We start from the raw sequence: 72,089 nt of genomic DNA on the forward strand, positions 1-72,089 counted from the left end.
TGAATCAAAGGCCGTGTGTGATGTTCCAGCTGACTTCTCACCACCCCTGTACTCCCCACCATGTTCAGGCAGCACTAAAATGCTTGAGTTCTCCCCTACACACACCATACCTGGGTTTCTTTTTCACCCTTGCTCTCTCTCTTGCTATTCCTTCTCCTAGAATATTCTCCCATCCTGCTCCCTTGTCTTAGGAAATTGCTGCTCATCATTTAGGATTCAGTTTAGTCTTCAGTCCTCCAGAATGTCTCCTCTGACCTCAGTGCCTCTCTGCTCCCTCATTAACCTGAGTGTGATTCTGTCACTGTGTGCACCATGTTATATTGTAGTGTTCTGTTTACGTGTTTGTTCCCTCATGAGTCTATACATCTCTCTCCAGCAACAGAGAGGCTAACAAGAATAGATGCCCAGTAGTGTTCCCTAATTAACAGATGCACAAATGAAAGGCTCTCAGTCCACTGAGGATTGGTCTTATCTGCAGGTCTTAAAAGAGTTGAGGGTGGCAGTATCTACTACTGCTAAGTAATAGCATAACTAAGACATAACTGCTCCTTTTTGTAGGTGCCTCAGGATACTCTTCCAACTGCCTTTTTGTTTCTCTTTTCTAGTAGAGTTGGGGCGGTGAAATCACAGCTGCAAATTTTGTACTTGATGGAGACACCAAACCCTGAAATGCTGGACCAGCTGTGCAACTTGCACAAAATACATCCTCCCACATATGTCCTGCACAACCCGCTTTAGGAATAAGAGAAAATGTACAGAGAATGGTCTGTTAATCAGTATGTAAATCACATTTGAACTTACAAATGATGTCATAGACTGAGGGTTTGGGGGTAGAGTGCTTATATTCCCGTTATGATTCCAAGTCTTTCTTCTTGTACTGTATTTACATTTATTAGTTTTTTAATCTCATTGAATTGATCCCATTCTCCCATTTTAAATTCAAGTCCCCCACATAATTCTTTGCATAATAGGTTATTAATAAATAAATGTAGGTTAAAGAATGGTTTAGTTCAGTGATCTCTAGGTGTTTGCTTTGACAGTTGCTGTAATTTTCATTTACATTCCTCTCTTTGTTCCTTACATTTGTGATCTTCTAAGCTACTAAGCCAGAAATTAGAATTTTCACCACAGTTTGTGCTTATGCTGAATAGTCCCTGCTTATTGAATTGTCTGGTGAACAACTCAAGGGCAAGAGCTAAGTCAGTCAGGATCCTAGCAGGAAACAATATACAAAATCCAATTAGAGTTTCATTGAAGAAAGTTTAATAAAGGGGTTTTTTTTGTTTTTTTTTTCATTTGATTTTTCAGCAATGCACCCAGGTTTAGTCACTCCAACAAGAAGTGATAAAGTATCCAGGGTCTCATTACAGTAGGAAGCTATTATTGCTTCTAGGCCTGAAGGGCAAGGACAAGGAAGAGTTACCAGAATCTACCAAGAGTTGGAACCACAGACAGAGCCGTGGCCACAGCTAAAGGAAACAATCACTTCCAAACCAGGGTGGGCAATGAGGAAGACAGGGAATAAACACCCAACCTCTGTTTCCTCCGGCCCTCTGATCTTCTGCTGGGAACTTCCCTGACTCAACCTAGCCAGAATCCAGAGGCCAGGGAGGCCTGGTGTTCCAGCTGTAGAATCAATCTCCTAGGGGTGCAGAGCAGGGCAGGGAGTAGATCTGAAGTGGAAGGCAGAGCAGGCACAATCACAGGACATATGCCTCATTCCTCATTTTCTCCCCAATACTTAGCACTGTACTTTTCATCTTGGTCCCAATAAATACTTAGTAAATAAATGACTCCCTTTAAGTATTTAGTAGTAAACTAGGCTAATCCAAAAGTGAATGAGAATTTCCAGTGAAATTATTCACCAAATAAAGACTGGTTGACCTGACCCTAGGCCTCTCTTCTATCACTGGTGTTTCATTAATGATTCACCACCAGTCCTTCTTTCATTATTATAACACCCCCCCCAAAGGACTTCAATAATCCAAGGGGATTATTATAGCCCCCCCCCAAGGTTTTAAGAGTTTGTCTATCAGGGACCCTGGGTGGCTCAGTCGGTTAAGTGTCTGACTTCGGCTCAGGTCATGATCTCGCAGTTCCTGAGTTCAAGCCCCGCATCGGTCTCTGTGCTGACAGCTCAGAGCCTGGAGCCAGCTTCAGATTCTGTGTCCCCCTCTCTCCCCCTCCCCACCCCACTCACACTCTGTCTCTCTCTCTCAAAAATAAAGATTAAAAAAAAAAAGAGTTTGTCTGTCAAACATAATTTGTAAGAAATTATTATGAATCAAAGCAACATATCGTCATCCAGCTTCTAATCAAAACATCTAAGGTTACCACACTGAGTTTATACAGCCCAACCAAAAGAAAAGCAATTTGACCTTTTAGGCTCTGTAGTCTTACCAAGAAAAAGACATATTCCTGTTTAATATCTGAACTAGCTCTTTGCCCCTGTTACTTCCTTCAAGACCCTTTAAGATCCAGAAATTAAAATTTGATAAACTGGTGTTATGTAATAGAATTAAAGCCAACGTGAAATTTGTGGTTGGCTTTGTGACCACCACCTCGCCATTTATATGAATGTGTTGTGTATTTATACATGAACTTATTTAGGTTTCCAGAGCTACAGAATAATTCACTGCTTAAAGAAGATATGTGTCATGAAGAAACAAAGTACTGAAACTAAACAATCCATTTTCCCTACCACGATAACCCACCAATCTATGAAACACATGTGGGTCTCTATAGGGCATCTGGCTCCACAGATTCTCAAATCACCTCCATCACTATCACATAGCTGGATCTGTCTTATTTCACATAGTTTCTTTCTCTGAAATATGGGAACAACAATAACAACAACAAAAACAACCTTACTTTTTGACAACCAAGACTGGAATTTTATGTATTTTTTATGGCAGTACTTTGAGTTTGAGCTTCAAGATAACTATTTTATATAAGTTATATAAATCTTTTCAGACTCTGAGAAGATATAAAACCACCTTCAGATTTCAGAGTTTTATAGATATAACAAGCTCAATGTTAGGTAACATATTAAGTTTGCACTGTGTTTCAGATCTAGTCTTGGCTGGTTTCTCTCTTGAACTCTGTATCTGCAATCCAGTTTTAGGGAGAATCGAGAACGTAAGTAAGTATTTTCATGATTAACCATTAATTTTAATGGTTAATCCTATGTATGATTAGCTCAACTTTTATCTATCCAGAGTTCAGTAATATGGCAGATATCACCCAAACAAACTTTGCTTAGTTTTAACAAGTATTCCCAAATGTGCAGCCTCACCCCAACAGACTCTAAAGCTTCGGGTGGGCGATGGCCAAAGAAAAGGTAAGGCCAAAGACAAGACCTGGAAAAAGTGATCAAGACATAGATTTACCAGAGATATTTAGGTGCAGGGAGTCCAGGAGTGGCCAAATGGACATGCTGGGATCTATATGCAGCAAGTTTTTTTTTTTTTTAATGTTTATTTATTTTTGAGACAGAGAGAGACAGAGCATGAACGGGGGAGGGTCACAGAGAGAGGGAGACACAGAAGCTGAAATAGGCTCCAGGCTCTGAGCTGTCAGCACAGAGCCCAACGCGGGGCTGGAATCCACGGACCGTGAGATCATGACCTGAGCTGAAGTCGGACGCTTAACCCACCGAGCCACCCAGGCGCCCTGCAGCAAGTTTTTATATTGTAACAACTTAACCTAGCAACGATCAGTGGCTCTTCCCCTCTGGGCATGGCCAGCATTTCTGAGGAGACCATGGCCTACCACTTGGGATACTCTTTGTTACAAAGTAGACACTCTTGGGTTGGACACCCCCAGAGCCCTTTACCCTGAACACTGAATAACATGTTCTGCTGCACATTCTGCAGCAGATGGGAATATAAAAGGAGGACAGGATCTCTATGTTTTCAAGATCACAATTAACCGGGGCATTTAGGGTATGCTCCCAAAAACTAGCTATCTGGCATGTACCATACACCAAAGTAAGGCTCAGAGCCTACAATCAGAGATCCAGGGGAAGAAGGGCCTTCCTTGTAGAGAGGGTACTTCCTAGGGGATATGTGGGACAGTAAGGAAACTTACAAGGAAACTTGCGGTCAGTTTCCTTACAGCCGTATGGAATAGGAGTCATGTTAAAGTTCAGGACTAATGAAACAAATGTTTGAGAAATGGTGGCCATGGTCTCAATGTGGCCCTAGTCTCAAGAGAGCCAAAGGAGTTTCTTTGCTTTGGTCATGGTGGAACGTGTGTCACATGTTCCTTGTATGTGGCTATGGTGCCTCAGGTTCTTTTTCGCTTCAGCTGCTTACCACATGGCAAAATAGGACTGTGACAGAAAACTAAATTGGACCTTTTTTGCTCTTGTTGTTATGACTACTTACAGCAAAAGAGCTGGCCTCTTTCTCCTGGCTGGGAACGTGGGTCTGGCTAAATAAAGAGGAGTTTCTAACTTGAATTTAAACAAATAAAATTTTAAAAATAACTAAATAAATAAAAAGAGGAGTTTCTTGGGGTTGGGGAGGTTGGGAGTTGGGGTGGCAATGCCCTTCTGAGAAAATAGGGATGTACAGGAGATACGCACATAACTCTCTGTCAGGGTGAAGGGTCATTTCTATTGGCCTTTGATCTTTTGGATTCTTGTGACTTTGAAGCCCCTGTGTGACAGCGGAGAGAGAGAGGAAGACCGCTTCTGGGGGGGGGGGGAGGTGGGGAGAGCCTCAGAATTTCATTGTCTTCACTGAATGGAGTGAGGACTAACTGATGCAGCCCTAGGAACTGATGCAAGAGAAGTAGGAGAACTTGGTGCTCTCAGTCTCCAGGGAGCTGAAGTGAAAATCTTACTACATTGAGTGCACGAGGCCCGAAATAGTTAGTACATTAGTTTCTCTGGCTTATTTCTCTCCATCCCCTACCTATGTATCAGATGTCTAGTGGCTGCCCAGGTAGTAATGGTGGGTCACATGACTGTCGTTTATTTATGTCATTGGGATATAGCCTGTGGCATACTCAGCCCTAAAGAGACCCTTTGGGTGAATAAACATTTCCAAGAGTCCCTACCCCAGTTTTACCTCTAAGGCATTCCAAGTCCCATCCCACACATCTTAAACTTCACAGCCTTGAGAATATATATGAGAGGAAAAGGCCTTTAATTAGTGCAGCCTTCTCCTCCCTTTCCCGTACCTCTTCTCCCCAGGGTCTGTCATGGAGTAGAGGGATTTAGAACCTTCCAAAACAGAGAAATTCATACTAGGAAACCTTATAACACTCTGCCCTCAGCTGCCAGGCCCAGTGTCCGCTCGCTCAGGACCTTGGAGGCTCCCTGACAAAAGGCTGGGGAAGGCCAGAGTGGGGGGCTGCTGCAGCTCAGTGCAGCTCCCATTTCCCCTGCCAGTAACAGCCCTCGGGACCTCCTAGGATCTCTTCATAGATAATCGTCTAGACTATTCGGCTCTCTACTTAATCCCATCAGCTCAGAGTTGGGTTTCTGTCATTAGTGACTTTGAGGCTTCTGTGCACACAGAATGTATGGGATGGGTAGGAAAGGGCAGTAGATACATTGGGAGTCTGAGCGATTGTCTTCTTGAGGGATCACATTCAGTTTCCTGTCTATAAAATGGGCATAACTCCGTGCCCCATCTCCCTGCTGGGGTAATGGTGGGACACAGTAATGTTGCATCAGTGAACCCTCAGAGTCTTTAAGCCCTTATGGTCACAGCCAAAAAGTGGTTCCACTGAGACACTAAAGAAGACCTGGAGAGGCATCAAGAAGAAGCTGTGAGGAGCAGAAGCTTAGGACAGAGGACGCGTCCTCCTTTAGCTCCTCACCTACAGAGCCCGGTGGATTTCATAATGTCTCCAGTAAAACTGTGGCCTCAGTGGGATCACGGGCTCAACTTTAGGTTGAATGGCTAAGTGGTGAAATTGTTCTCATACACATCCTATGAACTCACTTAAAGCCTTCACAGGTGCTGTGTGAGGAGACAGAACAGGGAAACCAATGCTGCTGCCGTGTATGCTTATTTTCAGTGAGTCTAGCCTCACTGTGGGTTTACACGTGAAAACTCTCTTGGTAGCCTCGATTTACCATAAAGGAAAATCTCTGTAACTTTCATCCTCTCATCATTATACCCCTGACACTCCCAAGTCACATTGCACTGGCCTCGAGCCTCCTCAGTGGAATCTTTTACATGCAAAATATTGAGCTATCCAACTTTTAGATGACTAAGAGGGTACCCAAATTCACAATCTTGCAAGTAAACCAGCAAAACTGGCATGCACAGATTTTTATGGAAGGGAAAACTGACCTGACAATATGTGGTGAGCAAAAGGCAGGTACTGTGAAAAACGATAAGCTGTGAGAGCTGGAAATGACCTTAAATTTCTTCAAATTCTACCCCTTTACTGTATAGCTGAGGAAAGTGGAGAATAAAGGTGCACAGCTTGTTGGTTCAAAGATAGGAACAGAGATAGGAGCTCATGGTCTTAGTGTAGTTTCTTCCATTCCTTTCAGTAGGACATGCTACATTCCAGCAGAAGGTGTCTTTATAATTATTAAGCTTTAGAACAGAAAGAATGGGCTTGCATTATAAAGGTCAGGCAATGATATGTGTCCACCGACATCTAAAGGATTCTAACCTCTAATTTGGAAGAACTTTATAGTTGTCTACTGGGACCATCCCCTCTGGTGTTTAACTTCTTCCCACTGTGGTCTGTCAAATGGTTGCATAATCTGCTAGGACATCTCCAAGCCTGCCCCTAAGTGCTTTATTGCTCAACAGCCAGCGGAGGGAAGTTGTTCATTATGTGTGGCTGATCTGCCTCTAACCCCAAGCCTTACCCAAACCCTGCTTCCTAGGCCTGAGAAAACAGGCCTGATCTTATTTTTCACATGCTTGCCCTTCTCCTGATGGTTGAAGATGGCTGTCAACTGGCTTCCCCACCTTCATCCCAAGCCCCTTCCTCTACTGCATCAGTGCCACAGTTCTGTCAATGACTGCTTGACTGAGATGACGCTGAGCAGGGTGTAAATATGGCAAAAACAATTTCCCGTGAGCCCACTGGCTGCCTCGAATAAGAAAATACATTTAGAAATAAGCAGAATACTAAGAAATTTGAACTCATGGGATTTACTATAGGCTTCATAATTTCACTATCAAGCATTATAATGATTTTCTACCTGTAAAAAAAATGGAAATATCCTTATGTCTTCTATTTTTCTTTTCAATAACTGCTTACCCTTATTGAGTCTGGATCCTCTCATTTATGAAATGGTGGTAATAACTTTGCTACGTCCGCAAAAGTGCTGAGCAGGGCGCCAGCCATTGAGTAGACACTCCAGGTATGGTGGAGGTAACCACAACTTGTCAACATATTCTTTATGCTCCCCTTCTCCTCTCTAGGCTCCTCACACCTCGTCCCTGTGTTATTTGCAGGGCCAGAGTCCACTGCTTCCTCAGCAGCCCCTCCAGTCTTCTCAGAGGATTCCAGTAACATTTGTCTCTCCTTTCTCTGAGTTTCTGTCACAAAACTGACACCAGAGTTGCCACAGTCTCCAACTCCCCCATATGTTTTCGTTTTTGATCTCAGCTCTTGAACCACTCTTGTGTCCTCTGCTTCCTGCTCCACTCTACCTCCAAACAAATACACAATATGTTCTCAAAAAAAGACAGAAGGATCCTGTTAAAATAGCTGCCAGATCAAGTAATGCCTCTGTTTAAAACCTTCCTATGGCTTTCTATTTCAGTTGGAATAAAATCTAAAATCCCCTCAAGATGATCTCAACACTCAAATGACTTTGCTCCTCCCCCACATTGCCTCTCTGACCTGCCACTTTCACTCACAGTCTTGCTCACTGTGCCCAATCCCCTAACTCCCTCACTAAGCCTCAAGAATTCCAGGGGGACTCCCACTTCTACTGCACCCTTTGCCTGGAATAATCTTCCCTCTGTCTCCCTCAACTCTGTCAAGTCTATACCAAATGGAATATTCTAAGTATATTTAACATAAAATATCTCTCAGGAAATTCTTGGTCACTTCCCAACTTTATTTTGCTTCTCAGAATATATCACTAACTTATTTATTTTGTTTCTTCTCTGTAAACCCTCACAAGAATATAAGTCATAGAGGGACAGGGCTTGCTCTTAGAACAGTGTCCAGTATGCATTATATGTTCTATTTGTTCACCTACAATGAACTTGTGGGGAACTAGGTGGTATGATGGGACAACTGTGGGTTTTAGAGTTCACATTCCCATTCTGCCACTGACTGTTTGACCTTTGGCACAGTTACTTAAACTTTCTTAGCTTCAGTTCCTTGATGTGAGAAAGAGAAGTATGATAGTAATTATAGTATTTTGATGATGATGTATAAAGATGATGGGGTCTTTCCAGTTTCAAGAGAAACTCACTCTCAATGTCTATTTATTAACCTTTATCTGTGGTTGCCATTCCCTCCCATTACAGGCATGCTTTCCCTGCTCAGTGGGTGATTGGGATACAAACAGCTCAGGACTCATGTCACAGTAGTCCTAAAAGAAAGAAAACTTCTCTAAGAATTCTTGCTTTGAAATCTCAAAGACATTGGGGCACTTGGGTGGCTCAGTCATTTAAGCATTCAACTCTCGGTTTTGGCTCAGGTCATGATCTCACAGTTTCATGGGTTTGAGCCCTACATCGGGCTCTGCACTGCCAGCATGGAATCCCTGTTTGGGATTCTCTCTCTCACCCTCACTGTCTGCCCCTTCCCTACTTGTGCTATCTCTGTCTCTTTCAAAATAAATAAATAAATAAGCTTTAAAAAATAAAATCCCAAAGATGTGCTCAAACAATGGTAGCTGGGGTCATGTGCCCTTCCCAGGGCCAACATCTTTGGCCACAAGGATGTGATGCTATGACTGGCCAGGTCTGGGTCTTGTGCTCACCCCATGGCCAAGGTGATGCAGAGGTAGCGCCATTGGAAACACATGGAGTCAGGTTAGAGTAATTCCCAAATTAAGGGTATTTAATTTAAAAAGAAGGAATAATGAAGTGCTCCAGATTAAATAAAGCAGATGACCCTGGCAGACTGAGAATGTATTAATTAATGGAATTCAAAGAAGGATGAACAAGCAAACAATGAATAGGATAGAAGGCACCCAGACCTCAGCAACAACGGGACCCAGGAACAGAACTTGATCTTAGTCCAGACTTCACTTTATCATTTTATCTGCTCCTTTATGTGAGTTAACTTCTTTTTCCTTCACTGAAGTCTGTTTTTTTCCATACATAGTGAGGGTTAGCACCATTCTCACCACTGACTCACACCCTCTCAATAGATGACCTGATACAAGAACAGAAGATTTAGGCAATTCTGAGAAGCAGAAGACTTTGATATGTGTGTTCCCCGTGTGCTCCTTCTGCCTCTTTTCTCCTTCTGTTGTATCTTAGCCAGACTTGGTAGGTGCCCACATAATTTATTACCCAAACCAGTATAATTTTAAGAGTGAATGGCGGCTTTACTAACAAGCTGACACAAATGGCACAAACCAATGTCATCCCAAAAAAACTAAGATATAGGTTTTCACTCCATTCTCCACCTCCCTTAAAACCTGTTCAAAGAAAGGTTTTATATGAGCTATTTATGTCTCTGCATGAATCAAAATTCTTTCTCTCCTGGGGAAATTTTAAATATTAATTTACATCAAAAAGTAAATAATTTTATGTCCTTTGTAAAGGAAGTCGAGGAGACTGCCTTTTTAATGTTTAATTTTATAGTGTTTTTAAAAGATGACTTTATGATTCCATGCTTTTAATCAAATACATTCCTGCTGCCAGCTAAAGGTTTTTATGTGTGTGTGTGTTTGTTTTGGTTTGGGTTGGGTTTTTTTCCCCTATTATGGGATCTTGATCACAGCTGAATACAGGAAGATAAAGCCAGTTCAATTACTGTTAGAGGATTTATAAAGATTTCCCTGATCGGCACATGTACCCCCATGTTTATAGCAGCACTATCAACAGTAGCCGAAGTATGGAACGAGCTCAAATGTCCATCGATGGATGAATGAATAAAGAAGATGTGGTACATATATATACATATATATGGAGTATTACTCAGCAATCAAAAAGAATGAAATCTTGCCATTTGCAACTACGTGGGTGGAACTAGAGGGTATTATACTAAGCGAAGTTAGTCAGTCAGAGAAAGACAAATATATGACTTCACTCATATGAGGACTTTAAGATACAAAGCAGATCAACATATGGGAAGGGAAGCAAAAATTATATAAAACCAGGGAGGGGAACAAAAACATAAGAGACTCTTAAATATGGAGAACAGAGAGTTCCTGGAGGGGGTTGTGGGAAGGGGGATGGGCTAAATGGGTAAGGGGCATTAAGGAATCTACTCCTGAAACCATTGTTGCACTATATGCTAACTAACTTGGATGTAAATTTAAAAAATAATTTAAATAAAAAAAATTTTTTTAATTGATAAAAAAGATTTCCCTGATCAACCTCATAACGTTTATGGAGAAGCTTTTTGAATTATAATTGACATATAATAAACTGCACAGATGTAAAATGTACAACTTGATAAGTTTTTATGCATATTCACAAGATGATAAATATATCCACAATTCCTACAAGACCCTTGTGCCCCTTGATAATTTCCTAGTCCTAATCCATCCAACGCAACCAGTGGTCTTATTTCTGTCACTATAGATTTTCCTTCTGCTTAAAGAAATTTACTTAATATTTTTTTTATACTGTAGGTCTGATGGTGAATTCTTTCAACCTTTATGTACTAAAAATTATCTTTACTCCACCTTCAACTTAGAAATATTTTCACTGGGTATAGAATCCTAGATTGAAAGATTATTTTTTCATTCAGTGCTTTAAAGATATTGTTCCACCATCTTCTTTCTTGTGTTGTTTCCAACAAGAAATCTGCTGTCCTGCTTGTCTTTGTTTTTCTGAACATGACCAATCTTTATTCTCTGGCTGTTTTTGAGATTTTCTCTTGGTGCGCCTGGGTGGTTCAGTTGGTTAAGTGTCCAAATTCAGCTCAGGTCATGATTTCATGGCTTGTGTGTTCAAGCTCTGCCTCGGGCTCTGTGTTGACAGCTCAGAGTCTGGACCCTGCTTCAGATTCTGTCCCCCTCCATCCACTCCTTCTCTGCTCACTCTCTGTGTGTGTCTCTGTCTCAAAATTAAATCAACACTAAAAAATATTTTTTATTAAAAAAAAAAAAGATTTTCTCTATGTCACTGGGGTGACTGGGTGGCTCAGTCAGCTGAGTGTCAGGAGTCTTGATTTTGGGCCAGGTCATGATCTCACAGTTCATATGTTCAAGTGACAGTATGGAGCCTGCTTGGGATTTTCTCTCTTCCTCTCTGCCCCTCCCCCACTCACATGAGCACATTCACACACACATGCTCTCTCTTTCTCTCTCTCTCAAAATAAATTATTTATTTATAAAATAAAATAAAATAAAATAAAATAAAATAAAATAAAATAAAATAAAATAAAATAAAATAATCTCGTGGGTTCAAGCCCCATGTCAGGCTCAGAGCCTGGAGCCTGCTTCAGATTCTAGGTCTCCCTCTCTCTCTGACCCTCCCCTGCTCATGCTCTGTCTCTCTCCCTTTCAAAAATAAATAAAATAATAAAATAAAATAAAAAATTTTCTCTTTATCACTGTTTTTTTTTTTTCAACGTTTATTTATTTTCTGGGACAGAGAGAGACAGAGCATGAACGGGGGAGGGGCAGAGAGAGAGGGAGACACAGAATCAGAAACAGGCTCCAGGCTCGGAGCCATCAGCCCAGAGCCTGATGCGGGGCTCGAACTCACGGACTGCGAGATCGTGACCTGGCTGAAGTCGGACGCTTAACCGACTGCGCCACCCAGGCGCCCCTCTTTATCACTGGTTTTAAGCAATATATTTGAGCATAATGCTCAAACATAGAAAATATAGTTTTCTCCATGTTTTTTTGTGCTTGGTGTTTATTGAACTTTTTGGATCTGTGGGATTATAGCTTTCATCAAATACAGAGAACTGTCAACCATTACATCTTCAAATATGATATTCTCCCCCCCTCTTTTTATTCCCTGGGACTACAGTTACACATACATTAGGGCTCTTGAAGTTATCTCACTTCTCACTGATATTTTATTCATTTTTCTCCCCTGTATTTAATTTTGAATAGTTTCTCTCTGTCTTTCTGTCTCTCTATCTCTGTCTCTGTCTCTGTCTCTGTCTCTCTCTCTCTCTTCAAGTTGACTAATCTCTTATTCTGTAACATCTAATCTGCTGTTAGTACCACTGAGTGTATTTTTCCATGCTGGACATCTAAAAGTTCAACTTGTGTCTTTTTTTTATTGGTAAAAAACAAATAAAATTTACCATCTCAATTATTTTTAAATGTACAAGTCAGTAGTGTTAAGTATATTTACGCTGTTGTAAAACAGATCTCCAGAACTTTTTCGTCTTGCAAGTCTAAAACTCTATACCCATTAAACAACAACTCTTTTTTCCCTCATGGTAAACACCATTCTACTTTCTATTTCAATGAACCTGGATACTTTAGAAACCTCATATAAGTGAAATCATACAGTATTTGTCCTTTTGTGAGTGGCTTATTTCACTTAGGTAATATCCTCAGGGTTCATCCATGTTGTAGCATGTGACAGGATTTCCTTCCTTAACATTCCACTGTATGTATGTACCACATTTTGTTTATCCATTCATGTGTCAATGGAAACTTGGGTTGCTTCCACCCAAGGGGTTGGCTATTGTAAATAGTGCTGCCATGAATGTGGTTCTCCAAATATCTGAGACTGTGCTTTGAATTCTTTGGGGTATATGTGAAGTGAAGTAGCTGGATCATATGGTAGTTGTATTTTTAATTTTTTTAGGAACTGCCAGTTTTTCACAGCATTTGTGCCATTTTATAATCCCACTAACAGTGCACAAGGTTTCCAACTTCTCCACATCACTGCCAACAATTGTTATTTGTTTGTTTTAATAATAACCATCCTAATGGATATGGAGTGATATCACCTTGTGGTTTTCATTCTTATTTTCCTGATGATTAATCATGCCTCCTCCAGAGAATAGAAAAAGAGGGAATATTTTCCAACTCATATTATAAAGCCAGCATAACTATAGTAATACCAAAATCTATAAGAACATCATAGAAAAAAGGAAAATTACAGATGAACTGTACAAAAAATAGATGGAAATGTGCTAAACAAAATAAATTCAGCACACTATAAAGAAAATAATATATCATGACTAGGTAGATTGATTCAGGAATATAACATCTGTTTAGCATTTGAAAATCAGTGTATTTCAGCACATAAAAAAAGAAAAAGTTACATGATGATCTTGACAGATGCAGAAAAGCATATGATAAAACTCAAATTCTAATGATAAAAAACTCTTAGCAAAATATGAATTAAAGAGAACTTTCTTATTCTGATAAAGCCTATCTATGTAGCCTATCAACCTACCACAAATATCATACTTAATAATGAATTATTGAGATTGACAATGACAATTGACAATATTGAGATTGACAATTTATAGGAGTATAAATACAACTTCAATTCAACTTTTACTGGAAGCCCTACCCAGTGCAAAGATGCAAAAAGAAGAAATAAAATGTTTAAGAATCAGAAAGGGAGATGAGGCACCTGGGTGGCTCAGTCAGTTAAGTGTCTGACTCTTGATATCGGCTTAGGTCATGATCTCAAGATCTGGGAGTTCAAGCCCCATTTCAGCCTCTGTGCTGGCAGCACAGAGCCTGCTTGGGATGCTGTCTCTCCCTCTCTCTGCCCGTCCCCATCCCATGCTCGCTTGCTCTCTCTCTCAAAATAAATGGATAAATAAACTTAAAAAAAGAAAAGAACCAGGAAGTAAGAAATAAAGCTTTCACTATTCCCAGAGGGTTTATGTGTAGAAAATCTAAAAGAGTCTTTTAATTATAAAAATAAGGGAATTTAGAAAGATCGCTAATGCAAAGTCAGTACATTTCTGCATACCAGTGACAAATATAAAATGAAATAAAAAATAAAACTATGTTTCACAGTTATGGAAAGACAATCCAGTGGAACTAATTTAGGAAATCCACAAATAGACCTAAAAATGCATAACAGTTTAGTATATAATAAAGTTGAAATTTTAGTAAATGCTAAAAGGACAGATAATTCAATAATTTGTATGGGATACTTGATCATATTCCTACCTCATTCCATATATCTAAATAAGTGCCACAGAGATTAAGATTTATATGTATATATCCCATTAGAAGACACATGCTAAAGCTGAAAACAAAGACCTAGAAAAATTTTAAATTCTCATGACAACTTGGAAACTTTTTCAAACTAACCATAAATGGTTAATATGTTCTCTAGAATGAATTTTTGCATATCAGTAAGAAAAAGACAAATCCTTCAAAGAAAAATAGACAGAGGAAATTAATAAATAATCTATGGAAGAAAAACAAGTGGTCAATAAGTACATAAAAAATTAGTCCTGGTAATTAGGAAAGTTAAAACTAAGACAATCAAACAAATATTTTAAAGACTGAAAAGACTAATTGAGCTGAATGTAGGAACTGGAGATTATGACATGTTGCTCATAAGTTATGGCATATCCATACAATAAAATACTCTTCAGCACTTAAAAAATCATAGATGGACATTTGCCAACTTGAAAATATCTTCATGGGGCACCTGGCTGGTTCAGTTGGTAGAGCATGTGACTCTTGATCCCAGGACTGTGAGTTTGGGCCCCATGTTGAGTGTAGAGATTATTTAAAAATAAAATCCTTAAAAAAAAAAGAAAAAAGAAAACATTTTCACAACTATTGTGATGTGAATTTAAACAGTCCTGAAGAGTGTAAGTCATATAAAATATAAAATTGTATGTACAAAAAATTCTGGAAGCAAATAGACCTAGATGTTATTCATGGTTTTCTCTGGGTAGTTGGATTTTGCTCTTTTTATTATCAGCATTTTATGACATTTCTCAATAAATTTAATGTATTATTTCTCAATAAATTTAATGTCATTCATAAAGAAGACTTTGTGTTGTGTTTATAATTTCTATTAAGGATAATCATTTCTGAGAAAATTATCTGTTGCAAATATTACACTTATCCACAATAGTTCATTAACAAAGAACACCGTCACTGACATTGATTTCACTAGAAATCACATGTAGTGTACACATTCACTTTGGATGTTTAATTTCATTGGCATTCTTTGTAATAAGGCAACTCTTACAAACAAATAATAATACTGTTTTCATTAGGTGTATTTTCTCTTAAGCTATGACTGTTTTGTTTTGCTGAATAATAAACTTAATAGGTAAATTGTTTTTTGAATTTTGTTGTAGGTAGCAGTATTAACTGAATTGCCCCCCTCCATTTACATGTTGAATCCCTAACCTCCAATGTGACTATATTTGGAATAAGGAAATATGACAGAAGGGTCCTGATTCATAGGATTAGTGTTCATATAAGAGAAGACACAGAGAAGTCTCTCTCTCCAACACATGAGGACACAACAAGAAAGTAGCCATCTACAAGCCAGGAAAAGGGCTCTCACAAGGAACCAAATCAGTCAGCACCTTGATCTTGGATTTCCCAGCCTTCAGAACTGTAAGAAATAAATGTCTGTTGTTTAAAGCACCCTATCTGCAGTATTTTGTTATGGCAACCCATGTAAGATAGGTGGTGAAGTATTTGCTTAGATAAGTGTTGGGCTGGTTCAACAGCTCTTTCACAAGAAATGGCATATTTCAATAGTCTGTTTAATGAATACTGCCTACGGTGAGAAAACAAATACTGTACGTGATTACTGAGGAGGAAATTAGCATTGCCTACAATCTAACATCCATGGGAAACTATTGTAAACCTAGAATTAATTATACTTGCATCTCTGTGTTCCTTTGGCCATCTCCTAGAACTGCTGTTCAAAAACAAAACCTCCCTTTTGAAGAGGACTTTATTATGTTTAGCATTATAGCGATAACCATTCAGTCATACAGATTTAGGTTTGACTCTCAGCTTTGCTTCTTTTCCAGCTATGTGACTTTGGGAAAGTTATTTAACCTATCTGAACCCCAGTTTATCTGTAGAATGGAGAAAAAGCATAACTACTTTAAAGTGATGCTGTGAGCACTCAGGGACATGGTGTTCATTAAGTGTGACTGGCACAAGGTCTACCTCCCTCTCATGACCACCCATTCCTTCCACCTAACCAGAAATAAAAAAGTGCTGCCAACTGTACCTCAATATTAAAATGCATTGATGAAAATTGGGGGTTTGAGCATGGTTTCTTCTTTTTGATTTTGATTCTGCTGCTCTAATTTTGAATATTTATATCTTCTTACATAAAGTAATAGTTCTACTGGAAGAACTGCTACCCTCCCCACATCCCTCACAGTATTCTTGTAGGAAGCTAAACGGTGTTCGTGTAACACAACTTTGATCCTTTCAGTTTAATACTGAGATCTTTCAGTGGCCTCTTTCCTTTGAAAAAATAAATACAAACTCTTTAAAATTGTGTTTGAAATACAGGTGACCTTTGAACAACATGGGTTTTACCTGTGTGAGTCCAGTTATACATGTTTTGTTTTTGTTTTTTCAACAAATACAATACAGTACTGTAAATGTATTTTCTTTTCCTTATGGTTTTCTTAACATTATCTTTTCCCTGGATTATTTTGTTATAAGAATACAGTATATAATAGATACAAAAATATGTGTTAGACAGCTGTTTAATGTTCTCAGTAAGGCTTCTGGTCAACCATAGGGTATTAGTAGTTAAATTTGGGGGAGTCAGAAGTCATATGTGGATTTTCAGTCTCCAGCTTCGATCTCCAGCTTCATTCCTATCTAATCTATTCTTCACCACATGAACAATAACGATGATCATTTTAAGATTCCAAAATGATTATGAGTCCCTCTTCCCCATTTAAAATATACAAAGTTTCTCAATAACTCTTATGGACAAAGTCCTAAGTCCTTGTTCTCAGAATCACTTAGGAAAATCCTCTAAATGGACCCCAAGACTTCCTGGCAAACTACATAATAAGTTGTTGTTGTTGTTGTTGTTGTTGTTGTTTTATAGGGACAGATGTGATTAACAGCTTTTATTTTCTATTGTTCTTAAGCAAAATACACCAAGGGCTGGACTCTATTCTGACATATCCTGAATATCTGCAGTAAAAGAGGCACACATGTAATGTACAGAAATCACTTCAAAATGCTCTTTGTTTAGAAAGTAAAATATAATTACCTGTTATTTGTCCATAAAAATTAGCAAGAAGCTTGTCCTTTTGTCCTAAATCATAGCAGGAAGATGTTGTGATTAGATGCCACTACAAGCCCATATTATTTGCCCTGTTAAAACAATAAAAGGAAACAGAACACTCTCCTCCTCTATCCTTCCTGGAAAGGTGATCAGGAAAGGGGCTTAGCTGTAAGCTGCAAGTAAAACTCTTCTGTGGCCCTCTAGTTAATGAGTGAGCTATTCTAGCTCTGGGTCCGATTTTCAGGCAGTTAAAAACTTCTATTTTCAAGGAGCACAGCACCGTCTAAGTAATGATTGGTTTCTACATTAGTGTAAAGAACAATGACAAAGCTCTAAGTGGTTGAAGAATATGATTTATAATCTGTATAAGAAAAAAATCAATTGAATCAATTTTGTCACCAGACATATGTGTCTTGGCCTTCCACAAAGCTGCTATAGTTTCTCTACTTCCTTAACTTAAATATTTAGATTAGAACTTTTTGTATTAAATAATTAAAGCTTTTGCCTATGAGTACAGTTGAGAGCATCTTACAAATTTCGGTGTATAGTTTTCTAAAAAGTCCATAATTTTATTTTTAATATCTTCTTTGAAACAATATCTAGTAGTTATTATTTTTTGGTTTGTTGATTTTTGTTCAAATCTGTGCCATTAAATTTTAATGTAATTTGTAGATTATCTGACTTTTACAACTTCTACTCTTCAGAATTGATAGTTTTATCTATAGCCAAGTGATGCATTTCGTAAGTCTTCCATAAATGTTCAAGAAAAGAGGATAGTCCATATGTAAAGTATATAGCACATATAAATTTACCTTACTTTTTATTATTCAAAATCTTCTTTATGTATGAAGTATATATGTGTATGCATGAATGAGTAATGTGCATTTGAATCACCTGGGCATTTTGTTAGAATGCAGATTTGGATTCAGTAGGTATAGGATGGGCCCGAGATTCTGCATCTCTAGAAAGCTCCAGGCGAATCCCATGCTGTTCATCTGTGAACCTCACTTCGAGCAGCAGAGCCTTAAGCCACTGTTCATTAAGATTTTATGACTAGGAAGAAAACAAAAAAGATTTTATGACTAGGTGTCTCGGCATCCTCATGGATTGGGCGGCCCAACCTGTATGCATTCCTCTCCCTTAGATTAGATCAGTACTTCTAGGTTCCTTTTAAGTGTGTCTCTCATTCTCCGAAGTTGTAACTTGTAAAATATTGCATTATTTAATGCCAGGATATTTCTTGACAATGCAACTTTCCTTTTATCAATACAAAATGACCCTCTTTGTCAGGTCTGGTGCTACTTTGTATGCATGCTACTCTATATGATGTTTATGAAACCATCTTGATTTCTTTTTCATTTGAATTTGCCCAATGTATGCCTAAAATGTAATATATGCTCAATAAAAATTAAAGTTATTGTCATTTATTCTTTTATTTTTAACCTTTATCACATTAAGAAGTGTTTTTTAACCCACTCTACAGTTTCTTGATGAGTATCTCAAGTTTGCCCTCCAGAATGTTGATTTGATGTCAGAAGTGTTAATTCTACTATTTACTACCTCCATTTTGAGAAGATTTTTAAACTAGTATACCTGTAGTTTATTAGTGTATTTATTAGTGTATTAGTTTCCCATTCACTCAGATAGTATTTTGACCCCAGCCTTTGCCTTAGCTTGATGGCCAGAGCACCTGTTTCATGGAGGCTGCACCATTCACACACTTGAGGAGCAATGAAGCAATTGCTTTCTAAAATTATGATGTTTCTTATATAAACTGATTTTCTTTTATATTTGGGAGTGTTGTTCCCTATTCTTAAGCTGCAGTATTGTTTTATAAGCCCCATTGTAGATTTTTATTAAATGACTTCTATCCAGACACTGCATTTTTTCAAAAGATAGGATGAGTGGAACAGTCTTCAGTTTCCATGCTATGTACTTGAGGCTCGTTTTGTAGCTAAAACTAAAGATCTAATTTATGTGCACAGGCCTAGGTCATTTTACGTTGACTGGCAATGCAACTTCCATGCAGTGTGCAGCTCTTACTTGAACAATATAACACATGGGACTAGATCTCCTCATAAGCTCTTCCCACACTCTAACTCTATCCATAATTGCAACACTTCTCCTTAGGTCACTAAGCATGTCAGGATGCTATGTGTTTTCTTCAGGCCCCTTTCATATAATATATTACATTCATGGAAAAGCCTGGACTGAGAAAGGGAGGCAGTAATATTGTAAGATCTGGTAAGGAAGGGTAGAATAATTCTGATAAGCAAAGATAATATTTCATAGTTCAGGAACTATGTAGGTACTCTTTCATTCTAAAAAAAAAGCCACATAGAAGAGAGATAAAACAAAATACTTATCTGTTTCCTTGTCGTTAAGATTCCATCTAGGTCAAATGCTGAAGTATGTGGTATGCATCAAAGAATATGCTTCTCAATATAAATGGAAAATATATTCTAACTGTGGCCATCTGAATTTCTACTGTGGACACCATTTTTCATAGTCATTGTTGGTTTTGTTGAGTGAAAGCATAGCACACAGGCGACTCGCCTGTCATGCTGAACCCAAAGATGCAATAACCTTAGAGATCTAAGACACTGTGCTCCGACCCCCATATTAGTGAAGTATACAGGAAATGCATGAAGTTCCCATTCCAGATATTTCATCAACTTTGTGTGACCTGAATAAATTGCATAATCTCAGAGGACCATTGGTTTTATCATATATAAGATAATTTAAACTTAATTAACCCAGGGGCGCCTGGGTGGCGCAGTCGGTTAAGCGTCCGACTTCAGCCAGGTCACGATCTCGCGGTCCGTGAGTTCGAGCCCCGCGTCAGGCTCTGGGCTGATGGCTCGGAGCCTGGAGCCTGTTTCCGATTCTGTGTCTCCCTCTCTCTCTCTGCCCCTCCCCCGTTCATGCTGTCTCTCTCTGTCCCAAAAATAAATAAATAAAAAAAAAAACGTTGAAAAAAAAAATAAACTTAATTAACCCATCCAACCACAGAATATTTGTAACAGAACCTCAAAGTGCAATAGGAGTGTTTTTATTTTTCCTATAGAGTTTTGATGTCAGAAAGACCTTATAGAGCAGAGGTTCTCAACTTTTCAAAAGGCAGGGAACTTAGGATTTACAATGGTCTTTATGGAATATCATGTAATGTCAACATTAAATTCAGAATAACTAATTATGAAATTCTAGATAACAGAATAAACATGTGGAAGCAGGTGTCAAACATTTAAGTTTATGGTAGAAAGAGAAAACATTATATTCTTTTGCCTAATTCTATTTCCTTGCATTGTTTTCATGCTCTATACAACAAACTTATACACATACTCTTTTCAATTATCTGTTGTTTTTAGAAGAGTTCACAAACTTAAGATTGACTTTTACTGAACTTCTGTTTTTCAGACTCTTGAGGATATTATTTTATAGGAGGTCATAAAATAAACCCTGTGTTTAAACTTTGTCAGTTAACTAATTATTCCAATTATGGGGTAACATAAATAGGAAGAAACCAGCCAGCTCTGACTCCAGGGCCTTGGCACTTTGCTGAAAGATGTACTGCTCCTGCTCCTCTTTCCAGTCATTGTATGGTGTTCCAAACAGATTTTAATCCCATGAGAACAAGATTATACACGCTTTCTTTTTTCTTTTCAGGGCAGAGGCTTTGAAATCAAGTTGAAATGTGTAGTGTCATTCTACCTGGAACATGGCCATATGGAATAAGAAATATTTTCTTCTTGTATTTGGTCAGTAGTGCAAACAGGTTGAACACACAAAGGGAAGTCAGAGATGGTTTTTATTTGCATATATGCATGTCTGGGAGGCCTCATCTCCTAAGGACCAAGAGATTTTCAATTATTTTTCATGTGGTAACCCTAAAGTTATTGCAAAGCATTGCAAATCACTGTGAAGCATTGCAAAGCATTCAGTGAGGCCATAATAAAGGTCAGATAGCAGCATGTTGCTTTCCAAAGGTGAAAGAAAATATCTTCCTAGGATGAGGGTAAATAGGTGTTTCTACTCAACAACCATGCTTTGCAGCTTTGGCCAGAAAAGGGAAATTGGAAAGATGGTGGATACTGGAATTTTCCACCCAGTTCCAAAGCTGGCCTTCTGAATAAGAACCATTTGCTTCTCTATGGCACCATCTCCTTCTGAGAGCTCCTTCTCAGTTGACCAGAAATATCCACTTGACTGGTGACTAAAGAAATATGAATAAGGATGTTGCTATTCAATTCCTATCATTTAAATAGGGCTTTAAAGTAACACAATAAATTTAAAAGCCAAAGATTTGTAGGCTTTATAGCCAAAGAATTTTCTAAATTCCTTTCTTCCATTTTTTTTTAAGCCTAGAGAGGACTCTGATTTCTCACATAACGTTAACACCTATATGCCTTCGGCCCCTGATAGCCAGGCCTTGCTGCATAGTGATACGAGGAGGATGTGATGCAGAAGGAAGGGAAGCCCATCCCTATGATAGAGGGCTGTAGGAAGGAAAAGGGAAAGAGGAGATGTGGAAAACAGATCTGAATGTCCCAACTTCTCTCTGGGCTTCTACCAGGACTGGGTGTTAGGACTGCCATGGGAAAAAGGAAGCTGTTGGGTTGTTTGAGTCTCTACAAAGAACCCAAACCACAGGTTGCCCTAACCAAGCTGGGGCAAAACCACATCAGAGTTTAATTTGGCAACAAAGAGTGCTTAGAGAGTAGCCTTCAAATTTGCTTTTCGGGGCAGCTTGCCATTTCTGCCTTGCAATAACAAAATCTTCCTTTATTCCTTGTGTAGAGTAGAGCAAGCCTGGGGAGGAAGGATTGAACCATCAGGTAATTTGAGAAGCAGGTGACAGATTGCCTTTTAGGGTCTGGATTGGTGAGATATAAAGGGATCCCTGGCCTTGGTTTCGGATGGACCATCACAGTAGGAGGCCACATGGAGGACAAAGGTTTTTTTTGTACCAGTGTAACCTAAGGTCAACTGCAAAACTAACCAAACAAGATAAACAAGACTATTCCACAAGGTAAAGACCTCAGCTACAAATGCAGTAGGCAGGCAACAACCAAGCAAACAGGGCACCCTCATGAAGATTGGAGGAATGAAATAAAACCATTGCAAGTTCTGGGGAGCCTATCTTTTCCCAGCCAGGAAGTCATGAAGTCCTCCTTCCCTAAGATGCCCTGGGAGAGAATCAGGAAGACAGGAAGATTCTAGGAAACTGAGCATTTCTTTTTACCAAGTGATAAAGAGCACAACCTTAAAAGATTATTTCAATCATTACAGTGGTCCAGGTTTTAATAAGACTAGAAGCTACTTTTTTTTGCCTTTTACTTGATAGACTGATGGTTATAGTATAGATTGGGGTTGTTTTAGACATAATTTTTAAAAACATATCCTGACTACATACCTGAGATGTAGTATGCATAAATCTTGTGACCCTGTTACAAATGCTTCTTGAATAAATTCATGAATGAATCAAATTACACAGAGGAAAAAAAATAATAAAATGCTTAAGATGATTTGTCATCTTCAACAGTAAAGTTCTCCAGAGAGAGAAATACAAAAACCTAGGCAACTACTTTAGCACTGAGGTTATGGTTCTTTCCCCAGTGTTAATCCCAGTAGGGATGAGCCTGAAAAAATTGCCAAGTGGATAATAATTTATTTTCTTATTTCTTTCATGAACATTTGATTTTAATGGAAATCACAAATAATACTATTTGTAATTTATGGATACAAATATGTCACAATAACTACCAAATTCACATTTGTGGTGGTCTCTGGCAAAGGAAAGAAATTGTTTGGTTGGTAAAACGAAGGACTTTTATTAATTTATTTATTTTTCCTTTCAAATTTTTATTTAAATCAAAGTTAGCTAACATATAGTGTAATATTGTTTTCAGGAGTAGAATTTAGTGATTCATCACTTACATATAACACCCAGTGCTCAACATGACAAGTACTCTCTTTAATACCCATTACCCATGTAGTCCATCCCCTACCCACCTCCCTCCACCAATCCTGTTTGTTCTCTATGGTAAGGAGTCTCTCATGGTTTGTTTCCCTTTCTCTCTCTCTCTCTTTTCTTTCCCCTTCCCATATGTGTGTCTGTTTTGTTTCTTTTTTTTTAATTTTTTTAAATGTTTATTTTTGGCACACTGCGAGAGACAGAGTGCAAGCACCGGAGGGGCAGACAGAGGGAGACACAGAATCTGAAGCAGGCTCCAGGCTCTGAGCTGTCAGCCCAGAGCCCCATGCAGGGCTCAAACTCACCATCTGTGAGATCGTGACCTGAGCTGAAGTCGGATGCTTAACCGACTGAGCCACTCAGGTGCCCCTTGTCTGTTTTGTTTCTTAAATTCCATATATGAGTGAAATCATATAGTATTTGTCTTTCTCTGCCTGACTTATTTCACTTTGCATAATACACTCTAGCTCCATCCATGTCATTGCAAATGGAAAGATTTCATTCAAAAGGAAGGACTTTTAATTTGTCCGTAATGCTTCTTTTAACAAAAAAGATCTAAAATAAAACTGACCGAATGTTAACATTGATTAATCCCATTGGTTTTATTCTTTTAACTTTCTGTATTTGAAATTTTTCAAAATTCAAAGAAAAAAAGTAATCTTGAATATCAGAGGAAAGGTGTTGACTTTTCCCATGAAATCCAGGAAAGTTTCCAAGAGGAGGTGACACCTGGGTGTTGAAGGCAAGGTGGGATGTAGCAGGTTTTTACTGGGTGTGGAGGACTTGGGAAAAGGAGATACAGGGTGTTCAAGACCAGGTCATATGTGCACAGGCTCTCTGCTTTTTAAATGTTTATTCAATGACTTGCGTTTGTCAAACTACCCCTCTCCTGTTACCTTCCTCATCCTTGTCCCTGATTTCAGCTCCTCTATTTCTGGGCTGTGTACATAGTAAGTAAGCTACTATTTGAAAAGTATGTGTCATTTTATGGATTATTTTAGGTCTAGGTAATCTAATAGGGGTTGGGGGAGGAATGACCCAAATATATAAAGTTGAACATTAAAATAGGGAAATAACCACTAACACAGAGAAAAGAGAATTCTTGGAGGATATTGTGCTTGACTACATGTAAATTCAGTTGAAAACCAGCTGAAATTGGTAGTTTTTTGAGGAAATATAAATCACCAGTTGGACCTCAGAGGAATTAGACAACCTCAACAGACCAATAATCATTAAAGAAACTGATAAAGAAGAAGTGATATCTATACCCCCCCACACACACACACACACACAACGGGTTATTGTTCAGACATTAAAAAAAAAAAACAATGAAATCTTGCCATTGGCAACAAAATGGATGGATCTAGAGGGTATAATGCTAAATGAAATAAGTCATTCAGAGAAACATACATACCATACACTCTCATTCATATATGAAATTTAAGAAACAAATAAATGAGCAAAGGAAAAAAAAAGAGAGAGAGAGAGAGCGACAAACCAAGAAACAGACTCGTAACTATAGAGAACAAACTGGGAGGGGAGAGGGAGATGGGTTCAATAGGTGATGGGGATTAAAGAGTATACTTATTGGGGAGCCTGGGTGGCTCAGTCGGTTGAGTGTCCGACTTCAGCTCAGGTCATGATCTCACGGTTCCTGAGTTTGAGCCCCGCGTGGGGCTCTGTGCTGACAGCTTGGCGCCTGCTTCGGATTCTGTGTGTGTCTCTCTCTGCCCCTCCCCTGCTCATGCTCTGTCTCTCTCTGTCTCAAAAATAAATAAAAACATTAAATAAATAAGTAAATAAATTTTTAAAAAGAGTATACTTATCATGATGAAATAAAATAAAATGATAAAAAAAAAAACTTTAATAGTTAAAATTAGGGACATAAGGTGAATTTTACCAAATGCCTTTAAGGGATTTTTAGCATTTATGGAGCTATTTATGTGATTTTTCACCTCTTTTCACCTATTACTTTTTAAAAAATAGCCCACTTGCTTGTGTGTTTGTTATTTTTATTTGTTATTTTTAACATAACACTGGGTGATTCTATCTGTTATTAATTTATGAATTTTGCACCAATATGCATAAAATAGATTTTTTTCTCCAGTAATTTTTTTCTCTTTTTTGGTGCTCTTTGTTAGCGTTGTACTGGCTTCTTAGAATAATTTGGAATCTTTCCTTCTCTATGATCTGATATGGTCGGTGCAGCTTAAATAACATGGAATTAATTATCCCTTCCTTGAAGGTTTGATAAAAATGAAAAATTGATAATAATTTATTTTCAGATCATGTAAATACACAAATTAAAAGGAGAAAATTGTCAAATTAAATGTAAATGCAACACACAATATGCTCTTCACACAAATCCCTCTTACATCATAAAGACATATACAGGTTGAAAATGGAAAGATGGGGGAAAAGAACATCATCTAAACATTAACCAACCAAGTTGGGATAGCTCTACTTATTTCAGACAAAGTGCACTTTAAAAAAAAAGAGTATCACAAGTGATAATGAAGAAGGTTGCACAAAGATGAAGGAGGTAATTCATCAAAAATTCTGAGCAATCCTAAACAAGCATATACTTAATCACACTTCAAAGTACATGAATAAATAACTGCTACAACTAAAAGAAGTAGGCAAATCTAATCGCTAAAGCTGAAGAAGTCAGCACTTTCACATACATACTTGATAGAAAAAAGTAGTAAGAAAATCGTATCTGACCAACAAATACTACTGATCAACTTGAGCTAATTGACATTAGTTGACATTCAACAATAAAATAGTACGCATTTTTTTTTCAAATGGCTTGGAGTACTCATCAAGATGAACCTTCTCCTGGACCATATAATAATACTTCCCAAAAACTTTGAAGTGATTGAAATCATACAGGCTATGTTCTCTGACTACATGAAATTAAATTAGAAACCAATAATAATATATCTGTAAAACTTCCAAACATTGGAACACTATGAGTCAAGAAAAAAAACCAAGGGAAATAGTAAGATATTTTGAACTGAACAGTAATAAAAACACAGCATATCAAAAGTTGTGAGATGCAGCTAAAACAGAAATTAGATGGAAACTTTATAGCTTTAAATGATAATAATAGAAAATAATAAAGGCTTAAAATTGCTGATACAGGTATCCTTATGAAACTAAAAAATGGAAATCAAATCAAACCCAAAGTAAGTAGAAAAAATATATAGATAAAATTGAGGATCAGTAAAATAACAAAGAAAATGCAGAGAAGTCAATGAAATCAAATGCTAGTTGGAAAAGAACAATATAATTGAGAAACCTCTAATTAGATCAATTTTTAAAAAGGCACAAATATAAAATTTAGGAATAAAACAGAAGACAGTAGTACATATATTACAGACATTAAAAGAATGTTAAGAGAATAACATAAACAATTTTATTCCACTAAATTTGACAACTTACATGAAATGGACAAATTCCTTGACAGACACAGATAAAAAAGTTACCAACTGATTCAAGGAAAAAATGGAAAATCTGAAGAGACCTATGACTATTTTTAGAAATTAGAGTCTTAATTAAAAATATTCCCACAAAGTAAACTCAATTTCTAGGTGACTCTACTGGTCAATCCAATAAAACACTTAAGGAGAAAAAAAGTAACAATTTTACTCAAATAACTTTAGAAAATAGAGAAAGAGGGACACTTCCCAACTAATCTTACCATTAGTATTACCTTCATAACTAAGCCAGACAAATATTTTACAAGAAAGCTACAGATTTCATGAATGTAGGCACAAAAAATCTGAACAAAATATTAGCAGATCAAACTCAACAATATAGAAAAATGGTAATAAATTATGATCAAGTGGGATTTATTTCAGGAATCCAAATATTCAAATATTAATGTAATTCACCACAGAGTAAGTGTAATACATAACAGAATAAAAAAGAAAAGTTGTATGATCATCTCAATAGATGCAAGAAAAACTTTGACAAAATCCAACATCCATGAATGATTAAAAAGCTTTTTGCAAACTATGAAAAACCTAAAGCTAGCAGCATACTTACTGTTAAAACTATATGCCTATTTTGCGGACCAAGGCAAGAAATTCTGCCTTTACCAATTCAACATTGTACTGGAGATCAAAACTAGTGATTAAGGCCAGAAAAATAAACAAAAGTCCTAAATATCAAAGAAGAAGTATTAAACTGCCTTTATTAACTAATTGCATGACTATATACAGAGAACATCCTAAGAAATGTACCAAAAAGCTTCTAGGATGAGAAATGAATTTAGCAAAGTTAGTGAATACTAGGTCAATAGACAAAAATCAATTATATTTTAATATAGTAGCAATGAAAAATCAGAAAATAAAATCATAATCATTTATAGTATCATTCAGCATATGAAACACTATGGAATAAAATAAACAAAAATAGCGGGGGCTCATGACTTCAGGGTCATGAGTTCAAACTCCACCTACAGTGTAGAGATTACTTAAATCAATAAAACTTTATAAATAAATAAGTAAAACAAAACATGAATAAGAATCATACACTGAAATCTAAACATTATTGCCATATATCATAGATGGTGCTAAGTGAACAGATACACCATGTTTATGGGTTAGATGAGACAAGACTGCTATTGATAACAAATATGTTATCAATTGTAAATTGATTTATAGATTTAATACAGGTTGGTGTTGTTTGTTTGTGTGTGTGTGTGTGTGTGTGTGTTTGTATAGATAAGCTCATTCTAAAACTAGTATGAAAATTCAAAGGAAGAATCACCAAAAGAGTTTTCAAAAATAAGAACTAAGTTGGACGACTCAAGGATTATTGTAAAGCTATAGTAATTAAAATAGTGCAGTATTGGCATAGGATACACAAATAGCAATAGAACATGATAGAGATTCCAGATTCCAAAAATAATAGACCCACACATATGCTATTTTTTTTTCTTTTTAACCTTTATTTTTTTTTAATTTTTTAAATGTTTATTTGTTTTTGAGAGAGAGAGAGACACAGTGTGAGTGGGGGAGGGGCAGGGTGTGAGTGGGAGAGGGAGACACAGAATCCAAAGCAGGCTCCAGGCTCTGATCTGTCAACCCAAAACCCGGCATGGGGCTCAAACTCACGAACTGCGAGATCATGACCTGAGCTGAAGCCGGACACTTAACCAATTGAGCCACCCAGGCACTCCCATATGTTATTTTTTTTTAAAACAAAGGTGGTAAGGTAATATATGGAAGAAAGGAGAGCTTTTCAATAAACAATACTAGAACAAGTAGTTATCCATATGAAAACAAAAGAACCTCAACACATACCTCCCATCACACACACACAAAAAAAACTTGAATTGGATCATAGAGCTAAATGTGAAAGCTAAAACTATATAATTTCAAGGAGAATAGATAGGAAACCTCTTTGCATATTTGGGTTACGGAAATAATTCTCAGGACATAAAAATATTAATCACAAAAGAGCAAATGGATACAAAAGACTTTCTCCAAATTAAAAACGAATGTTTTTTTTAATAACACCATTAAGGAAGTGAAAACACCAACCACAGAATAGGAGAAAATATTCTTGACACAGATATCTGATGGAGTAGTTATATCCAGAATGCATAAAGGACTCTTACAATTCAATAGTAAAAAGACAGCCAAATAAAAATAGGTACAAGATTTAAATAGTTCACACAAAGGAAATATACAAATGGTCAATATGTACATGAAAAAAATGCTCAAAAGTCATCTTGAAGTAAGTGCAAATTTAAACCACATTGAAATTACACTACAGCCAATACACTGGCTAAAATTTAAAAGACTGCCAGTATCAAATGTTGGTGATTCACATACATTGCCTATGGGACTGTAAGATGGTACTACTACCTGGCAAACAGTGTGGCCATTTTTCATAAAGTTCAACACTCACGTACCACATTACCAGCAAATCTACTCCTCGATATTTATCCAAAAGAAATGAAAACATTTGTCCACAATGTTTATAGTGGCTGTTTTCATACTGGCTAATATTGTAACAAGTGAAATGTCCATCCACTAGTAAATGGACGAACAAATTATGGTAAATCCATGCAACAGACCACTGTGGAATAATAAAAAGGAACCAACTATTGATATCCACAAGATACTTACATCTCAAAAACTGAAGAAGCTAATAAACACAAAGGAATTTGTACTGGCATGATTTTATTTATATGGAATTATAGGATAGGCAAAGCAATCTATATTAACAGAAAGCACATCAGTGGTTGCCTGGGGCTTGGTGTATGTAGGTGAATTGACTGCAAAAGGGGTGAAAGAGGAACTTTGGGGGGGGATAGAAATGTTTTATATCTTGTTTGTGGTGGACTTACAGTTCTATTAATGGTCAAGACTCATTGAGTATACACTGAAAATGGATGCATTTTTTGTGTATAAAATTGACATCAATAAAGTTAATTTTAAAATAAATAAATAAATAAATAAATAAATTAATTAATTAAATAAATAAATAAATAAATAAAATAAATAAATAAGCCCCCCAGAACCCTCAGACTTGGAAATCACCCACTACTTGAGTGTTGTAAGAGCTTTGGAATGTCCCTGTAAGAAAAGAAGGTACTATGTGTCACATAAATAGCTCATGAACTCCTTTAAACCTTTTCTGCTATTTTTATTTGAGCATGGGGGAGGGGTGGGAGGGTGCCTTTGAACTTTGTCTTATAAAGGAATATACTTCACTCCAACTTTTCTTGATTAGATTCTACTTTCCCAAGGCCTGAATTTAGACTCAGAAGAAATACTTATTCCCTTCTTCCTTTCCCATTCTTCCCTTCCCCTCCCTGCAACTTAGATTCCAGACAAGGCATTCCAGGAAGACGTTTACTTTTAACATTAAAGTAAACGAACATTAATTCTGTTTTGAGACTACAGCGATCAACCTTAAGACAACTAGATCCTGCCAAGATTACCACAATCCCAGGACTTCCCGGGTGAGTAAACCAGAGTAAACCAGAAACATCACTCTTACATAATAATGATCTTGCTTTTCCTCTGATTTGCCTTAATTGAAAAGAATTTTTTTTTTTTCTATTTGTTGATATGGTAAATGCCTTAAATTGCTTACCTGGACAATCTCTCACCTAGCTGTGCAAACCAGGATTTTTAAAATTTCCCCTTAGCATGCAGTTTAGACTAATAAGTTCTGTCTTTGTTGTTTAACCTAGCAGCACATAGAATGGCTTCTGGATTGTAACTATGAATAAATAAATAAATAAATAAATAAATAAATAAATAAATAAATAAGTAGAAAAAAAGAAAAAGATAAAGAAAAGAACACCTAAACTCACCTTTATGACCCTAAATCTCTTCCAATACCAATTTGATTAAAGCTATAGTATAACTACTACTTTCCACTTATTCTCATTCCAATAACTCTATTTGTTCTTATGCAACAGTCCATTTCCAGGTTTTAAAATAAAAATTGATGTACTTCAATACAATCACCACTTTCAAATCATTCAGTGACCGCTTAAGTAGGGTTTTGTAATAATCATTTCCTAACAAAGTTAAATACTTAACTATTATGTAGTTTTTGAACATAGACTTTGATTCATTCTAATTCAGCTTCCGAGAGTAATTTTCTTATGAGACTATCAAATTTCAAAAATCACATCAGCCTTTGCTCTAATCCCAGACTAGCTCATATTATTCATAAAGTAGTAAAGGTTAGCTAAGTGATATTCTGTACTACTCTTTTAATTGTTTCAATACTACTGAAACGGGTCACAAGGATCAAAGCTGGTTGTTAAACAATAAGCTCTAACTCTTGAAACTCTGAAGTTTTCTTTATTCCAAGGAAGCCTTTTGTAGCTGACTAAATCCAGGATGTCCTAGAGCCTCTGTCCTAGTTCACATGCAAATATAAGTAGGGTGACCACATAATTAATCATCTAAACTAGAACACTTTTGAAAGCAAGGAGTAAGCTATTCATAATCACTCTGGGAACACACATAGTAATTGTGTCTGGCAAACTGAGATGTGTTATTATCCAGCTATAGCTGCTCAAGCTGTAGCACAGGTCTTAACTGGACCATGAACTTATCAATCGTTGCATAAATATCCTTCACAATTTCTCAGGGGACTAACAAGCATGGTAAGCAAAATATCAGGGCTCCTGTTTTCATGAATATAAGATGTCTCAATTCACAGGTGATAATTTAGGGAAAACTAGCAAAAGTAGAAGCTCTTAATCTTAGAAATAAAATTTTTCATTGCTGGGAGCCAGAAGGGCTCTCAGAGCTGGTACATACTGCTCATCACTACAGGCTTCAGTTCCAACCCACCTCCTGCCCCACCACTGGAACTAAAGATGAAGTGCCACTGCCGGGCTGGTAGGAACTCCCAACCCCCAGGAGGATCGCGTCATGCCCTGCAAACCCTGACTATGCCAACTGTGCTTTCATTTCAAGAGGATATTTGAAGCTGGAGGGAGCACAAACACAAAGAGATGGAAAAAAGGAAAAAGGGGCATGGGACAGAAAATGAGAGTGGTATATCAAAACATTCAGTATCTGAATAGTAGGAGTTCCAGAATGAATGAAAGAGCAGAGAAGGTAGGGTGGGAAGGGTAGGGAAGGAAGAGCATTAATAAAACAGTTTAAGTAAATTTTCTGGAACTTTAAGGTTAACCCTCATCTTTTTTAAAAGCCACGGAATGCCAGTAAAATGGATAAAAATACATCCACCTAGAACTGGTCATTGTAAAATTTCAGATTACCAGGGATAAACAGAACATGCTACAAGCTCCCAAAGACAACACGAAGAAGGAGGGGGAAGAAAGGAGCAGGGAAGGAAGGGGTTTGGAGTGTGTGGGCACAAGCCAGGGGATGTGGCAGCCACCAGAAGCTGGAAAAGGCAAGGAATGGCTTCTCTCTTAGTACCTCTGCTGACACTTGATTTCTGCCCAGTGGTACAGACTTCAGATTTTAGGCCTCCAGAAGTGGGGCAAAATAAATCTCCATTGTTTTAAGCCACGCAGTTGGTGGTAATTTGTTAGAGCAGACATAGGAATCCAAAAGAGCATGCTGCCCCAGATTCAGAGCACACCCAGGCCATTCTAGAGCAAGTCAAAGACTCCAAGTAAGATTTCTCTAAAGACAAAACTGGTGAGATACTTGATGTGTCTATTTGTCCTAAGTGGAGAACTAAACAACTGGAGATGCTTTGGGCATTGAATTAGATGTAAGCATAAAGACAAAACCAAGCTAGTTTGTTATAAATTCTTTTTAAATTTTTAATATTAATTTTGACAGAGACACAATATGAGCGGGGGGGAGGCAGAGAGAGGGAGACACAGAATCCGAAGCAGGCTCCAGGCTCTGAGCTGTCAGCACAGAGCCTGACGCAGGGCTTGAACCCATGAACCCTGAGATCATGACCTGAGCCAAAGTCAGACGCTCAACCGACTGAGCCACCCAGACGCCCCTATAAATTTTTTAAAAGTTTATTTAGTTTGGAGAGAGAGAGAGCACGATCAGGGGAGGAGCAGAGACAGAGGGAGAGAGAGAGAATCCCAAGCAGGCTCTGCACTGTCAACACAGAGCTTGATGTGGGGCTCAAACTCACAAAACTACAAGATCATGACCTGAGCCAAAACCAAGAGTCAGACTCTTAACCAACTGATCCACCCAAGTGCCCTACTAAGCTAGTTTAAAAAAACAAAACAAAACAAAACAAAAACAAAAAACAATATTTAATCCTAGGAAAAACAGAATTGTTTAGGTAAAGGGGAAAAAAAAAAAACACTGCAAACTAAATGGCTCACCTATATGTAACATTTACATAGTCCTAATAACAAATTATTCTGTTACTCTTTCAGGAAATAAGAGAGAAGTAGAACATTTTTTAAATTTACTCATTTATTTTATAAGCAAACCAGTGAGGGAAAGGACAAAAATCTTCGGTTCATTTATGTATTTATGAATGGAAAAAATTTATAACACAAATTCATCCATTAAAAAACTTAGGTACAAATTACAACATTACAGATAACCCTTTGTTTTGTTCCACATGCACATAGAGACCTTAGAGACTCAATTCATTTCATGAGACCTAAGTACGAGTACTCCAAGTAAATATTACACAAATTGGAAGCATCTTGGATTTTTTACGTATATTTCAATACATAAATTTGTATGCATGCTTTAAACAAATAGTATATTTCAAGAATGAGAAAATCTAAACAGAAATTATGACCAGCACGAGGATTGTAGTTTTCTGGTTTTAATATTAGTCTGACATAGCGTTAGTAACCATGCTGCATGGAAACATGTAATGGTACAGTCTGAGTCATGATTTGTTAAATATTCTACACCACTCCCCCAGAATACTTAGGCTGGTCATAAAGTTAACTGTGTAAGTAAGTACATAAGCATTATCGGGTATGGACAGCCTCCTGTATTAATTGCTGATTAGCAATACACAAACTGCCTCAAAGACTTATGCTTACAGGTAGACATTTAAATTTACCAATAAAACAGCATGTCCTGAAAATATGGGCACGTTTGAAAATATTTTAAGACAATTCTGTTAACCATAATAATCCCACAGTATGACTAATAAGAAGAACCTGCTTTAAAAGCAAAAATGTAATCAGCATAGCGCATGATTGATTCAACACAGTTCCCAGGGAACAGACCACTTGATTGCAGACTCCTTCATACCAACCATCGTCATTCTTCTTTATCACATAAATGATTGCACCCTCTATAAATGATAGCTCATCGTCCTTGTCTTTCATATAATTAATCATATAGTGCCACAACTTTCTCCATATAATTCTTGGAGGCCCAAGCAGGATCCCCATCTGCATGTGGATCATTATACTGAACTACTGCAGACTCTTCATCCTCATAATCCACTGGGGGTGGTGCCGGAGGCGGAGACTCATCAAACATGGGAATGTCATCTGAGAGAGGTGGTGGTGGTGGAGTTGGACTGTCAGCAATGCTTTCCTACATCCTGGCCACAAAACCTGTGAGAGGTTATCTGTGGAGTCAACTGAGGCATAGGGGGAGGGGTGAGAGCAACAGAAATTGAATTCTGAGAATAAAGCGGACCTCCGTTAACATGAGGCTGAGCAGAAAATTGAGCAAAGAGGGAGTTCGTCTGTATCCACAAGAAGACATCGAGGAAGTGGTCGGGTTGTGTCGAGAAATCTGCCTGGTCATTGTGCCGTACTGGGAACTGGGACCTGAGCCTGGGGCTGCTGGTCCAATGGTGGGTGGTGAAGCATAGGCATGGCAATGGGGATGCCAATAGTGCTGCTTCCACTGTTTTCTCGACTTCTACTCCCCCCACTACTTCTACTGTGTGTACTACTCGGTGTCTGGTGTAAAGAAGCCGTCCTGCCTGGACTATGCTGACTTCTGAGCCTAGCAGGACTTGTCACGTAGTCATTAGGAACTGCTGGGGGTTTAACAGGTTCCAGGGTTTTGTAAGGAGTATTTTGTCCCAGTGTTCCCCGGCCTGACATGGGAGGGCTTGGAGGTTTCTGAGTAGGAAGATTTGTTCTGGACAGTGTGCCAGTTCTTGCAGGCTGGGTATTTCCATGCTTGACACCACAGCCCACAACATCCAGAACTGTGTAGTCAATAGGTTTCTGAATACACCTTACAGAGCACTCCATATGTGCAGGTGTTATTACTTTGTGAGTTCTTGGTGTATTCTCATTTGTTGTCAAAATGCCAATGTCTCTTCAAGACACTTTCTCTTTATGAATGTCCACGGTCTGTGACATACGATTGGTGGAAGGCTCCATTCTCCAAAGCTGGGAGGTTTGGATATCCAGCAACTGGAGTACATTGTTGGCCAGTGCATTAATTTGAGAAGCAAGTCTAGCTATGGATTGGGTTGTGTAGGCTTTGGACTCTTCTAAAGCTTTGCTCTTGTCTGCAGCCTGTATGTAGTTGTTTTCACAGTAGTCCGCCACCCGGGTCAGATTCTGGTACCTCTCCATCAGTGCCGTCTTGCCAGAGGGATCTGTAACATCTACAGCTCTGCCAGTTTCCACCAATTCCACTGCATTGCTTCCTCTCGCATTAAAGAGACAGAAGCAGCAACGTCCGAGGCACCGAGCACCTCACAGCCCAGATACAAACCACCTACTGCCCTCCCGCCTGGTATTGTGGGATGGCCCCCCTCCTCTTCCTCCTCACTCTCTCCACCCCCAGAAGTAGAGCATTTTTGTGGTAATGACTGCCCCAAATTTTCATCCTCCCAAATGGAAAGTTAATAGGAATGTCCAAAGCAAAGCCAAGTTAGTAATATATGCATGCTACTTGGAGATGTGGAAATAAAAAAACAAAATAATAAGTTTCAAAAGTTGACAGCAGTGGCTTGTAGGGAAGAGTAAATGTAGGAAAAAACAGGAAAGCAAGCACAGCTGCTTTTCTTAGGAGGCTTTGTAGAAAAAAGTTTTGCATATGTATATGCACGTATAATTTTGGTAAAAATGAAAATGAAAAATCAAAAACTGGAAAAGTGACGAACACAAAAGAATTGTTTATATTCTAGGACTCTTAAAATACAAAATGAATGAAAATTCTAAAACAAGTTTTGTAGCATCATGCAAATAGTCATATATGGCTGAGCATAACATTTTCAGTGACTGTATCATACAGGGATTCGAAAGGTACAAAACTTCAAACGTCTTCTAAGTGCTCTGGAAAACTTCTACTTGAAAACATAATGGGCGGTGTGCAAACCATGGCAGGTCAGGCCTACATGAAATCTATAATGGAAGAGAGCAAGTGGGTCCTGTTAGTCATCTATTGGTTTCTCTTCTATTGATTATTCTGGATTCTTTTCCTTTCTTCTCAACCCCCTTTAACATACTCATTCCAGTGCTTTCTATGTCAGCACATGGTAACCATTAAAAAGACTCAGTCTGGGTAAATTAACTCAGTCTGTGTAATACTATGGTTTGCTAGACAGTATGCTTCTGGGAGCACTTTTGGTGCCAAGAACTGTATCAGTGTCCAGTTAGGAAAATAGAAAACTCTGTATTTCAAACAAAGTAGATTTATTACCAAAAACTGGCTGCACAATTGTTGAAAAGCTGAAAGATCACAAAAGGCATGTTAGGCCACAGAGAACATTAACATTCAGCCCCTAGCGGGCTGGGAGAACAAAAAGAAAGTAAGGTTGTCAGCACTGAAACCTTAGTGAGTAGCTAATATTCACTGAAGGTTGTCCAATTTGTCAGGCGCCCTGAGAAGTGCTTTAAAATAATTATCTCAGTTTTCCTCAAACAACTCCTCGAGGGGGTACCAACAGTCATCCTCATTTTATAGGTAAGAAAATTAAGGCCAAAGACAGCTAAATAATAAATCCAACTGCGCACAGCTAGTAAGCATAGGGTCTGCCATGCCATAACCACTGCTCCAAACTCCCTGTTACGACAGGTAGAGGTGAGTGTCTGTGCTGTGACTCATTGTTGTCCAACTTCCCTTCTATGAAAAGAGTGCTAAATCAGACCTATTCCTCTGGCTCAGAGCACTTTCTGTCCAATATCATTTGTGCTGCTTCCTTACTCCTCTTTTCGAACTGCAACATATGGACTAGAAGTTGGAGATTAGCTCACATGAAGGGCAAACAACTCCGAACACCCTATGTGGGATGGAAAGAGAAGAAATATGCAATCTAGGAAAAAAAGAGAGCGAGATTAAAATTTAGGTGTAGGGACATAGTTTACCTAATGAACCCAATATATTAACTGAAATTGGCAAGGTGCAAAGTCAAAGGTTTGGATGCTGGCTCAGTGCGCTTTTCTTCCTGATTTGACTTGGCTTGAGAAAAAGCTGATAGGTGTGGCTTAAAGACCCCAGATCACATGTGTGGAATGGGCAGTTACTCAAGCAAACAAAATATCTGTATAACATATCAGCTTTATCTACTCAAACAGAAAAGAGTCTATAAGAATTCACCAGTCTCCTGGTCTGCAGAGAAAACGCAGCGATGAGCACAGCAGGAAAAGTAAGCAAAAAAAATTTTGTTTCTACTTTTGGAAATATATTCTTACTCTATAATTCACAAAGACATAGTATTAATGAATAATTTAAAATGCATATATAAATTAGAAACAATGGGTACTGAAATACAAAACAGAGTGTGTGCTTCAATATGCAATGTATATTAAACTACAGTTAAAAATAGGCTATTCCTAAATATCTTTATCAAGTATGCATAGCATCTGTACTTAATAATAAAATCTTTACTTCCTGTATTAAATACATGTGCAGTAGTTATAGTCAATCATAAATAGATTTGTAAATCTAACTTTCTATGTTTTTAATCAAGGAGTTTTCTTTATAATAAAAACCATAATTTAAATGTTTTTTGTAATCATATTCTTTTTGGGAACACAGGAAAGTTAGATCTGACGAAACTTTTATGAGAGGAATTTGATTCAGAGGACTTTGAGATATACTTTGAACCTTACTATACAATCTCTTACAAAAGGCACACTGATTTCAAAACTTTAGGACAATCAAGATTAATAAGCAAGCCAGTATCAACATGCAAATTCTGAATTACAAGGGCCTTACTGTGCATAATCCAGGAAATTTCCATAGAAATCCTGTGGAACAGTATCTTCTCCACACAAAAGTCAACATGGTTTTACAAAATAAAAATAATAGTGATACAGTTTGAATCACTTATTAGCACTGAGAACAGAGATAATCAGTTCTAAGTCTTCCATGGATTCATGCTCATTTGTTCAATGTGCTTACAGGTGCACAGAAACGCATGTGGTCACTCAATACAAGCAACTCATATTGTTTAACATAGCTCAATTACAAAAGTCTATGCAACTGTTTCTAGGACATGTGTTATGTTAGGAGTGGATCACACCATACACTATCTTGCTATGATAACTTAAAGATTCCGGGGTTTCTACACACACTGTGTGACACAACACCCCTATATCAATTAGATTGGTTGGAAACCACATGGGTCGCCAGTTGTCAGTTTTCTTATTCCAAATCTCTTTATTTTAATTCATTACTGGTTAGTATTTACAATGGCAAGTTACATTTCAAATGAAGAATAGTTAGGAAAAAGAACAATTAAATGTGCCAAAACTAAGCTTAAAAGGAGTTCAGAGAGCAAATGTGCAAACCAAATGTATTAATGAAAACAATAAATCTTCCCCCTTTGGGTGCAGCATTAATCACTTTTAGCTTTGTGATAACACCCATTTCTGTTTACCCTTCCTGCATTATAGTCTCCTCAAATGCTAAATGGCAATAATAATACCATTTTATAAGGTGGTGTGAGAATTTAATAAATTAATACTGTAATACACTTGTAACAGTGCCTGGTACATAGAAATAATTCAACAGGGCGCCTGGGTGGCTCAGTCGGTTGAGTATCCGATTTCGGCTCAGATCATGATCTCACAGTCTGTGAGTTCGAGCCCCGCACCAGGCTCTGTGCTGACAGCTCGGAGCCTGGAGCCTGCTTTGGATTCTGTGTCTACCTCTCTCTCTGCCCCTCCCCTACTCATGCTCTGTCTCTCTCTCTCTCAAAAATAAATAAACTTAAAAAAAAAGATTGTAAAAAGAAATAATTCAACAAATGTTAGTCACTGCTGTTACATTGTTGCTGCTATTATTATTTAATCTCTTTTCACTACCATGGAGTAGTTAAAAAAATAAAGTTGCATTGATCTTAATTCTCTGGACAGCCAGCTTTGTGACTTTGGGAAAATTAGTCAGTTATGGAGTCCATTGAGCCTCAATCTTTTCATCTGTAAAATAAGACCAATAATTCAATAATACTGCCCTGGTAACATCATTGTGAGGTTTAAAGATCAAGTATGTAATTTACCCAGGACAGGACCTTGTACTCAGGACTTATCTACCCTTAGCGTATTATTTCCAAGAATTTTCATATCTATTGTGGCATTGACCCTGGAAAACACCTCAAAAACTGGGAGGGGATTTAACATGAAAATAAATTGTCAAAAGGATAAATCTGTATTGAAAATTTTTTTATCATATTTGCAATTAAGTCAATTCTTTCTAGGAGAAAACTCCCTTAATTTTGTAAGCTTTGCAACAATGAAGACAGCTTTATATTATAATCCCAACCACTAAAAATATGTTTTCAACTTTTATTTTTAAGAACCCTGATGGGTAAACTGTGCTAGCTAGAAATTCAAGCACACCATTCTCCCATTTTTAAATATATACGTACATGTGTACATAGGTGTGTGTGAGTGTGCGTATACAGCTATAACCTCTGCAATTTTTGTTGCAAATCTAATCTGGAAGGAATTTCTACACATAAATCAGACAACAAAACAGCACTGCCAAAGCTAACTTTCAAATGAGTGATGCAAGCAAGTAGCAACCACAAGCAGTAAGGAAAACAAAGTCAAGGGAAGAGAACAGGCAAATAGAGAAAAAAAAAAAACTCATCCTAGGTAGGGAGGCAAATGTGCAACCGAAATCATAAAGTTAGATTATTTGGGCTTCAGCAGAGAATTGAGCAAGAGGGCAATAGCTTTTATGTGAACAGCACTAAACCTGTCAGCAAAATTATGTTGATTTAGAATTTCACACACCAGCCAACAGTCGCGGGTAAACAACCGACTTAAGGACATTAGGAAATACCAGGAATAAACAACCCTTGGCGAACAAAAAACAACATGAAGATGGCCTGAAAGAATATATTCCATCTTATCTCAATGTCTCATTATAGTTAATCCTGTTTCTCTTTCCTTGTGCGATTGCTTTGCCTGTTTTTTAAAAAGGTATTTTTATTCTCTTTGTAAATCAGAGGTCCTTCCTTCATTTCTATGGGACACTTTAGGTTCCAGGCATGGGGGAACATGTTGCACGTAAAAAGATGAAAGTCACTATACCTGACTTTAAGAATGGGGAAAAACTAGTAGCATCTTTCTATTCAATTTCCAGGTGATCAAATGCAAAGCAGCTGTGCTGTGGGAGTTAAAGAAACCCTTTTCCATTGAGGAGGTGGAGGTTGCACCCCCTAAGGCCCATGAAGTTCGTATTAAGGTGAAACATTTTTTCCAGTTTTTTAATTTTAGGCTCCAAAAATGGTAAAAGTGGAAATAAGCAAAAATCCATTAAAAGGCACTTTCTATATGGTGATCCAAACACTTATTGTCAAGAAAGATACAAATACAAGTTGTTAAGTTTTTAAAAAGGAACCAGGGTATATACAGTCTAATCCCAATAAAATAAAAAATAATTTACATGTTTCTACAGGAAAAAAGTGTAAAGGGACGTACATCAAGATTTCAACATCAATTAGCATCAGCTGGTAGAATTTGAGTGACAACTTTCCTAGTGCTAATCTGCAATTTCTACTTCTATAAAAAGGATACATTCTTGTATATTAAGACTTTATTTCAGAAAAAAAAAATGTTTCACAGACTATTCCAAATTGTTTGATGAGGAAAAGATAAGTGTCCTATTCTTTTCTGTATCTAATCATCCTCCCTTTCCCATGTAGATGGTGGCCACAGGAATCTGTCGTTCAGATGACCATGTGGTTAGTGGAACAATTATGATGCCTCTCCCTGCGATCTTAGGCCATGAGGCAGCTGGCATTGTGGAAAGTGTTGGAGAAGGTGTGACGACAGTAAAACCAGGTACAGAATTCACACTTCAGGAATTCACAGTTCAAGACCAAGATCATGCAGCCTGGAAAGACCTTGCAGAAGGTCATGGCTGAGCTGGGACTAGAACATAGGTCTCCTCCTTTCTTCCCTCCCTTGCCTGACTCAGACATGTGTGCATTCATGCAATCATGTTTTCTCTCCTTTAGCAAGTGCCTATTAGATGCCAGGCACTGGGTTAGATCCCGGGAACAGATAAAGATCAAGTGAGACGCAGTGACTGCCAAGGTTAGAGTCCATAAACAAATAATTTCCATTTGAGTGTTGCTGAGTACTATGTTCTGTCAGGTCCAAAGAGACCTACAAATGGGACAAAATAAGAAAACAAAAGTCTATGTCCTGAGCCTCCACATCACTATATGGAAACTATTGTGTACTGATTTCACAGGATGGGGACCATGAGGCTTTAACTGAATCTACATGACCTACTCTTAGGTGGGAAGAGACTCATTCACTGATTTCCTCTTCCAGTATGGCCTCCCTTCTTGAACATTAAATGAACAAAACAGACTAGATGGAAGGGAATGAAATAGACCTAGCAGAAGACACCCTGCCATAAACAATATCTGTGTTATTACCTTTAACCATGGTTAAGTGTGACTGGTGACAAAGTACTATTTTATCTTTAATATATATTTTATTCTAATTTTATATTAATATAGATAAATATTTTTAAAGGGTGAATAGATAGAAAATTTTATATGGAGATGATAGGCATAGAAATTTGTCAATTAGATGTTATGGCCTGACCATTTTTCTAGGTCTTGTGGCTAGGTAGCATAGGTGATTAAAAATGAAAATTTTGTCTAATTCTAAAAAAATCACTTTACCAATGGATTTGGCCTCCCCCATTACCAAATACTTAATTGACCTGTGAACAGGCCAATTGTCTGGTTTGTGTTTCAGCTCTTAATATTTCCTTTACTCAGAAATAAATTAATAAATGGATGATGGGCATTGAGGAGGGCACTTGTTGGGATGAGCACTGGGTGTTGTATGTAAATGATGAATCACGGGAATCTATCCCCCAAACCAAGAACACATCGTGTACACTGCATGTTAGTCAACTTGACAATAAATTATATTTAAAAAATAAAAAAGAAATTTTTGGTAGAGTTCACCAGTGGGGGGGAAATTAATTAATAATAAACAACACCCTTACTTTTCACCCTGATCCCTTAATCATAGCAGAAAAAATAGATAATTTACAAATTAAGTTATCAGCCACAAACATTTGAAAGTCAGTTTTTATCCTTTAAGAAAGTGCCTAACTCATTGATGAGGTTTACAAAGGGATTTCTTGAATTCTTCTTTTTCCCATTTTTGTTAGTTTTCCTTAAAAACAAACAAACAAACTTAAAAGCATAGTCACTTTGAAAAGTCAAGAAATGGTTGTTCAAATACTCATTTTTACTTTATTTCAAACTATTACAAAGTAGCAGATTTCCCTGGCATCTAGTGGAAGAATACCAGCCTGCTCACAGCTAAAATTTATGTTTACAGTTACATGAGAACATTTAATTATCAAGGCTTAAATGATATATATAAAACTCTCAAGAATAAAGGCACACAATAAAAGATAACTATTAATATGGCAGAAATATTTTTTAAATCTATGTTGTTTCTGATATTTGCATTTCCTCTTTGAGAATCTTCAGGCACATGGAAACCCAAACCAATAACAATGCTGGCTGGCAATGACCAACAACATAGTGGTGAACCCTATTTCTTGGAGACTTCAAAGACACATACCTCTAATACATATGCATAAGCTTCCGGTTCTTGCTGTATTAATTCCTGGGTAGAAATTTAAGAAGAATTTGTTTTATACCCTCCAGGTGACAAAGTCATTCCACTCTTTACTCCCCAGTGTGGAAAATGCAATGTTTGTAAACACCCAGAAGGCAACTTCTGCGTGAAAAACGAGTAAGTTTCTGATACTCTCCTTACACAGGCAATGGATTTACACATCCGTTATGCTACTGTCTCATGCCCTTGTGTGTCTATGTGTTGCACTGGCCAGTCTGAACATGCCTCGGGGGACCATGCAGGATGGTACCATCAGATTCACCTGCAGAGGGAAGCCCATTTACCATTTCCTTGGCATCAGCACCTTCTCCCAGTACACAGTGGTGGATGAGATCTCAGTGGCCAAGATTGATGAAGCCTCACCATTGGAGAAAGTCTGTCTCATTGGCTGCGGATTTTCTACTGGTTATGGGTCTGCAGTCAAAGTTGCCAAGGTAGGAAAGACAATGGTTGATAAAACCAGTTACACTCAGACTATCAAGAACCAAGAGGAGAGCAATTTCTCACAGGAATCAGAGATCGTTCTTCATAGATTTACTGGTAGATTTTCCTCCTGCTATCACAATAACATTGATAAAATTTAGGGTATCAGTTATGACTGGAAAAATGGCCTCAGAAGGAATTGAGGAGCATATCCTAGAAAATGTATTTATCACAGATGAAAATGCTGTTGACGCTTAGTTAAGAAAAAGTAAAGATGTAATTTTCAATAATTATTCTACAATTGTTCTTTATGTGATTACTAAATTTTAGAGCTGGGAGCTCATTTAGTAATTTATTGTACTGTTAACACCAACATGCATCAGGCATAGTAGGTTCTGCTAACTTTAGAGGCAACAACAGTAAATAAGATGAAGAGATCACCTCTGACTAGCATCTAGTCCATGAATCTTTTACTCTCAGAATTGGGATGAACAGTAGATTCCAAATAAATTTCATATATTAAAACACACACACACACACACACACACACACACACAAAAGAATAAATTATAAAATATAAGAAAAAAAAAACAAAGCCTTATATAGTGCGCCTCCAAACCAAGAGTTACCAACCCACCCACTCTGTGGATCCCTACGAAGGAAGTAATAAAGCTTCAGTAATGCACTTTGCATTAATCCAGTCATTAGGGGATTTCACTGCTACATCTCATCTCCTGCACACACATGTATATACACACAGTTCAGAGGTGGTAGATTTTAAAGAGAAATTCTTTAAACAGAAATTCCTCTTCCCAAAAGTCTGGAAATCTAGCAGTATTCCTTCATTTTGTGAAATGGAAACCCGGAGACATAAAGCTATTTGCCCAAGATCTCACAGCTGGTTAGTATGAGAATTGTGATTGGCCTATCTCTCAAAATTCCTGCCGAATCTTAAACCAGGATACATAATTACCTTCACCTTTAGATCACAATTACAAGTCTCAAATTTTTCTAAGTAAGGTAAAAAGTGGTGTTGTATCCCAGAGTATAGTTACTTGGGATAGGAGAAATCAACAGCCACACTGAAAGCTGATTACAGCAGACTAGGTTTACTAAACAGTCCCTAGCCAACTAAAACAATTGAAAGCATGAGTTTTCCAAGTTCTGTGGCTCTAGCACTAAGTCTCTTATGCAACTGCATCATCTGTTTAAACAGATGGTCTAGCTGAGCCTAGACACAGAGCAGAAACTGAGAGCATTCATAATTATTTTCAACCATTAATAAAATATAGACCAACTTTTAATTGCATTATTGTTCATTAGTATATTTTTTAAAGCAGGGATAAAGACCCAATACAATCACAGTGATCTCAAGCTATATTATCTTAGTTATCTGTTAAATTTCCCCTGTTCTTGGGCTTTCCTCTAAACTAAGGTTAACTCTTCTATATTTCACAGCTAATTTATGCTCTCATGATACTAGTCATGATGCTGAAAGTTAATGAAACAAATACTTAATTATTGAAGGTTTCACTGAATTATTTTTCAGTCTCCCAGAATAATCTTTTCCACTTATTATTTCATTTCCCAAAACTTTGCATTTCTGTGTTTGATATACTAAAACTGTTGATAGATTTGAGCTACTAGATTCAATTCAAGTCGGGAGTCACTGGCATTTAGTGCACTGGCTCCCAGCCTGAGTTTCTCATTGGAGTCACCTGGGGACTGGGTCCCACCTGCAGAAATTCTGATGGAATTGGTTATAAGCTGTGACCTAGGCATTGAGATGTTTTGAAGCTCCCCAGGTGAGTCTAATGTCCAGCAAAGTTTGAGAACCACTCATCTAGTTCAACCACCTCAATTTAAACATGAAGCAACTGAAGCCAAAAGAGATTTGGCAGAAGGCTGGACGTCCAGTAAGAGTTCAAACAGCTCCTCATAACAGAAAAGGCATAGCACTTTATATAGCTTAGGCATTTTCTAGCAATCATTTATTTTTATTTTTTTAATGATTATTTTTGAGAGAGAAAGACAGAGTACAAGCAGGGGAGGGACAGAGAGAGGGAGACACAGAATCCAAAGCAGGCTCCAGGCTCTGAGCTGTCAGTACAAATCCCAACGTGGGGTTCAAACTCACGAACAGCGAGATCATGACCTGAGCTGAAGTCAGATGCTTCACCTATTGAGCCACCCAGGTGCCCCAGTGGCAATCATTATTTAATCCATTTTTGCATTTTCTGAAAACACAGGTCACCCAGGGCTCCACCTGTGCCGTGTTTGGCCTTGGAGGAGTCGGTCTGTCTGTTATCATAGGCTGTAAAACAGCAGGAGCGTCCAGGATTATTGGGGTGGACATCAACAAAGACAAATTTGCAAAGGCCAAAGAGGTGGGTGCCACTGAGTGCATCAGCCCTCAGGACTACAAGAAACCAATCCAGGAGGTGCTAAAAGAGATGAGTGATGGCGGTGTGGATTTTTCATTTGAAGTCATTGGGCGGCTTGACACCATGGTATGTAACATGAAATGCCTTGAGCTATCTGCTTCTATATTTCATAGTATACTTTGAGGCAGCAGAATATAAATATTATATATAAATAATATTTTTAAAACTAAGGTGATTTTCCATATCCTGTTGATTATCTGGGTTATTCTACTTATTATTATGAGAAATCTTTAATTCCATCAGCTCAGCAAATCTGTCTCACGTAATATGTCTCCTTTCCAGAGGAAAGAGGGTTTTTAAAAAATTAAACCACTATAATTTTACTTTGTTAATTTTTGGTAAAAAAAATTTCAAACAAGTAAATATGGGTAATATAAATTGTTTTCAAATTGGCAAGTTTGATTTCTTCCTCACATTCATAATGAAATGGTTTATCAATATTTTACATTTTAAGAAACTTCCATTTTCTTTCATATATCATACTTTGGCCAGAGGAATAATGGCCAATTTTAGACCAGTATCATTTTATTAACAGAAAATATTGCATTTTTCCATTTACCATGCTGCCTTATTTTGCCACAGCAGAGAGCACAGTTCCTGGCACATAGTAAGCACCCAGTAACTATGTGTTGGGTTGAATACCTTAGAAACTCTACAATTTTTTCCACCAAAAAAATTTAAGAGATCTATATCTCATAGCACTGTTTATAAATTACATGAGATAATGCATGTAAAATACTTAGCACAGCACGACCTGTCAGATGGTAAGCTCAGTAAATGTTAGCTAGTGTTACTGATATGCAGTGCTGTTTCTGATCTTGCAGTGTTTATATCATCTTTGGAATATACATAACATTACTTTCAATGATAAATATCATCAATTGCAAGGAGAAATACATCTCCAGTTATATATATCCCGCCTACCCAGAACTCCCTAGAATCTTACTGAAAGTCCCCAGAAACCAACAAATCCCCCTTTTGAGGTTCTCCAGTAAATCCTAGTAGTAATGGTAACATGAGGAACCACCCTAAGAATAAAGCTCTTTGTAGCCTTGACTTAAGACAATATACTAACTTCAGATGACTAAAGTTCCAATAGCTTTTCTCCTTATGCCCTTTTTCTGTTGTTTTCCCTCTATTTTCTCCTGTGAAATTAGATTGTTACTTCACTTGAAGGTACCAAATATCCAATAGCCACATGTTCTGAGGTTAGCTGGTCTTCTAAACATCATACTCCAAAATCAAAGGGTTAACCATTATATATTGCTAGAGAATCCTCAACAATTCTCTTACTGTGGAATATGATTAAAAACTTGGCTGGATGAAGAAGCTTTCTTTTGAAGTTCCAGAAGACCATCAAGTAGACAAACAGACCAATTTTGATGATGTAATTGACCTTAACATCTTGTTTGCCATCAAAACACCTGGTTCAAGTACTGAGTTCAAAATAGCTACTTAAATAAATAGGTAGATATGTTTGTGATGATGTTTGCCTCTATTATTTTATAAGGAAGAATTAAGCATATACAACAGATTCATTCATCCACTGTTTCATTAAAAAAAATTTTCTGAGCATTTCCTAAAACCACAACACTATCCTAGGCACAGTGGGGAATGAAGAAGCAAAAGCCATAATCTCTTCCCTGCACACACTCACAATCTAGCTAAATCAGTATTACATGATACCATGCACCATGAGTGTGGACTATCAGAAAATTCACTTTAATGATGCTAAATATTAATTTTATTCCAGGTGGCTGCCTTGTCCTGCTGCCAAGAGTCATATGGTGTAAGCGTCATCGTAGGAGTAGCTCCTTATTCTCAAAATATCTCTATGAACCCCATGTTGCTATTGGGCGGACGTACCTGGAAAGGAGCAGTTTTTGGTGGTATGTAGTTAGGCTTGATGGATAAATTCTTATGAACCTCAGGAGTTCTTCCCTTTTACAAGTGACAAAGCCAGTTTTTAAAAAGGAACATGGTTAGGGGTGCCTGGGTGGCTCATTCAGTTAAGCATCTGACTTCAGCTCAGGTTGTGATCTCATGGTTTGTGAGTTCAAGATCCACGTCGGGCTCTGTGCTGACAGCACAGAGCCTGAGACTGCTTCAGATTCTGTGTCTCCCTCTCTCTCTCCCTCTGCCCCTCCCCTGCTTGCACTCTGTCTCTCTCTCTCTCTCGCTCTCTCTCTCTCTCTCTTAAAAATAAACATTAAAAAAATTTTTTTTTAAACAACATGGTTAAATGAACTAGATATGGATATAAGGATGCACACAGAAGGTTCCAAGACACACTTTTTAGTGTCCCCATAAATTAACTAGAATCTCTCAGTTCCACTTCTTTTATACTCATGACTGTATAAGGCAGTGAAATACCTCATAGGACCCAGGAAATCCATAGCAGTCATTCATGTGTGCTGTCATTGCCTAAATTTAGGTAACTGCTAAATTTGCTCCCTCAGGGAATAACCACCCATAGTATAATTTCTCTATGAGAGAACTAATAATTAAGGACCCTACTTTATCTAGGTGGATTTTTAAAAAGTCTAACCACGGCAAAAGGATACTGAAACTCTATCTGTTATTAACCTCAGTAATTGTAGTCTGTGGGATGTAGCACTTTCTATGAACTTTCATTTCAATTCTACCTGGAAAGCCTCCTCTCCAATTCTCCTCTTAACCCATGGCTGAATCTTACAATGATGTTATTTTCTTTTCAGGCTTTAAGAGTAAAGATTCTGTCCCTAAACTTGTGGCCGATTTTATGGCTAAGAAGTTCTCACTTGATCCATTAATAACCCATGTTTTGCCTCTTGAAAAAATAAATGAAGGATTTGACCTGCTTCGCTCTGGAAAAAGGTAGGTATTAAATTTCTTTTTTATTGTAAGTGTTGGCCAATAGAGAAAGAAGGTGAAAGAATGAAAAAAACACTGGAGTACCTTGGTTCTCCATTAGTAGTTCAGTCTTAGGATGTAGAACATTTTACATCATATTGTGAGAAACTAAAATAGTTGCTTTGCACTTCCTGTTCTACTGAAACCAAACTATTTTGGTTACAGTAAATCTAAATGATCAGAGCCACCCCAGCTTTATTTACAATAGAACAGTCACCCTTGCAAAGAAAAACATTCAGAGTCACAGAGTCTTAATTATAATATGGAGTCACTGCAGCCTCTTTCTGGCCACCTAAAAAGGGTTACCATTAATGGCTATAAATTTAAATTGTATTAAGGACCTACTCATTATGGAAGGAGTTGGAGTTACCTTGGGATTTTTTTCTATACAGATATCACTAATTTTTTTCATTAAAATTTTTTAAAATTTTTTCTTTTTTCAGTTTACAAAGAAGTTTTCACAAATAAAAATTATAGGCATACCTTAGAGATACTGTGGGTTCAATTCCAATAAAGGGAATATTGCAGTAAAGCAAGTCAAACAAAGTTTTTGCTTTTCCAGTGCATATAAAGAGTTATTTTTACACTATACTGTAGTCTAGTGTGCAATAGCATTATATCTGAAAAAGTAATGTACATACCTTGATTAAAAAAATATTACGTTGCCGGGGCACCTGGGTGCCCAGTTGGTTAAGCATCCAGCACTTGATTTCGTCTCAGGTCATGATCTCATGGTTCACAGGATCAAGCCCTGCATCAGAGATTCTCTCTCTCCCTCTCTCTATGCCCCTCCCCCACTCATGCTCTCTCACCCTCTCTCTCTCAAAATAAATAAACATAAAAAATATTGTGTTGCAAAAAAATGCAAACCATCATCTGAGCTTTCAGTGAGTTGTAACCTTTTTGCTGGTGAAAGTCTTGCCTCAGTGTTGCTGGTTGCTGACTAATCGGGGTGGGGGTTGCTGAGGTTTGGGGTGACTATGGCAATTTCTTAAAATAAGACAGCAATAACTGGGTGTTGTATGTAAGCGATGAACCACAGGAATCTACCCCCAAAAGCAAGAGTGCACTGTACACACTGTTGGTTAGCCAGTTTGACAATAAATTATATTATTTATAAATAAATAAATAAATAAATAAATAAATAAATAAATAAATAAAATAAGACAACAATAGTTTGCCATATCCATTGATTCTTCCTTTCACTAGAACATTTAGAGATCATTGCAGTGTTATTAATTGGCATGATTTCAATATCATTGTGTCTCAGAAAATAGGGAGGCCCAGGAAAGACATAGAGACGGGAATGCCAGTCGTAGTCAGAACACATACCATATGTATCGATTAAGTTCACTGTCTTACATGGGCACATTAGTGGTAGCCCCAAAACAATTACATAATAACGGGAAAGATCACTGATCACAGATTACCATAACAAATATAACAACAATGAAAAGTTTGAAATATTGTAAGAATTACTAAAATGTGACACAGATGGGGCGCCTGGGTGGCTCAGTCGGTTAAGCGTCCGACTTCGGCTCAGGTCACGATCTCGCGGTCCTTGAGTTTGAGCCGCGCGTCGGTGTCTGTGCTGACTCCTCAGAGCCTGGAGCCTGTTTCACATTCTGTGTCTCCCTCTCTCTCTGACCCTCCTCCGTTCATGCTCTGTCTCTCTCTCTCTGTCTCAAAAATAAATAAACCTTAAAAAAATTTTTTTAAAATGTGACACAGAGACATGAAGTGAGCAAACGCTGTTGGAAAAATAGTACTGGTAGACTTGCTCAACACAAGGTTGCCACAGACCTTCAATGTGTAAAAAAAAAAAAAAAAAAAAAAAGGAGGAATAGAGTGAGATGTGCCTGTATTGAAAAGGGGACTGCTCTTTTAAATGCTGAAGTCTTACATTTTCTTCCAAGCTGAATGCTCCCTGGACTCCCAGATGGAACATGTGGGTTATCCAAATATTAAAACAATTAACATGCTTTATTTCCTGTTTCAGCCTCCGCACCATCCTGACATTTTGAGACCATACAAATGCCTTCCTTTGGAGCAGGTCTTTTGGCTCCTGCACCTTCTGGAAACATCAACCAAACAGCATCATTAACTCTGTTCTTCAGGAATGCAATCAATAAATTATACAGGAGAGCTTTCCAAAAGAAGCAAAAAATGAAATGAAATCCACCTTTTTTTTTAAATCCTTTTTCAAGCAAATGTTTAAAATTCAAGTGAGAGCTAAATGCAATATCAGCTGCATAGCTGAGTCCAGTAAACTTTCCTTCTTACTCATTTTACTCATGTTGAATTGTGGCATCCTTCCCATTGAGGAAAGGTAGGTATTTCTTGCACTTCTTGTATCTTTGCCACCCTCAGTCACTGAAACCCAGGGGAGCAGGTCCTCATTACACTTGCCCCCCAGCATACACATGATGAGCTACCACACTTGAACTCTTCTATTTCTACCTCTATTTCCACTGTCTATATTTTCCTTTTTATGAAATGTACCAAAGCCCTAGGGGAAACGCTATCATCTGGGAAAGGATACACTTAGATTTACAAGTAGAGAAGGTCTAAAATTTCTATATGCAGGGAATTTTTTTCTCTTTATTCGTGTAATCTTATATTAGTTTCAGATGTACAACATAGTGATTCAACATTTATTTACATTAGGAAGTGATCACAATGATAAGTCTAGCTACCTTCTGTCACCACACAAAGTTGTTACCATATTATTAACTATATTCTAAATTCAAGGAATTTTTTAGGGAAATGTCACATATTTTCATATGATAGAAGGAGGTATATTTATTGCTTCTTATACTGTTTGCAATGAATATATAATTATTCTTTTACAACAGAAGCAATTTCATGCTACATGTGATAAATATGAGATTTATTAAATATGAAAATTGAACTATTCCTAGAACCAAATTCAAAAATCTGTATTTTTTACTCATGAAAGTGCTTTATTGGCTAAATAGTTAATTATTATAATTAACTGAAAATGAGTCATAAGGTAATTTAAAAGTAATATGGCGGCTTGAAGTGTAGGGATGGGAATGAAACAGCTATGGACACAACATATAACTAAGAAATGGCACAAACATCCAAAGAAATATGTTTTCTAAGTAAATATATGTGCATATACAGATGTGTATTCTATAGAAATTATTTTTAAATTAGAACTTTTCTATTAACTGCCACATCTTAAATCTAGAATTCTAGAATTTAATTTTTTGAATATGTAAAAGCCTATGGTACTCATTTGTTCATGCTTTCCCACTCTCAAGGGAAGATTTGCATTTTAAGCTTTATCTCTAAATATACATAAAAAGCTAAAAAGCTTACTCCTTTAAGGGGTGTTGTCTCTCTCCAAAAGTGTTATTTGCTTCCATGTCTACAATTTGTTGATATTGTGGAAAGGACTTAAAACTTAGTGCAAGTGATCTACCACTTAATTGTGACCTTAACTGGAAATTACTCAACTTCTCTGAGCCCATTTTATCCTTTTTAAAAAAAAATTATTCTAAACACAAGGACCACAAAACCTTTTTTTTTTTTTAAGTTTGAAAGATTAATTTAATGCCTTTGGCACACTTTTTACTGTAGAGGACATATGGTATCAGCATTAACGGGTCACCCAAAAACAAAGAACTCTAGATTATGACAACATTAAAGGTTTATCCCAATTCTGCAAACGGCTTTTTAAAAGATACTATGGGGGCTTCAAAGCTGCGTGCTTCAGATAGAAATTCTCCACAGGTTGAAATGCCAAAATCTAAAATCTATGTGTTGACTCACATACTTTGGTCCATTGTAACAGAGCTTTCACCATCCAAACCAATGATGAAGCACTGTGCATGCACCCTCACCCCCAACACCTCACCAGGTGATTTTGGGTTACCTATAAGCCAGGTCAGAGCAGATAACACCTTCAACACCCCTGTTTGACAGACTGTTCACAGTTTCAGACATGCTGATAGTAGAAGAAGAAAGGGGGTATCACTTTTTTACCAGTGTAGAAATGGGGAGCTGAAAATAGATTACAAACAAAATGTGAATCAGCGTGATAAAATGATGCCTGTGTCAGCTGGGCTTTCGTTGAACAACAAATCAGCAGCTCTTAACAGTCAGCACAATTTCCCTAAATACCCCTGAGGTGGACCATCGACTATGGACTGTCCCCTAATGTCTGTGCACTGGGAATGCATTGAGAGATGATGTACATTCGATAAATCTCCATGAAATAAATTGCCATAAAATTCTAACTTTTTAACTATGGAAAAAGATTAAAATTTTTTGCTTAGGTCATGCCCAAATTATGGACTGTATTTCTTATTTTTAGAAATCATTCTTTACTTTTAAAATTTTAAAAGAAAAAACTGAGGTACTGATAAAGTCCCCATGTGTGTGTTCTCTTCTGTCCATGCTGTCAGGAAGCCAAATCAAAAGCCACAAAAAAAAAGTGCTCGAGAATGTGTGTAGATGAGAAAGTGATTTATTTACAGATCAAAGTCTTTCTTTCATGAAGCTACCAAACTTTTTCATTCTACACCTGAAACTAATATTACACTATATGTTAATTGAAATTTAAATAAAAACTTGGGGGGAAAAAGTCACCATTTTTTTCTTTGTTATGGAACTCAGATTGTAAAAAGGAAAAAAAAAGGTTTTGTTGCATTTTTGATACTGGATTGAGGCTTTTGTCCTCTTTTTTTATATATCTATGTAAAAAAAATTCTGTCCACTGTTTACTATGAGATTAGTATTACATTTTAGGTAAACAAAATTTTGTATTGCTTGATAAACTATTATAAATTTAAAAAGATTTCTTTACCTCAATTAACTGAAAGTAATGGATCAATAAACCTATGAAAGATGCTTTCATTAAAAAAAATTACTCTACCAGGACAATACAGCTTCGTAAAGATTAGACAGGATGATGCTGTGAAAGGGCTCTGTCAACTGTGGAGCTCCATGTAAAGGTAGGGCATAGTTTAATTGTTTTGTCAAAGAGACTGAAGGAGATATTCAGGGTGAAGGCGGCCTTCAGAATGACCCTAAGAAAACACACTGAAATACTGTGGATCCCATATTACTCAGCGTGCCAATGTTTTATACTGGTGCTGCTGATAAGAGATCCAGAAAAAGAAGGTATGGTTCTAAATTTAAAATCACAAGAGTGAGCGTAAAATCCTTCTGGTTTCCCAGAGGCCTGTATTAATGTCCCACCCTCCTTCCTCCCAGGTCATGGGTAGCAAGTAAAGAGTGGGACATAGGTGGGCATGTCAGTATATTCAGAGTGGCACAGTCCTCCATGGGGTGTCTGGGGAAGTTTGGGGTAGGTGCCTTCTGCATCCAGCACTGGCTATTTGTAATGACATTGATGGAAAAGGAGGCAAGTTGAAATCAAAGTATACAAATGGAGTGGCTGGTATCCTGATAGGCCTATAATGGTGCATATACTCAGGGTGTACTGCTGGTCTCCAGCAATAAAAATTTTGACTCTAGAAACAAAAATTTCCATATTCACTGGCCTCCCTTAAGAAAATATAACTCTTAATGTACGTACATACTTTTAGCCAGCCGTAACAAGCTCGATCAAAATTAAGAAAATTTTCAGTTTGCAGAGTAATAATTTCATGTTGACGGTTTATCTAATAGTTCTGATAAAATGACACAGTTCCCACTGAAATATTAAATAAACAAAAAGCAATACAATTGAACTCTTAACTAACCTTTGCCATTTTACAAATCACATAAGCTGGTTTAGTATTAGAAAGAAAGTCATTTGGAAAGATTCATTAGAAAATCACTCAGAAGTTGAAGCAGAGTGAGAGCAAGTCTGTATTTGAAAATTACATTTCTTAGACATTTGACTAGTTAATTCTGTTAAATTATTATTGCACAAATAATCTCTATTAAGTAGTCTTGAAAAATGTTAAAGTCATAATTTTATTGATGTATATTAAGTTCTATTTGTCAAATACCTAGTAATATTCAGGAAACGGGTCAATAAATAAAAAGAGAAACCAAAGTAAGTGGGGAAAGTATAAAAGCAGAATTAGAACACTATACGTGGGGCCAAACACTATTTTGATGAGGTTAATGGTGATATATGTGGACTTGGTTTGATCATTTTATTCACTTGGGACCCAGTGTCCAAAAGACCATTTGCACAACTCTATCAGAATCAAGAAAACACAGAAGTTGCTTAATAATTCACTAGGTTACCTCATAAACAACGATAACTAGAGAGAAAAAACCATTTGGTTTCCTTGTCTAGACTTAGTCTTTCAGGCAGTTGGTATCTCAACAAATAATTCAGTAGATTTATTAGAAATGAAAGTATGAAAGATCACCAGATAATTGTTACCTAAATATGATGCTTAAAGACTGCCACTCACCCAGAAACCAATAATTTACACTGTTTTTGAACATATTCAATTACCTTAAGGGGTTATAACTACAATTTCAAAGCAAACAAAATTTTAGTTCATTCTAAATTTAAATAATAAATGTCCCAGGAAGGAGTTAAGATGGAGGAGTAGGGAGACCCTAGGCTTGTCTCTTCCCTCAAACACAGCTAGATAAGTATCAAAACATTTTGAACACCCAGGAAATCGATCTGAGGACTGAGAGAGCAAAAATGCACAACTGGAGGTGAAAAAAACACCACATTGTGGAAGGCAGGAGCTGCGGAGAGTTGACTTGAGGGAGAGAAGAGCTGTGGGTGCTGCAAATGGGAGGGAGCCCTGATAATGGAGAGAGAAGTGACAGAGAGAGAAAGAATGAAAGTGTGTGGAGGGAACTGCATATGAAAAACTCTTCCCCGAGATTGAAGGTAGGGGCCAAGATGGCGGAGCAGCATGGAAATTCTCTGATTCTTTCATCCCTGAAATGCAGCTAGATCAGCACCATACCATTTTGTACACCTAGAAAATTGATCTAAGGACTAACACAACAATCTGCATAACTTGAGCCACAGAACTCAGCAGGTAGGCAGCACAGAGAGGTGAACTGGGGGAAAGAAGCTGCAGAGGGCAGGGAGATATTTTGTTTGCAGAGAGAGGACAGAGTGATGGGGGAGAGTATAGGAAAAGCCCTCCCCCCAAAAGCAGCTGGAGAGAAAGAAAGAGTGGAAACACCCATAAGGAACTGAACAAGAAAAAGAAAAAGGAGAAAAGAGAAGGTTTCATTACCATTAGGACTCTATAAGCAGAGAAGCACAGCATCAGAAACTCTGTAGCTCAATACCTGGTGGGGCTCTGGTGGGTACAGTGAATCCCCAGGAGCAGACAGCAAGGTCTGAGGCCCATATGGGGAGAGGCAGTTCCCCTGTCAGGAAGACATTTGGTAGAGGCCTTATAGCCTACCCACAGGAAATGGTCCCAATGGACCCCAGATTACAGCCATGTTTGCTGGTGTTGGAACAAAGACACTAGGGGCCAGTGAAGCCTGGTGCCGCATGTGTGATTTACCATAGTCCCTGAACTACTGCTGCTGTATGATCAAGTGAAATTTTTCAGGGGTGGACTGGCACCCAACCACAGTTTCCGGGCCTCTGCAATGACACAGTCGCATAAGCATTTTGGGGGTGGGTCAGCACCTGGCCATTGCTCAACGAGGCTCTCCCCCAGAGTGTCAGAATGGGTCCAAGCCACAGGGCCCTCAGAAAGGGTTTGGAAACACATCCCCACCTGAGATCAAATTCAGGAGGTAGGTGCTGCTTGACAGGCTGACAGGTTGGTTGCAGACAGTGTAGAAGTGGGACGTGGACAGAAGCTGGAAACAAATGAAGGGTGCTTGATTGCCGATTGGCAAGAGCACAGAGTTTTGATGCTAGAGACTGAGAAGATGGGTGATGCCTTTTTCACCCCTCCCACGCATGCACATACATGTGCACGCGGCCACATAGATATACCCTAGTAAACTAAGCAGCACCGCCTAGTGGAGAACAGAGCCATTACACCAAGCCCCATCCAACTGCCTCAAGCAAGCCCTAGAGGATGACTACAAGTCTCCCGCCCTACTTAGTGTACAGACTATAAAGTGCTTCATAGTTTGACTTCTGGAGGGAAAATGGATGTAATTTCCCTCAGATATCATTCTGTTTTATGGTCCATTTATTCATTTTTTTTTCTTATTCTTGGATACAGAAAAGGAAGAAATTCATTTTTATTTTCCATTTTTATAAAAAAGATTTTTCTTATTTCTAATATTTTTTATTTTTTTGCAAATTTTTAAGTCTATTTTACTTTCTTCATTCCATTTTATTCTATTTTATTGCATACATTTTTTAAGAATTTTAAACATTTTCTTATTTTTTTCCTCTTTTTTTCTTTTCTTTCCCTTTCATCTCTATTCTACCAAGCTTCTTTCAACAACTCGATCAAAACACACCTAGGATATAGCTTCCTTTATTTGATTTTTTTCGTGTTGTTTTTAATTTTTTTTAATTTATTTTTTTATTCTATTAATTCTTTTTCTTCCTCCAAAATGACGAAATGAAAGAATTCACCCTAAAAGAAAGGACAGAGACAGCCAGGGACTTAAACAACACAGATATAAGTAAGATGTCTGAACCAGAATTTAGGATCACAATAGTAAGAATACCAGCATAGATCCCTTTCTGCAAAGATAAAAGAAGTAAAATCTAGTCAGGAAGAAATTAAAAATGCAATAACTGAGATGCAATCTCGAATGGATGCCATGGTGGCAAGGATGGATGAAGCAGAGCAGCAAATTAGTGATATAGAGGACAAACTTATCGAGAATAATGAAGCAGAAAAAAAGAGGGAGACTAAGGCAAAAAAGCACGATATAAGATTTAGGGAACTCAGTGACTTATTAAAAAGGAATAAGGCAAAAAAGCACGATATAAGATTTAGAGAACTCAGTGACTTATTAAAAAGGAATAACATCCGAATCATAGAGATGCCAGAAGATTAAGAAAGACAAAAAGGGATAGAAGGTTTATGTAAGCAAATCATAGCAGAAAAACTTTCCTAACCTGGGGAAAGACACAGACATCAAAATCCAGGAAGCACAGAGAACTCCCATTAGATTCAACAAAAACCGACCATCAGCAAGACACATCATTGTCAAATTCACAAAATACTCAGGCAAGGAAAGAATCATGAAAGCAGCAAGGGAAAAAAAAGCCCTTAACCTACAAGGGAGACAGATTAGGTGTGCAGCAGACCTATCCACAGAAACTTCGCAGTCCGGAAAGGAGTGGCAGGATATTTTCAATGTGCTAAGTTGAAAAAGTACATAGCCAATAAATCTTTATCCAGCAAGGCTGTAATTCAAAATACAAGGAAAAATAAAGAGTTTCCCAGACAAACAAAAACTAAAGGAATTGGTAACACTAAACCAGCCTGCAAGAAATATTAAGGGGGATTCTCTGAAAGGAGAAAAGACAAAATAAAACAAAAAAGACCAAAAGCAACAAAGACTAGAAAGGACCAGAGAACACAACCAGAAACTCCAACTCTACAGGCAACACAATGGCAATAAGTTCAAATCTTTCAGTACTCATTCTAAATGTCAATGGATTAAATGGTCCAATCAAAAGATGTAGGGTAACAGAATGGATAAGAAAACAATATCCATCTATATGCTGTTTACAAAAGGACCATTTTTTAAAATGTACTTTTATTTTTGAGAGAGAGACAGACAGACAGAGCAAAAGCTGGGGAGGACCAGAGAGAGGGGGAGATACCAAATCTGAAGCAGGCTCCAGGCTCTGAGCTGTCAGCATAGAGTGTGATGTGCAGCTGGAAATCACAAACCATGAGGTCATGACCTAAGCTGAAGTTAAACGCTTAACCAACTGAGCCCTCCCAGGCACCCCAAGAGACCTATATTAGGCATAAAGACACCTTCATGTTGAAAGTAAGGGGATGGCGAACCACCTATGGTGCTAACGGTTGCCAAAAGAAAGCCAGAGTAGCCATACTTATATCACGCAAGCTAGATTTTAAAATAAAGACTGTAACAAGAGATGAAGAAGGGCATTATATCATAATTAAGGGATCTATCTACCAAGAAGATCTAACAATTGTAAATATTTATGCCTCCAACGTGAAACACCCAAATATATAAATCAGTTAATCACAAAGAAACTCATTGATAATAATACCATAAGCGTAGGGGACTTCAACACCCCACTTACAACAATGGACAGATCATCTAAGCAGAAAACCAACAAGGAAACAATGGCTTTAAATGACACACTAAGCTGGATGGAGTTAACAGATATATTCAGAACACTTCATCCAAAAGCAGTGGAATATACATTCGTCTCGAATGCACATGGAACATTCTTCAGAATAGATCACACACTGGGACACAAATCAGCCCTCAACAAATACAAAAAGATCGAGATCAAACTGTGCATAGTTTCAGACCACAATGCTATGAAACTCCAAATCAACCATAAGAAAAAATTTGGAAAGACAACAAATATTTTGGAGACTAAAGAACATCCTACTGAAGAATGAATGGGTTAACCAAGAAGTTAAAGAGAAAGTTAAAAAGTACATGGAAGTCAATGAAAATGATAACACCACAGCCCAAAACCTCTGGGATGCAACAAAGGCAGTCATAAGAGGTAAGTATATAGCAATCCAGGCTTTCCTAAAGAAGGAAGAAAGGTCTCAGATACACAACCTAACCTCACACCTTAAAGAGCTGGAAAAAGAGTACCAAATAAAAACCCAAAACCAGCAGAAAACGAAATAATAAAGATTAGAGCAGAAATTAATGCTGCCAAAACACTGATCAGAACAGATCAAAGAAACCAGGAGCTGGTTCTTTGAAACAATTAACAAAGTTGATAAACCCCTAGCCAGTTTGAACAAAAATAAAAAGGAAAGGACCCAAAAAATACAATCAAGAATGAAAGATGAGAGATCACAACCAACACAGCAGAAATACAAATAATAAGAGAATATTATGAGCAATTGTATGCTAATAAATTGGGTGATCTGAAAGAAATGGACAAATTCGTAGAAACATATAAACTACCAAAACTGAACCAGGAAGAAATAGAAAATTTGAACAGACCCATAACCAGTAAAGAAATTGAATCAATAATCAAAAACCTCCCCAAAAAATCCAGGGCCAGACGGCTTTCCAGGGGAATTCTACCAAACATTTAAAGAACAGTTAACACCTATTCTTTTGAAGCTGTTCCAAAAAATGGAAATGGAAGGAAAACTTCCAAACTCATTCTATCAGGTCAGGCTGACCTTCATTCCAAAACCTGACAAAGACCCCATTAAAAAGGAAAACTACAGACCAATTTCCCTGATGAATATGGATGCAAAAATTCTCAAGATACTATACAACAGGATCCAACAATACATTAAAAGAATTATTCACCATGATCAAATGGAATTTATACCTGGGATGCAAGTCTGGTTCAATATCCACAAATCAATTAATGTGATACATCATATTAATAAAAGAAAGGACAAGAATATATGATCCTCTCAACAGATGCAGAGAAAGCATTTGGTAAAATACAGCATCATTTCTTGATAAAAAAAAAAAACCACACAAGAAAGTAGGGATAGAAGGATCATATCTCAAGATCATAAAAGCCATATATGAGAGACCCACTGTTAATGTCATCTTCAATGGAAAAAAACTAAGAGCGTTCCCCCTAAGGTCAGGAAGATGACAGGGATGTCCACTCTCACCACTGCTATTCAACATAATATTGGAAGACCTAGCCTCAGCAATCAGACAACACAAAGGAATAAAAGGTATCCAAATTGGCAAGAAGGAAGTCTACTATTACTCTTTGCAGATGACATAACACTCTACATGGAAAACCCAAAAGATTCCACAAGAAAACTGTTAGAACTGATCCAGGCATTCAGCAAAGTCCCAGGATATAAAATCAATGCACATAAATTGGTTGCATTTCTATACACCAAAAATGAAACAACAGAAAGAGAAATCAAGGAATCAATCCCATTAACAATTGCACCAAAAACCATAAAATACCTAGGAATAAACATAATCAAAGAGGTGAAAAAATCTATACACTGAATACTATAGAAAGCTTATGAAAGAAATTGAAGAAGACACAAACACACACACAAAAAGGAAAAATATTCCATGCTTATGGATTGGAAGAACAAATATTGTTAAAATGTCGACACTACCCAAAGCAATCTACATATTCAATGCAATCCCTATCAAAATAACACCAGCATTCTTCACAGAGCTAGCGCAAACAATCCTAAAATTTGTATGGAAACAGAAAAGACCCTGAATCGCCAAAGCAATCCTGAAAAAGAAAACCAAAGCTGGAGGCATCACAATCCCAGACTTCAAGATGTATTATAAAGCTGTAATCATCAAGACTGTAAGGTACTGTCACAAAAACAGACACTTAGATCAATGGTACAGAATACAGAACCCAGAAATGGACCCACAAATGTATGGCCAACTAATCTTTGACAAAGCAGGAAAGAGTATCCAATGGAATAAAGACAGTCTCTTCAGCAAATGGTGTTGGGAAAACTGGACAACGACATGCATAAGAATGAACCTGGACCACTTTCTTACACCATACATAAAAATAAACTCAAAATGGATTAAAGATATAAATATAAGACAGGAAGCCATCAAAGTCTTAGAGGGAGAAAGCAGGCAAAAACCTCTTTGACCTCGGCCACAGAAACTTCTTAACACGTCTCCAGAAGCAAGAGAAACAAAAGCAAAACTGAACTATTGGGATCTCATCAAGATTGAAAAAAAAAAAAAACACAAAAAAACTTCTGCACAGCAAAGGAAACAATCAGCAAAACTAAAAGACAACCAACAGAATGACAGAAGATATTTGCAAATGACATATCAAATATGTCATATAAAGGGTTATTCAAAATCGATAAAGAGCTTATCAAACTCAACACTGAAGAAAACAAATAATCCAATGAAGAAATGGGCAAAAGACATGAATAGACACTTCAAAAGAAGACATCTAGATGGCTATCAGACACATAAAAAAATGCTCAACATCACTCATCATCAGGGAAATACAAATCAAAACCACCATGAGACACCACCTCACACCTGTCAGAATGGCTAAAATTAACAACTCAGGCAACAACAGATGTTGGTGAGGATGCAGAGAAAGAGGACCTCTTTTGCCCTGCTGGTGGGAATGCAAACTGGTGCAGCCACTCTGGAAAACAGTATGGAGGTTCCTCAAAAAATTAAAAATAGAACTGAGGTAGAACAGCCTCTCAGGGGGCAAGAGACCCAGTGGGCACCATTGAGCTGTCTGTTCACAAACATAGGAATGGGGACACTGACTGAGAGCAGCAAGCTATGACCAGCACTTTACCATAAACTCAGAACCACTATGCAGTCATGCAACCAATTTCTAGAGCAAGCCTGAACTGGTCACAATGAAATGAAAGCTTCCCCCAGAGGATTAGTGCAAGTTGGAATCGTGCAGATCTCTAAAATTTGATGTTTTGAAGCCCAGCCCACGCCTGAGATAAAACACAGCAGTGCTGTACTGCTAGGTAGGAGGACAGCTCAGATGTAGGCAGAGTGAAGGTGGGGATCTGGTGGAACCTGGAGACACAAGAGAGGTGATTGTTTACTCTTCCGTGAGGGCCTTCTGAAGAGTGGCAGGCATGAGCTCACCACTCTGGGGACGGGACCAGAGACCAGATTGAGGCCATTCCCTCTCCACACTCCTCAGCACTGACCAACTCCAGTGAGCAAAACAGAACCACCAAGTGGAGGTAAGAGCCGCTTAGCCTCACCTCATTGTGCCTGGCAGGTGCATCTCCACCAGGGTAAGTCACCCAGAGATTCAGTGCAGCAGACTCCACCCACAGAAGACCAGCATAAATCCCTCCTTTCACTATGTCTAGTGATCATACAGTACTGCAAAGCTTCAGCTCCAGAGGAAATAGGATCCAGCTTCCTTTAGGGTTTTTTTTTTTCTGTATTTCTTTTTTTCTTCTTGGGATACAGAAAAAAAACAATTTTTAACTTATTATATACATATTAATTTTTAAATTATATATATGCATATATGTATGTATACATATATGTATATGTATATGTATATGTACATGTATATGTATATATATATGTATATGTATATAGTCATTACTCCCAGAAGCAGGAATATAGCAGGCTTTCCTAACCATCACACAAAAGAAACAGTGACTTTGACAATATGACAAGATAGAAATCACCCCAAAAGAAAGAATAGGAAAAAGTAACTGCCAGGAATTTAATCAATACATACATAAATAAGATGTGTGAACTGGAATTTATAACAATAATTGTAAGGATATTAGCTGGGCTTGAAAACAGCATAGAAGACACTAGAAAATTCCTTAGTGCAGAGATAATAGAACTAAAAATTAGGCAAAATAAAAATGATATAACCAAGATGCAAACACAAATGGATGCCATAACAAGGATGAGCAAGCAGAGGAATCAGTGATACAGAAGATAAAATTATGGAAAATAATGAAGCTGAAAAAAAGAGGGAAAGAAAGGTATTGGATCATGAATGTAGGCTTATGGAGTTCAGTGACTCTTAAAAGCATAATAACATTCATATTATAGGAATCCCAAAAAGATGAAGGAGGGGGAAAAGGGGCAGAAGGCTTATTTGAGCAAATTATTGCTGAAAGCTTCCCTAATGTGTGGAAGAAAACAGATGTCAAAACCCAAGAAGCACAGAGAACTCCCCTTAAATTTAACAAAAGCCAGCCATCACCAAGACATATCATAGTCAAAGTCACAAAATATACAGACCAAGAAAGAATCCTGAAAGCAGCAAAGGGAAAAAAAGTCCTTAACCTACAAGGGAAGACAGATTAGGTTCACAGCAGATCTGTCCACAGAAACTTGGCAGGCTAGAAGGGAATGGCATGATATATTCAATGTGCTGAATGGAAAAATATGCAGCCAAGAATATTTTATCCAGCAAGCCTTCCATTATGAATAGAAAGAGGGATAATGAGTTTCAAAGACAAACAAACAAAAAAGGAGTTTGTGACCACTAAACATGTCCTGAAAGAAATATTAAAGGGGATGCTTTAAGTGGGGAAAAAAGGAGCAAAAGCAATAAAGACTAGAAAGGAATAGACTACAAAGGAACTCAATTCATATCAATAATCACTCTGAATGTAAATGGACTAACTCCTCCAATCAAAAGGATATACGAATGGATTAAAAAAACAACACCGATCTATATGTTACCTACAAGAGACTCATTTTAGACCTAAAGACACCTGCAGATTTAAAGTGAGGGTATAGAGAACCATCTTTCATGCTAATGGATCTCAAAAGAAAGCCAGCATAGATATACGTATATCAGACAAACTAGATTTTAAACCAAAGACTGTAACAAGACAGGAAGACGGGCATTATATCAAAATTAAGGGGTCTATCCACTAAGAAGATCTAACAATTGTAAATATTTATGCCCCCAACTTGGAAGAACCCAAATATATAAATGAATAGCAAACATAAAGAAACTCATTGATAATAATACAATAAGAATAGGAGACTTCAACACCCCACTTACAACAATGGACACATCATTGAACCAGAAAATCACCTAGGAAACAGTGGCTTTGAATGATGCATTGGACCAGATGGACTTAACAGATATATTCAGAACATTTCATCCTAAAGCAGAATACACATTCTTCTTGAGTGTACATTCTCCAGAATAGATCACACATGGGGTCATGAATCAGCCCCCAACAAGTATAAAAAGACTGAGGTCATACTATGTATATTTTCAGACCACAACGCTATGAAACTTGAAATCAACCACAAGAAAAAAATTTGAAAAATACCATGCATACTTGGAGATTAAAGAACATCCTACTAAAGAATGAATGAGTTAACCAAGAAATTAAAGAGAACATTAAAAGTACATGGAAGCAAATGAAAATGAAAACACAACAGTCCAAAACTTTTGGGATGCAGCAAAGGCAGTCCTAAGAGATTAGTATATAGCAATATAGGCCTATCTAAAGAAGCAAGAAAGTCTCAGTACACAACCTAACCTTATACCTACAGGAGCTGGAAAAAGAACAGCAAATAAAGCCTAAAATAAGCAGAAGAAGGGAAATATTCAAGACTAGAGCAGAAATAAATGATATAGAAACAAACAAACAAACAAAAACAGTGGAACAGACTAATGAAACCAGGAGCTAGTTCTTTCAAAGAATTAACAAAATTTATAAGCCATACTTATCAAAAGAAAAGAGAAAGGACCCAAATAAATAAAATCATGAATACAAGAGGAGAGATCACAACCAACACCACATAAATACAAGCAATTATAAGAAAATATTATGAAAAATTATATGCCAACAAACAGGGCAATCTGGAAGAAATGGACAGATTCCTAGGAACATACAAACTATCAAAACTAAAACAGGAAGAAATAGATAATTTGAACAAACCCATAACCAGGAAAGAAATTGAATCAATAATCAAAAATCTCCTGACAAGCAAAAGTCCAGGGCCAGTTGGCTTCCCAGAGGAATTCCACCAGACATTTAAGGAAAAATTAATACCTATTCTTCTCAAACTGTCCCAAAACATAGAAATGGAAGAAAAACTTCCAAATTCAATCTATAAGGTCAGCATGACCTTGATTCCAAAACCAGACAAAGACCCCACTAAACAGAAGAATTACAGATCAATATCCGTGATGAATCTGTATTCAAAAATTCTCAACAAGATATTAGCAAATTGAACCCAACAGTACATGAAAAGAATCACCATGATCAAGTGGGATTAATTCCTGGTCTGCAAGGGTGGTTCAACATTCACAAATCAATTAACATGATACACCACATTAGTCAAAGAAAGGATAAGAATCATATGATTCTCTCAATAGATGCACAAAAAGCATTTGACAAAATACAGCATCCATTCTTGATAAAAACTCTCAACAAAGTAGGGATAGAGGGAACATACCTCAACATCACAAAGGCCGTATATGAAAGACCCACAACTAATATCATCCTCAATGGGAAAAAACTGAGAGCTTTTCTTCCACAATCAGGAACAAGACAGGGATGTCCATTCTCACTGTTACTATTTAACATTGTACTGGAAGTCTTAGCCTCAGCAATCAGACAACCAAAAGAAATAAAAAGCATCCAAACTGGCAAGGAAGAAGTCAAACTTACACTATTTACAAATGACATGACACTCTATATAGAAAACCTGAAAGACTCTACCAAGACTCTAGAATTAACACATGAATTCAACAAAGTTTCAGGATATAAAATCAACATACAGAAATATGTTGCATTTCTATACACCAAAAGTGACACAGCAGAAAGAGAAATCAAGGAATCAATCCCATTTACAATTACAACCAAAAACCTTAAGATGCCTAGAAATAAACCTAACCAAAGAGGTAAAAGATCTGCATTCTGAACACTATAGAACACTTATGAAAGAAATGGAAGAGGATACAATGAAATGGAAAAAATTCCATGCTCATGAAGAACAAACATTATTAAAATGTCTATACTACTCAAAGCAATCTACACATTTAATGCAATCCCTATCAAAATATCATCAACATTTTTCACAGAGCTAGAACAAACAATCCTAAAATTTGTAACCACAAAAGGCCCCAAATAGCTAAAGCAATCTTGAAAAAGGAAAGCAAAGCTGGAGACATCACAATTCCAAACTTCAAGCTATATTATGAAACCATAGTCATCAAGACCATATGGTACTGGCATAAAAACAGACACATAGATCAGTGCAACAGAATAGAAAACCCAGAAATGGACCCACAGCAATAGGGCTGACTAATCTTTTACAAAGCAGGAAAGAATATCCAATGGAAAAAAGTATCTTCAACAAAAGGTGTTGGGAAAACTAGACAGCAACATGCAAAATGAACCTGGAGCACTTTCTTGCATCATACACAAAAATAAATTCAAAATGGATGAAAGACTTCAATGTGAGACAGGAAACCATCAAAATCCTAGAGGAGAACATGAGCAGCAACCTCTTTGACCTTAGCCAGAACAACTTCTTACTAGACACTTGCCAGAGGAAAAGGAAACAAAAACAAAAATGACTATTGGGACCTCATCAAGATAGAAACCTTCTGCACAGTGAAGGAAACAATCAACAAAACTAAAAGGCAACTGATGGAATGGGAGAAGATATTTGTAAATGACATATCTGATAAAGAGTTAGTATTCAAAATATATAAAGAACTTATTAAACTCAATGTCCAAAAAACAAATAATCCAGTTAAGAAGTGGGCAGAAGACATGAATAGGCATTTTTCCAAAGAAGAGATAGAGATGGCCAGCAGACACATGAAAAAATGCTCAACATCACTCATCATCAGGGAAACATAAAGCATGACCATGATGAGATATAACCTCACACCTGTCAGAATGGCTAAAATTAACAACATAAGAAACAACAACTGTTGGTGAGGATGCGGAAAAAGGAGAATCCCCTTGCAGTGTTGGTGGGAATGCAAACTTGTACAGCCACCATGGAAAACAGTATGGGGCTTCCTTAAAAAGTTAAAAATAGAACTACTTTACAATCCAACAATTTTACCACTAGACATTTATGAAAAGGATATAAAAATACACATTCCAACAGGTACATGTCCCCAATGTTTATAGCAGCATTATCAACCATAGCCAAACTATGGAAAGAACCCAAATGTCGATCGGCTGATGAATGGATAAAGATGAGGTATATATATACAATGGAATATTACTCAGCTATCGAAAGGAATGAAATCTTGCCATTTGCAATGACATGGATGGAGGTAGAGTGTATTATGCTAAGTGAAATAAATCAGGCAGAGAAAGAAAAATACCATACTATTTCACTCATATGTGGAATTTAAGAAACAAAATAGATGAACATATTGGAAGGGGGGAAAAGAGAGAAAGTGAGAGAAACTAACCATAAGATACTGTTTATAACAGAGAACAAATATATGGGTTAATGAAGGGAGGTGGGTGGGGATGGGTTAAATGAGTGATGGGTATTAAGGAGGGCACCTGTTTTCTTGAGCACTGGGTGTTATATGTAAGTGATGAATCACTAAATTCTACTCCCGAAAACAGTGTTACACTGTATGTTAACTAACTATAATCTAAATAAAATTGTGGGAAGAAAAAAACTACAATGATATATCATCTCACATTTGTCAGAATGGCTAAAATCAACAACACAAGAAACAACAGGAGTTTGCGAGAATATGGAGAAAAGGAACACTCATGCACTGTTGGTGGGAATGCAAACTGGCACATCCACTGTGGAAGACAGTGTGGAGGTTCCTCAAAAAATTAAAAATAGAACTACCTGACAATCCAGTAATTCTATTACTGGGAATAATACAAAAACACTAATTTGAAAGAATATATGCACCCCCATGTTTATTGCAGCATTATTTACAATAGCCAAATAATGGGAGCATCCCAAGTGTCTATCAATAGATGAATGAATAAAGAAGTGATATATATACACAATAAAATATTATTTAGCCATAAAAAAAGAATGAAATCTTGTCATTTGCAATGACATGGATGGAGCTAGAGAGTATTATGCTAAGCAACATAGGTCAGAGAGAGACAAATACCATATGATTTCACTCATATATGAAATTTAAGAAACAAAACAAATGAACAAAGAAGAAAGAGAGAGAGAGTGAGAAACCAAGAAACGACTCTTAGCTATACAGAACAAACTAATGGTTACCAGAATGGTGGTAGTTGGAGGGATGGGTGAAATAGTTGATGAGGATTAAAGAGTACACTTATCGTGATGAGCACTGAGTAATGTACAGAATTGTTGAATCACTATATTGTACACCTGAAACTAATGTAACACTGTATTTTAAGTCTACTGGAATTAAAATAAAAAGCTTTTTAAAATAATAATAATAATAACAATAATAATAATAATAAACGTCCCCTAGGATAATTTATCCCCTAATAAATATTCCAAGTTTCAGAGTGGGTGGGAGAAAGAGATTGAGAAATAACTTGAGGACCATTTCTTTTGAACCTGAATTCAAGCCTCAGTAAGTTAGAAGTGAAAGAAAAGCTGAATAAAGTCAAGTCCATCATTAATGGAAGGAAATACAAAGGCATTTGGTTTTATGTTTCCAAAATCTGCAAACTCTAATTAATAGCAGAAAGGATTCAGAACTGCCAATGTCCATTTATTTTACATTTGCTACTTTCCCCTCCTTCAGTGACACTCAAGACAAGACACTGAAGAATATGCTGGTTGACTTTTGAGCACAAGAGAGATTTGAAGGCCTTGAGCTATTCTCCATTTCTCCAATAGTCCTGAAGAAAAAGAAGGGAATGAAGAAGGGTTGAAAAAATAACAATTACATCCAACACTAACACCTAAAGGAGAAACTGTCGGTGTCTGACCTAAACTTTGCACTCTGTGATTACACTGACTGTTACCCGGAGGCAAATAAATACACCTAACTTAAAAAATTAAGAGGAGTTTGACAAGAGGAAAATTTGGGGGATCCTCCCAGAGAGAGGGCTCAGCATGAAAAAGCAGAATGTGTTCAGGGAATTATAATCACTTAGCATTGCTGACCTGCAGACTTCAGAATGGGAAATGTGTGGGGCCAGGTAATAGTGATTCCTGAATTTCTCAAAAGATCTTTAGATTTTATCCTCTGGGCCATGGGATCTTTACTGAAATTTTCTGAGCAGAGTGGTGATTCATCAGAACACATTAGAAACTCACTCTTGCAGCCCTGGGGAGGGGGCATTAGAGGTGAGGGCAGTAATGAGGCTTTCACTATGTAGAGACAAGAGAGAATTTAAAACAGATAAGAGCCTGTTTTAGGGCAGTGTGAAGGGAAAAAGTACATCAGATAAATGGCATATTCTTAGGAAATATAGGTGACATGGCAGCAAGACTGAAAGAGCACAGGATGCATGGTAGATGGAGATGGAATTGAGGCTGATTCCAGTGTCTTTCCTGACAACTGGAAGTGGACAGTAGGCCCCTTCACAAATTTGGGATCTAAGAACAGCATCAGGTATTTGTGGTGAAGATGGTTAAGTTTGGCATTGGACTTGGCAAGTTTGAAGTGCTTCTAAGATATTCAAATAAAGTTGTCTACACAAAGGCTAGAGCTGAGAATTGAGTTCTGAGCTAAATATATAGATTTGGGGTGAGTCCCATTTTGATAAGTCTCCACAGTGTAAATCTTCTTTTCCTAGCACTGAATTCTCCCATGGTCCCCTCCCTCCAAAAAATGATTAATGCAGAAGTGTAATTAAGTTCCTCCAGTCAAATACATTCATGAGAGACCATGCTTGAGAACTGCATTTTGTCAAAAGAGTCTGGATATGTAGCATCCATTCCGTTGGTACCAATCACAGCAAGGACAGAAAGGTTCTGGAGCTGGAGTCAGGAGCTGTTCTAGCAGCTCCCTGATTAATACAAAGGCACAATTCCCTTAGCCTTCTAGGTCCTGACATTATTTTTGGAAGCTCAGCCTAGGGTCTGCTAGGTTCTAGGAGCTACATACCTCTCTCAAGAAATCCCTTCTGTGTAAACTAGCTTGAGAGGATTCTGTTGTCTATAACAATGAGCACTTTGCCAAGTATGGGGTGTTAACTGAATCACTGGGCATAGATAATACAGTCCAGGGAGGGAGTGTAAGGCATTAGGAGAATAACAGAAGTAGAAACTGAAGGAACATTTCAGGCAGGGAGAAAGTATCAGCTAAGGGCCATAGGTAGAAGTGTTTGCACTACTATCCGTGGAACCATGAATAGCTCAATTGATTGAGAACTAGAAGATATGACTGAACAGGGAGAGAGAAAATAAACTGTAAAGACACCCTCCATGTCAGGTTTGGCTCCTTTTCTCCAGAAAAAAGCCACTGAAGTTTTAGCAAATATGCCAATCTGGAAAATTAATATAACAGTAGTAAACAGAATAGATTGAGCTGAACAAAGAGACCAATTGGAGAGGATTTCAATGGGACATAAGTGACATAGATGAAAGAGGGATCACAAGAGATAGATGTGAGAAACGCCATAAAGAAAGGGGCATTAAGATGGTGTTTGTTATGACAGAAAATCCAAAGATTACCAGAAGTCTGGAGATGGAGGGAGAAGTGAAGAATAATCCATTGTACCAAACAGAACATCAAAAAAAAAAGTTTTTTAAAAGAAATCTTAGAAACATGGATTTTTGAGGTGACAAGAGGTATTCAAAACATGTCCAGTAAGCAGATGTAAGACTTGAGATCCGAGATGTTACAGGAGATAAGGTGGTCATTCCCCTCAATCCCTGGTTATACCAGGCAGAGGTAATAGTAAAAAGCATGAAAAAAGAAACACTTTCTGAGAGCAGAGAACTTGTGCTGGGATGTGTCCCCATCTTTGGGGTGAAAAAAGAGAAGGAAGTTCTGTGAAGAGAAGAGACAAGCAGCAGCCAGTGGAGACAAGACAATGAGGAGACACTGGATTATCAAGACCAGAGAGTTGAGGAAAGAGGTCCCCTTTAGCTCTGGAAGTGGAAGTTCTAGTAAAGAGAAGGAGAGGAGAAATAAATGGCATAAACAAAGAAACTCAAGAGTTGAGCTACAAAGGAAAAGAGGCAAGTATGGTCAACTTTAAAAGGTTGGACAAGGAGACTAGCAGGATAATAGCAGTAGCAACAGGGCCAAGAGGAAATTCCTTCTAGGGAGCAATTGAGAAGAATAATGAGGAATATCTCTAATATGGGACTGATCTTCCCCATAATTTATACATATGGGGAAATGCTTTTCAAATCCCAAGCATTCTAGAAGGGAACCTCCAAAATATGGTGTATAAACTGGATATTACTTATAGCAGCCATCTTAGTAAATTCACCTTGCAACTTCATGGATTAACTGATTGTGAATGACTGTGAACTGAAACTTTGGAGCACGAGATATTAACATATCCAAATTAAAAATTAACAAGTAAGAGGATCGGTTATACTAGTAGTTACCAACTTAGTCCACCTTCCATATGTTTTTTTTTAATTTTTTTTAATGTTTACTTATTTTTGAGATAGAGAGAGACAGAGCATGAATGGGGGAGGGTCAGAGAGTGAGGGAGACACAGAATCTGAAGCAGGCTCCAGGCTCTGAGCAGTCAGCACAGAGCCCGACGCTCAGCTCGAACTCACAGACCGTGAGATCATGACCTGAGCCGAAGTCGGACGCTTAACCAGCTGAGCCACCCAGGCGCCCCACCTTCCATATGTTTAACAATATGTTGCAGTTTATACATAAAGAAAATAATACTTACATCCTAGGATAAAAGCACAAAATTTAAACTCTTTTGGTGTTGCTAGGGAATGCTTTCTGCTACCCTAGACAATAGCACCTTCGCTGTAAGTCTTGTTAAGGGTAGTATACATTTCAAACATGAGTCCAGGATGGTGGATGAATAGATGACCAGGTGGAAGGGAAGATGTTGGGAGTCTGGCCATTGATTTTA

The 72,089-nt window shown here is 37.5% G+C and overlaps 1 protein-coding gene and 1 pseudogene across 2 annotated transcripts; one reads left to right on the forward strand and one right to left on the reverse strand.

Annotated features, from left to right (window-relative positions):
• Nucleotides 1-30,030: 30,030 nt before the first annotated feature.
• Nucleotides 30,031-52,868, forward strand: LOC101100387 (alcohol dehydrogenase E chain). 2 transcript variants are annotated; one of them, XM_003985148.6, is made up of 10 exons: nucleotides 30,031-30,262; nucleotides 37,238-37,308; nucleotides 40,257-40,358; nucleotides 40,819-40,957; nucleotides 42,823-42,910; nucleotides 43,008-43,227; nucleotides 45,466-45,726; nucleotides 47,414-47,549; nucleotides 48,378-48,516; nucleotides 50,552-52,868. In XM_003985148.6, exons 2-10 carry the CDS (start codon nucleotides 37,291-37,293, stop codon nucleotides 50,574-50,576), a joined length of 1,128 nt encoding a protein of 375 aa, XP_003985197.1. In that variant the 5' UTR covers nucleotides 30,031-30,262; nucleotides 37,238-37,290; the 3' UTR covers nucleotides 50,577-52,868. The 2 variants fall into 2 exon arrangements, with proteins under 2 accessions (XP_003985197.1, XP_006931015.1); XM_006930953.5 differs by lacking the exon at nucleotides 37,238-37,308 and having other exon boundaries at nucleotides 30,032-30,262.
• On the reverse strand, nucleotides 33,046-38,708 carry LOC111556237 (annotated as a pseudogene).
• Nucleotides 52,869-72,089: the final 19,221 nt, after the last annotated feature.

This window comes from Felis catus, chromosome B1, assembly GCF_018350175.1.
Source record: "Felis catus isolate Fca126 chromosome B1, F.catus_Fca126_mat1.0, whole genome shotgun sequence".
Taxonomy (NCBI): domain Eukaryota; kingdom Metazoa; phylum Chordata; class Mammalia; order Carnivora; family Felidae; genus Felis; species Felis catus.

Bases quoted from the DNA above. Each gene is read 5' to 3' on its own strand.
- LOC101100387 (XM_003985148.6), top strand. The intron at 40,359-40,818 runs GTGAAACATTTT...TTTCCCATGTAG, and splicing joins CCCATGAAGTTCGTATTAAG to ATGGTGGCCACAGGAATCTG. The intron at 42,911-43,007 runs GTAAGTTTCTGA...TGCACTGGCCAG, and splicing joins AACTTCTGCGTGAAAAACGA to TCTGAACATGCCTCGGGGGA.